Source organism: Pinus tabuliformis, chromosome 5_1, assembly GCF_031772625.1.
Source record: "Pinus tabuliformis cultivar Carrire ecotype Pingquan chromosome 5_1, CPIR1, whole genome shotgun sequence".
NCBI classification, from domain to species: Eukaryota; Viridiplantae; Streptophyta; class Pinopsida; order Pinales; family Pinaceae; genus Pinus; species Pinus tabuliformis.
The window spans coordinates 511,034,599-511,106,687 of record NC_142305.1 but is presented as its reverse complement, the minus strand read 5'-3'; the positions used below and the strand labels follow the sequence as shown (position 1 = coordinate 511,106,687).

The 72,089-nt window shown below is 36.1% G+C and overlaps 1 protein-coding gene across 1 annotated transcript; it reads right to left on the bottom strand.

Annotated features, from left to right (window-relative positions):
- Positions 1-28,464: 28,464 nt before the first annotated feature.
- On the bottom strand, positions 28,465-41,493 carry LOC149165741 (sorting nexin 2A-like). The gene is made up of 5 exons (XM_089429919.1): positions 41,431-41,493; positions 40,784-41,347; positions 40,685-40,745; positions 40,319-40,468; positions 28,465-28,514 (listed from the first exon to the last, which is right to left on the bottom strand). The coding sequence occupies exons 1-5, from the start codon at positions 41,491-41,493 to the stop codon at positions 28,465-28,467; spliced, it is 888 nt and encodes a 295-aa protein (XP_089286045.1).
- Between the last annotated feature and the right edge of the window lie 30,596 nt (positions 41,494-72,089).

The window sequence follows — 72,089 nt, the reverse complement described above, 5'->3', positions numbered from 1 at the left end:
AATAATGTCCTCCAACTTCACTAAGAATAATCCCAAATTTTGTCCACAGAGATGCCATTGAAAATACTTAGGTCAAATACTACTGAGGGCCCAAATAGGTCCTAAAACAGACTTGAAATTAATACAAAAATGCCTCAGATGGGGGGGTCTCAGAAAGGTCGAGAAGGGCCTTAGGAAAAGGCTAGTATGTGCCTTAAATAAGCCAAAAGGAAATGCAAGATAGATACGAATTATCCTCATAAAATAAATCATTTCATAATGACCCAAGATCCTTTCAAATTGATTTAGAAGTGCCCTTTCAAAGTGCTTATGTAGTTAATATCATTTATTGCAATAATTCAAGAATTCTAAAATCTTACTAGCCATCTTGGAGATTCTGGGATAATGGAGAGACCAATAAGAAACAAAAAACTAGGAACTAGCTCTACATCACCTCCCATTGACAACCTGCCTCGCTCAACAACACATATTTTTTTCATCTAGTTGTGTTCCCGAGAGATATCATAGGTATATTCTATATGAAAGTTTGTGAAAAGTGGCCACCAAGTGGCCTTATTTTCCTTTTTGGAGGTGATATGTCATGCTATAAGCACTTTGCTATGTATTTTCCTTTTCCAAACCATGAAATAGAAACGTATGCATTCTTTCTTTGGAAAAATAAAATAAATTAAAATTTACATACCATTCACCCTATCAAATTCTTGTCAATCCAAAAGTTGCAAAAAATCATATACCATTCACCTTAAAATAGCCCTTGGATCATACACACACATTGCAAGGCCCATCAAACACATATATATCAATGTAGGCAAAAATAGGAAACCAAAGTGCCATCACCCAAACAATCTACCAGAAGCACATATCTCAATAAAGTTGCAAACAATTTAAAAATAAACTACCATCACATGTCCAAAAGCCTTTACAGATAGTAATTAATGTTAATCTCTGAAAGCGCTGAAAGGAAATGCCCAAAATATGATTGAGGACTCAATTGACAATAATAACCAAGTGCAATTTCACTGTTGTAGACCCCATGCGTATGGCCAAAACATAAATACTTCCAAAAAGCCTCTGATGGCACATTTGAACTACAGACTCTGATTTATATGTCCAATTTTAAAAATAGGAAAGCCAACTACCACATAAACATTCAAAATAAAATGCACTTCATGTGCTAGACGTTGCTTTGGTGTAAATCTGTTGACTTGAGTGAGCAAAAACCATCTTGACTAAAGCTCGTGCCATCAGATCCTTGATATCCTTTCTAGCAAGTGAACCATTAATCTAAAAATTCAAGGAAAATGTTAACATTAGTGAGAAGAACCACATACTTATCCACAAAACATAATCAATGAAAAAGGAACCACCTCTTCTTGTTTTCCATGATTAAATGGGCCAACTTCACAGGGACCAAATTAATGTTTGAATGAAACACAACTACAAAAGGATGAATGGCTAGTGAAAGAAACTTACACCAAAAAGCAGGTATCAAAAAAAGGTTGAGTTATCCCAAACATTCACCATTTGAACTATTCACTAGACCTAAAACCAAAAGGTACAAAATTAACATCAGATGCATACGAAAAAATCAACAAAAATACAACCATTAATTATTTATAAATGATCCAACATATGGAAATACATAAGGAAAGAGAAAGTAGAAAGTTTTGGAAATCTACCTTGTTCAATTTTTTCACAAAATCTAAAAAAAACTTTGTAATCACATTCTTCTAATTTGTATGTATCATTCCTAGCATTGAATGATAAGTTTGCGATTGCTATAATAGACTCAAGTTGTACAAAAGCATGATCTGTCAAATCATACTTATACATGCATTGCCCCTTTATTCTACTATACCAACATAATTGAAGCTCGACTCCTTCTAATCTATCCAAAAGGTCAATGTCATTATGGTAATCAAACACCCTATTACCATCCTTCTTCCTTATTCTTTGAACCCTTCCAATGTACCATGTTCCACAAGAAACACCTTGTTTTTTACTTCGAGAAACACCTTTTCTTGCAGTACATTCAGTGGGGGGACTTGAGTTGCTTTCAAACAACACCCCACAATCTGATCCAATTCCAAAGCCAATTGAAACACCCTTTTGTGGAGCCTTCCCATCTCGCCTAAAGTAGACCCCATTTCTCACTTTTGTCAACCTATCTTTGGATAATGTCAGATTTCCATTCAAATGAATAACCAAACATGTTTTAAACATATCCTTACCATCAAGATCCACCATTGGCTTTATCGTTTTGCTTCCATTTTCATCAATGGAATCTAAAATTTCATCCAACTCGTGTCTCCACTCACTTTCCATTATTTGCAATTCACTTTCATTGTGTACCAATGATGATGAATATTGGAATATAGAGTTGGAACAACTCGGTGGAGAAGCATCAACTACTTCATCCACAATTTGGAATGTTGGATAATTTTGATCCTCTGTCCATGGTTTAACCCACCAAGAACATTGAGTGTAATTTTCTGGTTGCATTCCAAGAGTTGATAAAATGTATTGTGCATACTTCAATCCAATCTTAAGGGCTTCTACAATTTTAGCGTCTGTGGATATTGAATCATATTGCAACAATATATCAATGTTTTTTATTGTTTCGTGGTGCAATCTATTCCAAATTCTTTCTTGCTTCTTATGATATTTATTAAAACAAAGCCCTTAGGGATTTGTTTTTTCTTCAACAACTATATTAAGGGTTCCAACAACATGAAGCAAGTCATTGAAATCATAGGCCCTCTCCACTCCAACTGTCCCACCAACTTTACTAAAGAAGTTCTCACATACATCTGACCCAATTAAGTGCAAAACACATGGAAAGTTAGAGTAATGATCTCGAAACAATCTCATCAACAAAACTGCAAAATGGCAAGAAATTATCACATCTTGATATGCTTCTCTGCTAATGAAATTTATGTTGACATTAGTATGAGATTGTTTCTGTACCCAACATAACCATAATGTGAAGAAATAATGAACCCGTGAAGCATTTTGCACCCTTTCCCAAACGTTCAAACTATGAGACATAAAGATGTCAATGTAGTCAGCCACAATCATTAGATAAGTCTCTGTAGCTAGTGTCCTCTCTAACTTTCCACTTGGTGTACTTCTCAACTCTTTTAAACAGCTCTGAACATGCCTTGACGCGATGTGTTGTGCGGATCCCCAATTTTTTCGATCCATCCTCTCTATATGTTCACCCTTAAGTTTGTGATCATCCACTTTAAAAGTGTGATAAACCATTTTGACATGACCAAAACTTATGTAATCATTTTCTAAAACCAATTCTCGTCGAACGCTAAACAAAGGATTCACTAGCTTTTTGCTGTTACATTGCAACCATTGTACAACCCAGTTAGCCTCCACCCTTCCCAAGGAATTTGATATCGAATACCTAATGTTGAAGAATAATCCTTCAACATAAGTTGTCTTCTTCTTCTATCCCCATCCGAGGAATGACCAACAATAGGTCCCAAATTATTTCCCACTTGTTTCTTCCACATAGATTCTACCTTTTCCCATTGTTGATAAAAAAAATTTGCATTGAACCTATTGCATGTTGGATGAACAACCACAAGGGTTTGCAATAATAACACGTGCATAATGGCCAATAACATTGCTCTTAAAAGAATCTCTTATAATCTCATAGCCTATAGCTCTGTCACCAACTCTCACCAAGAAATGTGATTGGCATTGATGTTCTTCTTTTGTACCACAAAACCCCACCAGTGTATCACTTTTTTCTACCCACCTAACATATTTTTTCACAACTGTTTCATCTTCAGTGAGAAATACAAGAATTGGGCCATCTATACCATACTTGGATTTATAAGAAGCATAAACTTTTCCAACTGCCTCAAAAATATGCTCGTGATCCACTGGGATATATGCTAATGACTTTCTAACTTTCCTTAAAGTCATAGATATTGAAGGACCATCTAGATTCAAGCTAATAAAGCTATGTAGTCTAGGACCTCCCCATAACTTGATCATCTCATAAAGGGATTTTGTGGATGTATTATACCTTCTCCCTGCTTTTGCATGCATCAAGTTATGAAAAATATCCTTGGAAAATTCCCAAACTATATCTTTACCTTCTAATTTTCCTTGCTTATGTGCGTTACACACATCCTTGGAAAACCTAAAGACATCATTCCTTTCTGTCGATTCAAACAACTTTTCCTTTAGGGATCTCATTCTTATAGAGAGTGTAGCAACCTTTGTCCTCTCCCACCAAAGAGATCACATTGTTGATCTATGGTTATCATTTGTAACCCTTGCAGTAATATTCAATTCATTATGAGTCAAATAGTTGAGTCTTCTACCTTTTCTGGTATCTCATTCACTTCGTTTATTGGTGCACATTGATTCGCGATATAATCTCATCCTGAAGTCATCACATTCTGGAACCAACTTACAAAAGTTGCATGTTAATGAATCAAATGGGAGACCTGTTTCAGAAGCCCTCTGGCAATGAATATGTCGATATGTACCATCAATACGACATTCAATACCCTCATAACATAACATGATCTTGGTATGCTTCTCTATGGCCCATAATTTTCCACCCCTTTAATCATCCATTAGGACCTTTGTTTCCAATCTCTCCTCATTTCTATCAATATAAGGATACCAATACCCCCAACATTGTAGTAACAAGGGAGATAATTGAGCTGTAATAAGATGACAACAAACAAATAAATTTGAAGATAAATAAAATAATATACAAATTCATATTCAAGTTTAGTCTAAGATGTTAATTAACACAGCCGAATTTAGAAGGATCTGCACTTGTAGAACCCCCATGTAATACTGATGGTGATAATGGGACCAAGAACCTAGTCAAACTTTGTTGGGACTTATCATTGGTAGGATTTTTGGGTCTCCCAACCATGCCACTCCTCAGCCCAATCTCCTCATGTGAACCCTCATTTGTAGTAGTAGCAGCGTGCTTCTTTGATTTCATGTGTTCATTTAGAGAACTGAGAATATTACCACTTGTCGGCACTAAAAAAAATCATTTATTGTATCGTGTACATTCCACTCACGTTTTTCATGTCCTTATAGTCTGCAAGTGTTGCTTCCACCACCTTGAAAAAAATAGGCTCTTGTGTCTTGTTGAAATAATCTAGAAGTTTGATTGCTTGATCAATATGAAATTGATCATGAAAAATATCTCCAACCATCACTGTCTGTTGTACTTCGTTACATGAAGGAATTTCACTACCACTTGGCATTGATAGGCATTGTTGATGAGCCCCTATTTTCATATGATGGTTTTTGAAGTTGCGTGTTGTTCGCGCTGCCAAGGATACATCTCCTGTTCCATAATCAGTGCCACAAATTTCACAATGGATCTTTATTTTAGATTCTCCCTTTTCTGAATACACTTTGAGAGTAATTTTCTCATTGACAAACTCTTCCATTAAACTTTTAACATTTTTTTCCCAAGATGCCAATACACTAGGATCAAAAACTATGGCTTGTTCCACTGACAAAGACATTTTCAACTCTTGGTTGTTTATGCATAGGTCCCTCCACATTCACTTCAATGTTTTCAAAGATTGGTATTGTTTCCACTACATTTGAGCACTCTTCTTCCACATCAAATGTGCCTAGTTTCCTCTTGATGCCTACAAGTTTGCACAAACTTTCCATTTTTTCTCTTGCTTTGGATTTAAACCTGTTCCGTCCTGGATAAAATCAAAAGGGTATCCAATGATTTCATCATCCACAATTTCATCACAAATTTCAGCAAATGTACAACCTTCTCGACACTTGACCATGCCAATGATAGAATTCTCTTCACCGATAGCAATTTTATAAAACAACTCCATCTGTTTTTGCACATAAATAAATGAAAAAGTAAGTAAAATTCCACAAGCATATTGGTTATTATAAAACAAAGAGCAAGGAAGCAAGGTATGAAATTTCAATTCAAAGCTCCAAAAAACATGAAGAAATATTACTATTTGGATGAAACACCTTGATTCAAAATGTATTATCGGTGGATTCCTCAAATGGAACTGAAACTAGAAATAAAACATATTACTAAAACAGATTTGAGAGTTGATTTATTGCTGCACCAGAACTCTTTTCAGCCTCTTGGGTGGGTGTTAGAATACATGTTCTCCACCATTTAAAGCATCTAGATTGAGCAAGGCCAATGTGGGTTGTAATTCTTTAACTCTGATAATTTCTTCTTTTGAAGTGCATTATGCAGTTTGGGGCAAAGAGACTTCAAAGGACATGACATTTGAGTTCTATAATATTGAGTACACTCCATGTCAGGATCCAGTGAGATCGCATAAGTTCGATAGAACTAGGTTGATAAACAAGTCACTATATAGAGAAGGAGGAGGCCTTGAAATGCCCAGGTTACTGAGCATTTCATTATAAAAAGCACCATCAGAATTTGATGTAGTTTTGATCGTGTTTTCATAAAAAAGGGTTTTCAATTTTGTTAGGACCGTGGAGAGTGGAGACTATGTGCTTTGGTTTATTTCTATTAGAGACTTTGCCTCCGGTTTATGGTCCCTATACCATTTTACCCTCTAAAAATGATGGTTCATTTTCTAGGAGTCTCGATGAAGGAAGATTCACCCATAATTCTTGTCTACTCTCTCAGCACATCACATAACATAGGGTCCTTGTGGATGTAGATGGAGGTACATAAAAGGTTGCATGAAACCACTAGAGGTAAGGGCTATAATTCGTTTCTTGGCTTCCATTCATTGTACATAACTCAGCTATGCTATAGAGAATTCTGAACTTAAAATGTCACATTGATTGTGTGCCTCACTTTTGCGTAGGCCCAAAGGCACTTGCAACTACGTAAGGAAGCACAAAGACATTACTTGCAGTAAATTCAAGAGAAAGCAAGGGAAACTCTTGCAAGATACAACCTAGGGTTAGTTGGATTGGAAGTTACTTGTTCAAAACTTTCTGAGTTGGTGTCAAAAGTGAAAAGTGAATGTTTTAAGTCTACATTTTCTGATTTGACATTCTCTACTGCCTAAAATATCTTGTCTATTTTGAGAATCTGAAATTTCCCTTCAATAATCCTAGCCTACAAAATGTTCTGGATATAGTTTCCTCACTTCAAATGGCAGAAGCTGCATATAGAGAATTTGAAGGTTGGTGTTAGAAAACAATCACGGTACCCATATGATATAATAGTGCAGTTTTAGCAGGAAGAAATAGAAAAACATATGAGGCTGCAAGAATTGCCAACAGAAGAAAATTTTTCTTCTCCTTTCTTTAGGGCCAAGGACTCTTCAATATTTTTTTGCATGAGAAGGCTACTAGTGACATAGCACAAGCAGAAGAAAATGGAAATCGTTTAATTGGTGAAAAGGGAAGTGTGTGAATGAATGGAGTACTTGTTGTTCGACCCATGGCAACAACATTAGGATTTTCTAGTGTTGTATCTTTGCACAAAAATAACCAGCATTTTCTTCTTTTCACTTTAAGTTTTAGCCCTGATTGAATCCTTTAACAGGATAGGCACCGTTCCATAGATGTACGATGATACAAATAATGCAATTATACAACTATACACTCTGAAAATTCGATCTTCAATTGTTCTTTGTACCACGAAGTTGGGTCAAGACTTCTTTTAACTTTCAAAAGTTCATATAAATTGTAATGCATGCCTAAGTGGATTTGGTTTGCTCCATTTTCCAAAAAACATTCATGTTTTCATGGAAAAATTTATGTATCTACTAACTAATATTGTATTTGTAAAGAATCTCATGTATTTTCATTGAATCTTGTGTTGGTGAAACTCAATATTTAAATTGTCATTAAACAAATATTCTAGTTTAGTATGGGCATACACATCGGTCCCTCTCCCTGTATTTTACCTAAAGAGAAATATGTTGAGGTGACTTAAAGAAAATCATGATTCAATAATGTAAGGCATTGTGCATTTTAACATGGGTGGGTTGTTGACTTGGCATTCGTATTTAATCATAGCTTATACACTAAGTTAGCCTCAACGCTAGATATTGAAAGTGAATTTACTTAAAAATGACTCCCTAAAGACCAACATGAAACCCAGGTTCTCCGGAAACGGAGGGAAAGCTTCCAACAAAAAATATTTGGGGCATCTGGTAGTTACGCTATGCCATGGGAGAATTGATCAATGCACAACCAAGCTCTTGGGTTGAAGTCTAGCCATAAAATTTGTTGTAGATCTCTCACTAGCCATGATGGAAAAGGGTCGAACCACGTGGCACAAGGAAATCCTTAGCAAATACCTTTTTTAGGCTACACAAATTTGGTTTTCGAATGTAAGTAGTTAATTCGAGAGTGAAATATCAAGAAAAGGGATGTCAATTTCTATCAAAGCCACACCCTGTTGCACTACATCTCATCCAACAATCCATTTTGACTTAAAGAATACCCTGAACCATGTAGTCCTCAATAACGGGTGGAATCTCTAAGGACACATAAACTACTATAAACTAGTGTTGATGCTTCTCTGCCGGTCTGTTATCTAGGCACTAATCTATGTTCATGTTTGTGACTAGTCATTATTTTCATATTTTTAAAGTCTCCTTTTTTTAAAGGATTTTGGATGGGGTCCCCAACATTTCCATGACATTTTCTAAAATTTGGGGTTGGGGCAAGTCTCGACACATACCCTGGACATGGTTCCCTGTTCCTGCATCCCCACTGTCCAGAAACTTGGTGGAACATTGTGTGTTGTTAGTGAACAAAATGGTCAAAATTAATCATCCACAAGTCTTAGTGATTTTTAATGAGTATATATAACCCCCTGCACCTATCCACTTTAACAAATGCACCAGCAACAACCACACACAAAAATTATTCTCACAAAATATGTGAAATGAATCTTGTAAACATTGGTTTTAATTTTGAAGTGTACTCAATTTCAATGCTGAAAACCATCTCAATTGTTTCTGGGGTCATGACTCTATGAATATTTTTGCAAAAGACTGCAAACCAAGATTTGCTATTGTTGCCACTCAACTTCAAGTTGGTAATCGTATATCTGTAAAGTTTTGGCAGTTTAAAAATTCTGTCGAAGCATCCTCTAAACTTTAAAGCAATAAAACACAACCAAAGTGAAGGAAAAAAAATGACACTATGTATGCTCTTCTGATTTGCAAGAGCAGTAACAAAGAAAAATGACGAAAACCAAAGAGCAGCCTTTGTACTGGAAACAAAGATAGAGTATTCTAATATCTGATAGCTCGATAAAAAAAGAAGAAAACAACTAGAGCAATAGTATTTCTATGATATAGCTCTACAAAGAATTTTTCACTGTTGCTTGGCCTTTCACGATTGTTGTCCTTGTATAGCTACTCCAGTTATTAGCCATCGTGTTTGCCACAGAACCTTTGTTCTGCATCCTCTGTCGATCTGTTTTGGTAACCTCAAAATGTGGTGAAAGTTTGCAGTATTTGTTTCTTTTGTTAATCAAACTAAGGTCAGAAGGTCAACCTGTCTCGTATTCTTTAATGTCACAACCAAAGAAGTACAAGTTGGCAGGTGATCGACTATGTTCTGTAGATGTAGCTAATATATTTTTACGCCATTGTAGTTTTAATTGCACACTTTGAAATCTCTCCTGAAATCTAACTCAGAGTTAGAGTATCCTTGCCCAAATACATACCCAGAAGTCGGGACCTACAAAATAGATTGTTTTGTGAGTGTATAAATACCTGAACTTGAGACAATGGACCCTCCCATCCTTTGATCAAGTTCGATCCCTTCCAGATCCAGAGCACACCGATAGTCGCAGCTAGGAAAAAGGTCCTCTTTCAATAATAAAGAAACACAATGAAGAGAAGAGGCGCGCTTTCAATAATAAAGAAACACAATGAAGAGCAGAGGCGCGATTTCAATAATAAAGAAACACAATGAAGAGCAGAGGTGTGAAGGCTCTAGTCAGGTAAGGTCCTGCATTGCACGACCTAGTCAAGTCCTGAGAAACTCAATAGCTAAAGGTTGCTAGGGTTCAAACGAGCAGAAACCTGCTAGGGTTCAAACGAGTAGAAACCTACTACAATTCAAACGAGTAGAAGCAGGTGGGTTGCATCTCCAAAATGCAACTCTTTCCCTCCACCCGTGAAGTGTAGCCTGATTTTTTCCCACGTGTAGCCCGATTTTTTTTCCCTTCTCTTGGTGTATTTTTCCCTCTGCTTGGCCAAAAAAATGTATAAACAATACCTTAGGTTATATATCTTGTTGTATAGTATATTAAAACCTTTTAGGCCCTCATTATAACCCAATATATTGTTTTGTGACTTTTCCACTTTTAATTCCCCAATATGAACACACGTGCTATAATATTGGTTTGTCACTGACACCCCTGTGCCTTGACCAAATGATGGACACGTGGGGTTGAGAGGACATTTGGCCATAAACAACTGGTGGCCCTCCTTCTAGCGCCAGAAATGTTGATGGTGTTTGAAGTCCTAACTAGACCTCACACCGTTTAGTGTAAGGATCCCATTCGGTACAATGGCCCGATTGCCATTATCTTAGGGATTTGCCATAGCTCTTGTTGTTCAGCACATGAGAGTGTTATGCTTGTAACTTCAAGAAAGCAAGGTGAGTGTGCTTGGTGAGTGCATAGTGTAACTTTGTGTCTCGGTTCTCTTACTGTCAAAAGGGGGGAGTAAACTGATGAGAGGGAATAGTCCCAACCTAGGAAGAAACACATGTGAACAACAACAAGGTTTTGTCCAGCATGAGACGGAATAGTCCATAGCAGATGCGGCAGTCGTGAAAACCATAGTTCAAGGGAAAACACGTACAGCATCCAGCGGAATAGTCCACACTGGGGCGACGGTTGTTAAAACCAAGAAAACACAAATGTGGTATTTCTAATTTCTAGCGGAGTAGTCCACATAGACGGGACAACAATGATAAATAATACAATACATCTTATGAGTACTAAAATAACCGAAGTAGTTCAACTATCTTAGTACAAGTTAAGCAAACATGCATTAGAAATGTTTAAAGAATAATCTTACAAACGGATACAAAACATGCGTGAAAATGTGATGGCCTATGACAAGATTCTTAATTAAGAAAAAGATACAAGACACATATATACACCATACATCACTAGTCCTAGTAGCGGGACATTGGAGACACTCATCGCTCCTCGAAGAATAGACTACAGACTCTCAAGGCTATGTGGGAGGAGCCACGGTGAAAAGTCACTTGCTCATACAACGAGCGGGTATATATAGCCAAGGGGGTATAACTGACCCTTGTGACTCTTCGACTCCCTTCATGACTGTTTGACTTCCTATGACTTTTCGACTTTACATGACTCTTCGACTTCATATGTGGGCCTCTTGTACTTCCACTTTACATTAAATTGATTACAACAAGTATGGCCCATAGTAGTGATTTGACCAAGACAACTCATGACACAACTCGATATGACACTACTGACATGTATTGGCTCACTGTAGTGTTTTTGTCAAGCTGTTGTGTTGTTGAGTGATGGTATGCACTCGGTGTAATATGTCTTCACCTTCGCATGGAAACATGTGCAGGGTCTTCGATGGTCTTGGTCTTTTCCTGGTGGTGCATGTGAATGTGTCCCTTTCTCTCACTTGCTTGATGTGCTTGATGTGTTCATTCGACGGTGAGCAAGTATTCTAACATGTGCCTCTTTTCCATCCCGTTCGTCGTCGTGCCATGTTTCATCGATGTAACTATTCATGAATCACTCATGACGAGATGACATCAAATCCACAAATATCCTAGTCTAACATGATGCATTATTTTCTTCTTCAGTGCAGGTGACCTGGAGAGGGACAAGGCATTGAAATTGTGCAGAGCACAACTTAGGCCGGGATGCGAGGCTCCAAAGCACTGTCTAGAAAAATTGCGCAGATGTCACTGGGAGGCAGATTTGTGCAATCTAGGATAACAGTGAGAGCTATGAGGAAAAACCCAATTGGGAGGCAGAATGGCGTAGTTTCCGAGAGGAAGGCTAAGCAGGGTGTCGGGGAGCTGTTGGGCCAATCTGTGCAATTTTCAAGGGGAACATTGGGCAGGTCATCTAGCTGGGATCTGTGCAATTTCTTTGGGAAAGATAGTGCGGGCAGCAACAGGCACTGACAGAAAAATCTACGCAGTTTTCCAAAGGAGGACAAGATCCGACTGTAGGAGCTGCTGGTCAAAAATGCACAATCTTGAGAGACAGTCTGGTCCCACAGAGTTCTGCGCAATTTCTAGGCTAATTTCAATGTGGGGGAGAAGGGTTGGTGGCAGCTAGATCTGCACAATTTTTAGAGCGAGATCATAGCAAGTCAGCAGGGAAGCTTGCCTAACAATTCTGTGGAGTTTCTGAGTTGATTTCATAGCAGAGAAGAAGGGCTAGTGAAGGACAACTTTGCACAATTCTTGGGCTGGTTGCAGAGAGGGGGAGAAGGGCTGGTGAAGGATAGCTCTGCATAATTTTGGAGATCAATACATCCCTGGGTTACAACTCAAGTCATTTTTCTGGTTGACCAACGGGAGGATTGATGGGAGATCTTGTGGAAGCGTATACTGGATTGGGTTCTGGGACAACTTCTGTGCAGTTCTCGGAGTCAGTCGACTGGCTCATTTCCAGAATTGTGTAGTGCAGGCTGCCCGAAGGACAAACTCAAGCTCTGTGCAATTTTGGGCAGCAGTGCATGATCACTGAGATCGGGTCCGATTGACGGAGGGTTGTCCAGTTGACAAATTTTCAGGAAAATTCACTAAGTGTGAAAGCAAGTGTACTTTTGCATACATGACAATGTGACCACACACTTAGCACGACTCAATGATAAGACACCTCAAACCAACAAGTCAACATGTGCTCAGTGAGACTGACTCAACGGTTAAGAGCAACAAGTACGACCGTTAAAATATGTCTTCGAACAACCATGACGACACTTGCGTGACAATGTTTACAAATTTGTGTGTGAGTGCGACCGATCTCGATAGAGCGAAAAAAAATCATACACACCAAGACAACCTTCAAACTGCCAGAACAATCTCGCAAGCATGACATAGCGATCAACATGCAAAAATATGACCGGTGATTGATCAAGAAAAAAGGGTGTGAAGACTTAAGAGGATCTCATGGGATGATCCCAAGTGTGTGCAAGCATCAAGGGGAAAAACCAAGAAAGGCTCCGAAATTTGGATGCAGGCCAAAATTTTGGAGGGTGTTGCAGCCGCTACAATGGGGTCTAGGTCTTGGAATTCGTCAATTGAAGTTCTATAAGAAGAGAATAATTCTTGTGGCTTTTCCTTTCAGTTGGAGAGGTTTTGGCTATGTTTGATTATCTATATCTTGTGTCCTTTATCTTATTGTTCTTTATGGTTTGATAGTTGTTTGATGTAGAAAACACCAATAGTAATCAAGTGAAAGAAGAAGTTAATCAAGTTAAGTAAAAATATACCGCAAGCAGTTATCAAAGCAAGAGAAAGTGACCCTAGATTTCTCAACATGGTATCAAATCTAAGGTGAAAAGACAAGAAAATGAAGCTTAAGAACGGACACTCAAGGAATGAAGCACTAGAAGATCATCAAGAGCATCAATCATCAAGAAGGACCACTCATCTCAAAGGCACTACAAGGACAAGGATTACATCATCATCTTTACTAAAGAAGAGATCAAAACCCTTGTTCGTTCAAAGAATGATTCTACACTTGAAGCATTCTTGGGCACCTCACATAATCATCACATCAAAAAGAAGGATACTTCAAAAACCCTACCTCTACTCAAATAAATAAGGACTACAAATTGGAGCATCTTGAATCCTCTACATTAAAGAAAAACAAGGAGAAGGTGTTGTCATCATCATCAAGGAACCAAGGTGATCTTCCTTTCTTTGAAGGATCACTTTTGAAGGAATACATCTTCATCAAAAAAGACATCTTCTATCATCAACATCATCAAGAAAGTCATCAAGCTGAAGACTTCATCATTAAGCAGTATCTTCACTTGACAAGTATCTTTATATCTATATCTAAATCTATAAAAATGACTTCATTTTGTAAGGAAAGCAACAAATTGGTTGGGTCAAAAAACTATCTTGCATGGAAGAAGACGACATATTTAATCCTCATAGAAAATGAAATCATTGATCATGTTAAGGGTTTAATTTTCGAACCTTCAAAGGAAGAAGGAATAACTTCATACTTTATGAGGGTGTCAGAAATATGAGACTGACTGCAAGATTTGGGGGAACTAATGTCTTATAAGGAAATGACCACTATGGTGCTCAATGCACTACAAAAGGAATGGGGAAACTTTGTATCAAGTGTTTATGGAAATAAGGAAGCCACCCCATTCAGTGAACTTTGGTCATTGTGTAAGGTTGAAGAAAATAGGTTGAAGGAAAAAAGTGGCGTGGGATAAAATGAAGAAATTCAAGCATTTGTTTCCATGGCTAAGAGAAAAGGAAAGTTTGTGAAGTTTGGTCCTCAAAAAAAAAAAGAATATGTCAAAAATCCAATGTTATGGTTGTCAATAATATGGGCAATACAAGAGTGATTTTCCAAAATTCAAGAAGGACAACAAAAGGAAAGAAATAAATGAGGCTCATATCACTAAAGAAGTGGAAGAACTTGATGAGAAGAAATCCAAAGGGATAGATCTTCACTATTAGGGTTTCTCCAATACATAGCAAGGAGAAGTTGGAGGTGAAAATACCTCCACCATGGTAGTCAAGATGAGAAGCATTATGACAAGATGCATCTTAGTAGAAGATGGCATCATACTAGAAGCATACCATTGAAACAAGAGCTTAGGATATCATTAGAAAATATTGAAAGAAGAAATGAAGTAGAAGTCTACATGGATGTAGCAGTTATCATATAGAAGGAAGTAGCTCTTGGAAACCTCATTGAAATCATAAGTAGTACTGATTGGGAAGGAGAATTTGTAGGATGAGGATAATCAAGATCCTCCATTGGAATATTCATTAGAAGGTTCACCTCTCTTGGAAGAAGCAAGTGCCTAACCAAGAATTCCACCTTGTATGGGATTCATTGTGTGGAAGAAAGATGTTATGGTAACAAAGGAGTGCAACATGTCAATATGGTTTAAATACTCTCAATAAAGGAAAGGAAGGTGTCGAAGGAAGTCCAGATGACCAAAAGGAGAAAAGACGTATGTACGCATATGTTTAATATATTAAGTCATATCATCATATAGTTTCAGATAGGTTGGGTGAATACTATACCTCATGAGTATAATCAAAGGAAAGGGATCTCTTCCTTTGAAAAGATGCATGAAGGCATGATTCACATATTGAAAATATTAGATCAACATAATATGTCGTCATATGGAATATTAGGTGGTTGAAAAATATGAAGGAACTATGGATGGAAGTTCCTAGGTAGCAATATGTGAAGAAAGAAATAAGAGATCATGAAAGATGCAACTGTGATCACGTAGAAAAGGAAAACAACATTTGATAACTAGAATAATTGACCATGACCTGTCTATGGAAAAGGTATGAAGACTCTGATGAAGTCTAAAAAAGAAGGAGACCATTGCCATTGAATATATTGGAGGTGTTTCAATATGAATGCAGGATGTTGATGTTGCAATAAGAAGATGTCATGATTAAGGGCCATCACAAAAGCTAATTTTGATTTGATGTTCATTTCTTATATCTGGATGGGTTGATAGAAGGTTATAAAAGGCTACCATAAAAGGTTTGTAGATGTCACCTACAACTAGCACTCATGTGGTTGGATGAAAGATCATAAAGGAATCATGACTTGGAAGAGGTAGTTGTATGAAGAAAATCCAGATGTGGATTAGACGATTACTTTCTGATGAAGAAAAGGATGATATGACTGACATAGTTCATGAAGGAAAGTGATGGATGGTCAATTCCCTACAAAGAAGTCTCAAAAGATGAAGTTTCCATAATGTTAAATATGAACTTCATGACATAGAAAGGAGGAGCCCCATTAGCAGTTTATAGTCCCATGATCTCCACCTAGAGAAGAAAGTTGTTGGAAGAAACTCCCTGGTTAAGAGGGAGCTTGGACAAGTCCCTAGATTAGAGGGAGCTTAGGTACATTCCTTTTATAGGAATGAGTACATTCCTTCATAGGAATGGGTATATCCTTCCTAGTTGAAAGGGAGAGATAGACAATCATTCTTGTCTTCACTTTGGAAGAAATAATGGAGGATTGGGTAAGCATTTGGCATCTAATACTATTTTTGGATGTGGTAGGGCATTCAAGATAAGAGTAGTGATGGAGGACTGATATTCTTTGAGGACTAGGAATCAAAGATAAGAATAATCCTGGGAGGACATACCCTCTGAAAACTCGAGTGGGGTGTGTTCCTTGAGAAACAATGATGATGGTTTCTATAAGTCATTGGTTTCACCAGCATTGTGCTCTGATCTTGTGGAGAGATAGAGTTGTTAGTCAAGGCCTTGCTATGCGAGAATGTTGGTTGGTGTGATGCTATACAAATAGGTTACCAATCTAACTCTTCTTATGAGAATTCTTCAGATTGAGAATTTTAAGTACCATGTATGGATTATGAATACCTCCCTAGTTAAGATGGAGTGTTGAAATATGTAATGAGGTCCAGTCTTCATAATCACATATGTAATCATAAATTCATATATTTAATGAAAATAGAAAATTAATTTTATTATTGTTATTCTTGAGGCATGGGTTTCATGCTCAAGGGATATTTATTTTTAGGTCAAGCACCCATTGAGTGCTTCTAGGTTTGTCATAAATTTAATTGAGTCATTTTCATGTATTGAAGACCCATTTGGGCATGTTACATATTGTAAACAAAAATTATTTGAGTCAAAATAGAGTCAAAAGACCCTCTAAGACCTCATCATGGAAAAAATATCAAGTCGGCCTACATGGAGGGACAAGTTAGCCTAAAGATATCAATTCGTACCCCTCAAAAGCCTATATATAAGAAGGAAATCGCCCTCATTTTAACACACACTAAAGCAAGTTCGAGCTAGTCAAGATAGAAGTTGGAAAAGGATGAAGAAGAAGAAGTGAGAAATTTTCAGTCTCTCTCTCTCTCTCTCTAGGATTTATACAGTTACTAGGCAAGATGAAATTTTGAAGCTGCATCAATGTTGTGAAGCTGCAACGAAGTTGTTACACTGCATCAAAGTTGTGACGCTGCATTAAAGCTGCTTCTAGGTCGAAACTATGAAGTTGCAAGGTCGAAGTTGTGAAGATGCTTCTAGGTCAACGTTGAGGGGTTGAAGTTGTGAAGTTTCTTCTAGGTCAAAGTTGTGAAGTTGCAAGGTCGAAGCTGTGAATCTGCATCAACGCCGAAGTTGTGAATCTACTAGGTCGAAGTTGTAGAAATTGTTGTTGGGGGTCGAAGTTGCTGGAAGGTCAAAGTTTGTTGTTGGAAGTTGTGCAAATCAAGAAGGAAGGTTAAATTGATCTTGGATGAGTCCTGGTCAAGGGTCTACATCTTGGAATTCGTCAATTGAAGTTATATAAGAAGAGAAGAATTCTTGTGTCTTTTCCTCTTAATTGGAGAGCTTTTGGCCCTAGTTGATCGCATATATCTTATGTCCTTTGTCTTATTGTTCTTTATGGTTTCGTAGATGTTTGATGAAGAAAAAACTAATAATAATCAAGTGAAAGAAGAATTTATTCAAGCTAAGTAAAAATATACCATAAGCAGTAACTATCAAAGGAAGAGAAATCACCTAATCTAGCTACCCCTAGATTTCTCAATCGGTGAAGTCGAAACTGACTTGGTCTCTGATTCATCTCAAGTTGGCGAACCAACACCGCATATTTCCCATTGGATGGTTGATGGGAGTGATGGTAGATATCAACGAGGTATCAAGCATTGTTGAATTTGAGGTGATCGAGATCATGGATGACACTAATCCCTATCCTGCTATGTTGGGGACTGATTAGGATTTTATAACCAGGTAATTATTAATTTAAAGAAAATATAGATAGTATTTAAGGTAGGGATATCTGAGTGATAACACCATTGGATCAGTGTGAATGGGGTCGATACATTGAGCCTGTAAAAGGTGATCTCAATTGAGAGGAGTTGGACAACATTTATAATGTCACAGCTCGACGGGAAAACTATGTAAATCCCACAGCTGACAGAGTGTTGAGCTAGCGTAGCATTGGATCATGTGCCTTAGATTCAGAAGAAGACTTGGAGAATTGGAAGAATTGGTTGCATGAATTCAATACGCAAAGATGCATGCAATTTACGAGGATGGTGCACTAGATAGGAACTAAGGTGCATAATCCACCTCGCTACGATGGGCTATCTGAAGTAGATATTTTTGTATAGGAATATGAAGATCAACTACCAGAATGTCAAAGGATTCCCTCACTGGAAATTTCATTATGTGCCACCCCAACCAAGTGGTGGGATGCGCATAAGGAAAAAGTCATGGGATGGTAGAAATGTAAGAAACTGATGAAAGCTATATTTAGGACCAGCTTTAAGGTCCCTGGAGATAAATATGCAAGCATGGAGTACCCCATGACACACTTGAAGAAATGCATTGCAACATGGACCAAAGGATGAGTGCCACAACAAGAGTGGGCGCATCAATTCATCCACACCTTGGACATCATTCCAGCTAACTACTATATTGAGTTGGAGGTGCATAGAGGAACACAGGATTGAAACGAGATGGCACAAAATTTTAGGACCACCTTTAGTTTTGAAGCGGAAGATCTAACGCTGGATAAATCTTTGAAGGTGGTGCAAAAAAAGATATTTCCTCCAAAGGAACTGATAATAGACAGAAGCACGCCCCTCTACTCTAGGTATCGACATCTGTAGCGAGTGTACGAGTTTTTTGAATGCTACAATGTAGTGGAGCAAGGAGAGGATGAAGACAATTCTCAAAACATTTGAATTTTAGAAGTAGAGGCAAAATGTGAAGTAGTTCGACCTACATTACAATCTGTAGACTACAAGAAGTCTATCAGAACTCGAAAGGTGAACATTAGGTTAGAGGAAAGTACCAAGATGGCACTATTGGGAACTATTGGGATGATGACACCATTGAGAAGGTTGCAGACACATTGCACGAGTACCAGGACCTGTTCCTTAATACCTTTGAAGAAATGAAGAGATTTGTCAAGGAGCTGGGAGAAATGAGGATTCATTTAAAAAACAATGTGAAGCCTATGAGGCAACAACCTTATCAATTGAATCCCATTTATAAAGAGAAAGTCAAGCGGGAACTGGAAAAGATGTTGCACACTAGAATCATCGGACCAGTGTAAGAATTAGAATGGATCAACCCAATGGTGGTCCAGAATAAGAAGACATGAGAGATCAGGACTTGTGTGGACCTGTGAAATTTGAATGATACTTGAGCGCATGACCCCTTCCCACCCCATTCACAGATGAAATTTTGGAGAATGTGGGCAAACAAGAGGCTTATTCATTTATAGATGGGTTTTTGGGGTACCACCAGGTGAGGATCGCCAAAGAAGATCATTATAAAACCACTTTTACAATAGAATGTGGTTGTTTTCAATATACAAGGATGTCGTTTGGATTGAAGAATGCACTTGTTATTTTTTCAAGGATAATGGTGGCAGTGTTTAAGGAGTTTATTCACAAATTTTTGGAAGTTAATCTGGATGACTGAAATATTTTCAGTCTATTGAAGAAACACATTGAGGTATTTTGTTTAATGTTAGATAGGTGTAGGAAATTTCAAATCTCTTTAAATCTCAATAAGTGCATATTTTGTGCCCCTTTTGGCATTTTTTTGGGGCACATTATTTGCAAATAGGGGTTGTTGGTGGATCCGGCTAAAATTGTTGTCATAGTGGATTTGTTGCCACCTACTTTGGTGCGACAATTAAGATCAACATTGGTGCATATAGGGTACTACATAAATTTCATATAAGGATATGCTAACATCACAACACCCATGGAAAGATTATTGAATAAAATGGTAGAATTCCAGTGAACCGAGGAATGTGAAAAGGCCTTGGACACTTTAAAGGAGAATATGGTGTCTATGCATATTTTAGTCTTTCCAGACTAGAGTAAAGAGTTTAATGTACATGTAGATGTGTCATTTATCCCATTGGGAGCGATCGTGGATCAGCGTGGAGAAGGAGAGATTGATCACCCTATCGCCTTTGCTAGTTAGAAATTGTCAACTGGTGAGAAGAACAACACCATTACTGGAAGAGAAGGGTTGATGATGCTACACACCCCCCAGAATTTCATGCACTATTTATTAGGCAATAAGTTTAAGTTGTATATTGATCATTCTACCTTAAAGTATCTGGTCAACATGCCTATGCTGGGGTGGAGAATCTGTCGATGGATGTTGTACTTTTAGGAATATGATTTTCAAGTGGTGGTCAAGGGCCTGATCACTTGTTGTGTCTGAATTTGGGCGAAGAGGCATATAACTTGGAGGATGACTTGTTGGACTCGTAGTTGTTTACGGTAACTATGGTGGATAACTACTTCACAAAAATTGTGTAGTTTTTTAGCACTAGGATGGCACCAGAAGATTATACATTGACACAAAGAAAATAATTAATGGTGAAAGAAGTAGATTACCAATTGATTTCTGGAGAAGTGTATAAATTAGGGGCCGATGGAATTCTACGGAGGTGCGTGATGGAGCATGGGCGACCAATGTTCCTAGCAGAAGCACCTGCATGAGTCGCAGGAGGGAATTATGCAGAGATACTGACTACACAAAATATTTTGTGTGTAAGGTTGTGGTGGCCTATTGTGCATGTTGATGTTAAGAAGTTTTGCAGGACTTGTGACATATGTCAACGAGTGGGAATATTGTACAAATGATATAAAATGCCTTTAAACCTGCAACTCATGCTCAATCATTTGATAAGTGGAACATCGATTTTATTGGACCAATTGACCCACCTGTAAGGAGGACTGACTTGCGGTACATCATCACCACCATGGATTATTTGACCAAATGGGTTGAGCTTGCGCTGGTAAAGGATTGTTATGTAGTTTGTGTTCGAAAATTTGGTGACCAGGTTCAGATGTCCCAGAATTTTAATGAGTGATCAAGGGACACACTTCTTGAACACGACTATCGTGGCGCTAATGGAGGAGTTTGAGATCTACCATCAGAAGAGTACTCTATACCATCCCCAAGACAATGGCATAGTGGAAGCCTTTAATAAGATTCTGGAAACTGCGATCACCAAGGTATGTAATGTACAGCGCGATGATTGAGACCTGAGGATCCCCACAGTCTTGTGGGCTTATAGAACTATGTGCAAGAAGTTGACTGGACAAACACATTTTTGATTGGTATATGGGATGGAAGTTGTCCTGCCAATGGAATTTTTGGTATCAAGCCTCTGCATTACACTAGCTACACAGATCACAGAGTTTGATGTGGTGGAACGATGACTACAAGACCTTCTGCAACTAGAAGAGGATTGAGCGCTAGCCAATTTTCACCGGGAAGTTCAGAAGGCCTAAGAGAAAACATGGCACATATATAAAATGCTATCAAAGTTTTAAATGTTTATTTCATAATTAAATATTTAACTTGTCAAAGTGCACATGGAGAATACATTGTTTTTGTGATCATAAGCTTGTGATGCAAACTAAGAACCATTATTGTAGGAGCTTATTTAATTACATAAAAACATATGGAGAAGCTTATTGAATTTATACGGATCACGTATTTACATATGACTATTAAGAAACATGTGACTATAACATAAAAGTAGGAATTTGGAAAACCATACCAAAAGAAATCCAAAGCTAAAGACAATCCTAACATCTATCAGGTTGAGTCCGTGTTATTCATATGTGCAAGAAGCTGACCATAAAACCACATTTTTGATTGGTATATGGGATGGAAGTTGTCATGGCAATGGAATTTTTGGTATCAAACCTGCACATTACACTAGCTACACAGGTGACATAGTTTGATGTAGTGGAACGACGACTACAAGACCTGCTGCAACTAGAAGAGGATTGAGCACTAGCCAATTTTCACCAGGAAGTGCAAAAGACCCAAGAGAAAAAATGGCACATATATAAAATGATATCAAAGTTTTAGCTATTTTTTTCATAATTAAATATTTAACTTGTCAAAGTGGACATGGAGAATACATTGTTTTTGTGATCATAAGCTTGCGGTGCAAACTAAGAACCATTATTGTAGGAGATTATTTAATTACATAAAAACATACGAAGAAACTTATTGAATTTATGCGGATCACGTATTTACATATGACTATTAAGAAACATGTGAATGTAACATAAAAGTAGGAATTTGGAAAACCATGCCAGAAGAAATCCAAAGCTAAAGGCAATCCTAACATCTATCAGGTTGAGTCCCTGCTATTCATATCATTTAATGAATGCATGCAGGTTAGCCAAAGTTATAGGGATCAATGTTTCATTGTGTGAAGCTTTTTTGTGTGGAGCTTTCACTGTGTAGAGGAAGCTTCCTTCGCATAGTAAAAGCTTTGCACAATGAAACATTGACTCTGACCAAATCAAAAATCAAATTTATTTATTAATAGATTTTATCAATTTCTAAAAATAGCAAGGACTTATAATACAATATCGCACAATGACATATCTCAATGACAATCATCTTCAATTCACATTTTCTCATTATTTGAGAACGCTCGGTTTCCACAATCATTTCTTCTTTCGCACTCCACATAACTTTAAACAATTAATTAGCGATAAAGGCAAGGACTATGTTGCATTGCAACTATTACCCATGTTTTAGATTAAAATAGAAGTACAAATGTGTTGTTTAATAATAACATTTTAATGGTAGTTTTAAGAGTCGATTGTATGTATTCTTAAAAACATTCAAGAAGTTGTAATACGCCATTGAAGAATTAGTTGTCAACAATAATCGTAGTTATAGTCTAGGGTCATGCATGCATATTAAATTGTATATATAGCCTAGGGGGTGTGTAAGCATATTAAATTGTATCTGCAAACATCAATAATATATTAGACATCTTTGCATATCAATATCAATATCTACGACAATTGTATTTTGTCAATTTTTTTCTTTTTTAAGAATTTGATGTATTTAATAATTAATAAAGCTACTTGACTTATTTACATTTATTATATTGGACATTTAAAGTTATTATTTCTATATTAAACTATATTATATCCATAATCCTTAATCATGGTTGACTATAAAGAACTTCAAAGTAAGTTGGTAGTTAGAATAATTTCCATGCATTGTATGACTAACATGCACTTTATATCCACAGACATGGTTAATGGGATTATGGACCATAGAAATTGAGCATAGTTTATATATAAATAAGGTGGTTTGATAGAGTTGAATTTGTAGAATTTGATACATAAAGATAAGGTGACCCAACAACTAAACCTAGACTAGTTAACACTTAAGTTCTGTTAATTGAAGTTACTCGATATTTACATAAATAATTGTGCAAACCCTTTTGTTTTTACAAGGAGCTGAATTCTTTTAAGGAACAAATTTCCAAGATGCATAATGAAAAGTTAATTGGTTACTGCATAAAATTGCATTTGTAAGAAAAATATTGTTTGATTCTTTATTAAAGAACACCTATATAGTTTAAAAAGTCATTCCAAAGTATATTTTACTTTAAGCAATAACTTAAGATACGTAATATGTAAAATTAATAAGAGAATGTTTGATCCAATTTAAAAATACTATATATTTATTTCAAAATTATATTTATATAAGAAAAAAATTACACTTAGAAATTCCACTCGTGCTAAATTGTTAAAATTATTAAGATAATATTAAAGCATTATTGTATGATGTTAATATCAATAACTAAATATGTGCATCCACAGAAGGGATCATGTGAACAATCCCTGAAATTGCTTAACTAAAGATATTTGTAATACGTACATGTACATTCTGCTAATTATGATTAAGTTAATTTTTTATAATTTAAATTAAATTTATGAAAATTTAGTGTTAATTTATTGTTGTTATTATTTAGCAGTAATTAATTATTTTGATTTTATATTTTTTTATTCATTTTAATATGATTTTTGTTTTGACTCAGTTACTGGAAAATCCACAGTATCAACATTTTTATGTCAACGTTTCAAATCCCAACTGGGATCCATCATCAGGACTTCTAATATGATTTTTGTTATTATTTATATATATATACTAATTTGTTATGAGTATTAAATAAAATATTCAAAAATCATGAAAAATTAGTCACTTACAATTACTTTTTATGGAAATAGTAGAAATAATCGTAAATAAATAATGACTCACTTAACATAATTAAAACCAAAAAAAATTGATATCTAATAAATTTTTTGTATTTTTTTCGATCTTGAACATTTTCCCTAATATCATATTAAGGATAACTTTAATACGTTTCAAATATTTTTATTTCATTTAAGTTTTAATTTAAATAGATTTAGAAAATTAAGAAACTTAAATAACGCCTCACATTTTTATGCTGACCTTACTTTATTTTATTAACTTGACATTATACTGACCTTACTTTATTTTATTAACTTGACATTACTCATAATTGTGGATAAACTTGATTAAAAACATCATAATACTTCACGCAAATTATTTTCAATTTTTTATTACACATGTATACATAGCGGGGTTAATTGTTTTATATTTTTTATATTTAAATAAAATCATTCAATCATATCAGATCACGTTTAAAAAATATTAAAATATATCATAAAATTATATCCGTGACAGTCTGGATTAGTGTATTTTACTAAATGGGGTTTATGAAAAATTAAACTATATCATTAATATAAAAGTTAAAAAATCATTTACGCATTTAAAACTTTTGCTTGATTAAACATTTTAATTATTTTAAAATTACCAATAAATTTATTAAAATTGTACTTCGCTCCGCCCATTGCTGCTGGCCGCCGCCACTGCTATACTCTCTGCTTCATCTCCACCGCAATTAATATTCGCACAGTTCTCTCAACGTGCTACGCCATCTGAAAGAATGTATACAAGTTACAAGATTATCTGCAGCAAATCTGAAGTTGAAGCGTGCAAAGTCATTATTCAATGTTTCACTGGTACCTGGCAGTCTGAATCATCAACAACCATGGTAGACAAAATGTCACAAGAAGTCTTGAAAGATGAAATAGGCAATGTTGTGTAACATTATAATGGTTCCACTCACAAGAGATATATGATTGGTAATCTAACATGTATGATCTTAAAATATTGGTGTGGCACTGAGATTGAAATTGTTGATAAGCATTTGATAATCTTAATGAATATCAAATACAAAAGGTCTCAGTGTGGAGACTTTTATAAGGAATGGTTGCAGAGAATCTATAAAGTCAAAGATAGCAAAAGTTTACTTTGGAAGCAGAGTATACCTTGTTGCACTACCTTTTAAGTTTGTTGAATAACTTAAAATTTAAGAAGTCTTCCTATTGCTTTATGAATCTTATACTTAAGGCGAAATCTATGCAATAATTACTAAGGCATTGGTAGGATTATGCACAATATGAAAGTTAATAAATCTAAGCTTTTTAGGTTACCTAATAGTAGATTAATTTGTCAAAAATATGGTCTTTACTCAAATGATCTAATTGTCAAAAGAAGGAAGGCCAAAATGGTAACTAAAAAGTTGTCTATGGAAAGGAAGAAATTTCACCGAAGTTCCCATAAGAGATACAACATGCTAGCTCCATGAAAATTCAAAAGAATTCCAAAGACTCGTGATGAGTCCAAACAAAACAATGGAAATAAGTCTCAAGAAATAGCACAAAAACTCCAACAAGAAAGGGCCTAAAAAGCCCAGCAAACACAATTTGTTTTGATCCACAAATGCAATAGGTGTCAATGACCTCACCACAACACAAACCAATTCCCACACGCTCCATTTCTAGTCAAAGAAGAAATCCATCTTCCGAAGAATGGGTGTTATGATGATAATATTGAAACCTTTGGTTTTAGTTCAGAATCTTCTTCAGACACAAAACGTGAAGTCTTACTTATTGAATGTGGTTGTGAGGATTTTGAATTTTGTGAATGTAAATATGAAAATGACATAGATTATTTTGGTTCATATGTTGATTCTAATAATGTTGCAGATGAAAAAGAATATGAAAAGCAAGTAGAACTGCCCCAGAAATTAAAAATTCGTATGGTACACACAGGTGATGATGAGAATGCAAAGCTCCTTGCAGCTATCAAAGCTTTTCCCGAAGGAGAAATGAAAGAAAATCTAATGGATACATTTTTGAAAACAATGTTGAAATCTCAACTAGGCACTTCCACTAGTTCTGGTAAGTTTGACATCAAAAAACATTTATTTGTTTATGCTTCTTTTGAAAGGAATACCAAATCTTTCATACGACAAAATAGGGCAGAAAAGCCTAGAATACTCACTCTGAGTGATTTAGGAAATGAAATAAATTTTCTTAAAAGAGAAATTGTTGAGCTAAAAAAGAAGGTAACAGAGATTGAGAAAGGAAAGAAGGTTGTCTAAGTTTTAGTTGTTGATATAACACCTTCCTCGCACATCTACCCAAGTAACCATCCAATCAGGGTAAACATGTGACGAGAAGATACTATGATCCAGGTGGATATTGTTGGCCACCAGTCTATTCCACCTAAACCTCCAATTAGTTACATTTGTTTCCCTATTTATTGTAGCATTTAATATTTTTAGCAATTTTTCGGGTCTCGAACTTTCGGAGCAGTTTTGGCCCCTTAAACGACGTGTTTTTTGAGGTCTGTAATAGTCTTGTAGCCATAGGTATGTGCCGCAAATCCTGTAGTACTCGGAGAGATCTTTCCAACAAGGTATCGTATGCGCCAAACATAGATAATATGACAAAGTTATGACCCTAGGAAGTTGGCTGCCCAACTAACCCTAATGGGGCCCACAAACTCTTGGGGTTCCATCTCGTAAGGTTAAGGTTTTGGTTGTTCAAGGTTTTCCCTTGTTGTTCAATAATAAATAGGCCCTTAAGCCTCATTGTAACATAGTTCAGAGGCCCCCGGATGCGGGTGATCGCTAGCCATGTGACACACAAGGCTCGTCCAAAGGGCATGTGTCCGCCCGGACGAGCCAAGCATGACAGAAGGACACGCATACATTCTACCACCCTTCAGCATTTAAGGAGGGGAATTAAGAAGGTTGACAGAGAAGTCCTGTCGACCATCAAGGCGATTCTTGAGAAGCGCATCATGGCGCTTCATAACAGCCTTCTCCCAGACATTCTTACGCCATTTCTCGCTGCAACTGTTTCGTTCTCGCCGGAGGTGACGGAGGTTCTGAACTTTGATTGTGAATGTGAGTGTGATGCTGCGGAGGAGTGGGGCAATTGGCAAGCTCACAAGCAAGCCAATTGCGCCTCTGAGAATTTGGTAACGCCTCTCTGTATGCGCCTTTCGTTAGCTCCTGCTCTGGCTTCGTTAGAAGGTGAGGGCACTCGGAGCTTCAGCTCGTATCCGCGTCCATTGTTAAGTCCTGTTCTGGCTTCGTTAGAAAGTGTGGAGGCTCAGAGTCTCAGCCCTCAATCAAACATTAAGAAAGAGGGTCAAGGCTCTGCTGCCACTGCTCTCGGCAATTGGGAAACTCAAACCTGGTCTGGCAGCATTTCTAGGCCGACTCCGCTGTTTCACTGTGGAATTAAGCGCTCTGCTCATAAGACCAGCATGCAGCGTACTAGGGGAAGAGGCAGCGGCGGCAGGGGTGGGTATAGTGGCAGAGCCCCCTCGACTTCCTCCTCAATTGAGGAATCCTCTGAATGCAGAAGGCCGAGGGGAAGGCCCCCGGGCAGAGGCAGAATGGGGGAACAGCCTGCGCGCATGGATTGTGGGCACACGGAACACCCAATGGTGCGTTACCGCCTCCCCTGCACCTTAGCTAATTCCACTTTCTTTGTGACTGTCTCTGTTGAGCATTGTAGCAATCCATGGGAAGATGAGGATGACATCCCTCGGGCCAACCCTCCGCGTGTTCCTGGGATTGTTCCCATGGTGGATATGGAATTCCCTGCTGTTGAGATGATGCGGCCCTTACATGACCCGGGAGCGAGCCTGAGAGAGCATGTTGGTGACTCAGGCGCTGGCCCAAGCGACCGTGGAGCGTGCAACCTTGGCAAAGCTATCCTTCAGCCTCCACGCTGCAAGGCAGAAGATGAGCCGCAGACCACTGACAAAGATTGACATGCCCAGCTCGCACTCCAGGTTCTACAGCAAGAATTTTTCTCAGTCAGCTTCCTATGCGGTTATATATGAGTCTGTCACTCTGTCTCTATGTAATGGTGTCGGTTTTATGTTATCTCTGTTCTGTGTCGATGTTCTGCAAGTGTATATGTCCATGTGTCAGCTGCATGAATGTGGCTCTAAGTCTTTATCCATGTGTCCTCTGTCCATGTGTCCTATGCAATTCTGGCAAGAATTCTCAAGTGTCTACTGTCTGTCCACGGACAAATTTTACAGGGCCGCGGCCCCGTTGTAATTTTCACAATGTAACTCTGCTCTTGCTGTAATATAATAGTTTAGTATTACTTAGAAAAAAAAAAACATAGTTCAGAGGCATGTGGTTGCCACATCTCTTCTCAGAGATAAGCTACCATCGTCCAAGCTACTTTTATTTCCATTTTGTTTGTAAGCATATTTCAGTATTTGATATTAATGAAATGAATTGTTATTTCTATTGCATCTCTAGATTTATGGTTATATCTATAATTTGTTGCATTCATGTTTTAGTTCGTATCGGTGGTATTAGAGCAATCTGCTCTTTCTCTGTTTTTATTTGCCTGTCCCCAACAAGGTCGAGATATAAGGAGTCAGGGTTTGAACTGGTCGAACCTTTGCAAGACTAGCCTCGCAAATCCCGACAACCTCCCATTGCGAAAGAGAATAAAGACGAGGGGGCAAAATATCCTTTAAAAATCTTGCTTGAAGAAGCCTCAAGCGACAGAGGAACACAATGACGGACAACTTTACATAGATCCTTCAGCGGCTACCCAAAGGTGACACATCTTCTTCTAGTAGTTACTCTGGAAGAGCCACACCCTTTAAGGTACAAGTAAAATTTTACATCCCCATATTTGAAGGGTAGATAGATGCAGACATAGTAGATAAATAGTTAAATCTCCTAGAAGGGTATTTTTCTGTTCATGATTTTTTCAGCCGGGAAATGATTAATTTTTCACTTCTCAAAGTACAGCCTCACTATTTTCTATCGCACCCACTTGGAATTCATTCTGAGACGCCATCAAGGAGCAATACTACTCTTTCAAGAGCTATGAGGATAAATACATAAAGTGGACCCGTGGTAGGGAAGGGATCAAGACATGTCAGAGTTTAACAATGTTTTTCATACCCTTCGCACAAAGTTGGGTATCAAGGATTCTGAGCGACATTTGGTACTCAAGTACCGTGGTTGCCTACACAGGTACATCCAGGATGAGATGAAGTTCTTGGACATCTCCTCGCTCATCACGGCGTACTGATACGCTATCAATATAGAGCAGAAGTTTAAACAGAAGAAGCGTGACTTTGGATCTATGAATCCCAAGCAAGGGAAAGGTTCCCCCAAATCGCAGAGCAAAGGACAAAGATAAGGCAAGGCGATCTAGGACAACCCATCAAAGCCACAAGCAAAGAACAACACCACGAAGCCAAAGAAGGACACAGGAAAATGGTGTGAGTTCCATAAGAGCTTCATTCACAACACGAGCATCAGGCCAAGAAGTCACTGGTGGCCGAAATTAAGGCTTCTGAATCAGATGCATGTTCTGACTCTGAGTCAAACCCTGACAATGATAATGACAAAGGGAAGTAGATCATTAATGTGGAGCCCAGTGCCACTATGGCCGCCACCAAGATCTAGAAAAATGATCCTGAAGATCTAGAGGAGGGAGAACACCTCTTCCACTCACAGATGTGGGTGAAGGGTTCTCCGCTACAGTTCATTGTAGACAGTGGAAGCCAAAAAAACCTCATTTCAGCAGAGGTTGTGAAGCGGTTGGGCCTATCAACTGCAGAACACCCGTAGTCGTACACCATCGGGTGCCTTCACCAAGGATGAGATCTCTGTGTCAACTAGTAGTGTCGCCCTCCCTATAGCACGAAGCCCTTCACGTATGAGGTACTATGTGATGTTACCTCTCTTGAATTTTGTGATGTATTATTAGGAAAACCATACTTGTGGAAGCGACATGTTGTATATGAGTCTATACCTCGCTCTGTGATTATTACTTTGGATAATAAGTTGTACAGGATACCGGAATTAGCCACGCCTACCACCATCTCTTTGATCACTGCAAAGCAATGCAGTAAGATCGTTTCACAGACCAGGAAATTTGTTTTCCTTATGATTCACCCTTAGGGAAAAAAGAATATTGTGGCCACGACTTCCAAACAGGGCTTCTCTGCACAGCAGTAGCAGATGGACAGGGTCGTGGAGTGCAGGGACATTTTCTCCTCACCTACGCAGGTGTCTCTAAACTATCAGGTCAAGCACTCCATTGATCTGAGCCCAGGCACGTCGCTACCCAATGGACCGATCTATCGATGCTTTGTTTGGAGAATGATGAGATTAAGAGGCATATTTAGGATTTGTTGCAGAAAGGGAACATCAGGCCAAGCTCATCATCCCGTGGGAGTCCGATTGTATTGGTACAAAAGAAGGATGGGATGTGGAGACTCTGTATTGACTGTCAGGCATTGAACAAGATTACTGTACGGAATAGGTACCCAATCCCACGGATTAATGACCTTCTGGACCAGCTCCATGGGGCCAAATATTTCAGCAAGATTGATTTGAAGTCTGGTTATCACTAGGTGCCTTTCGAACCCTCTGATGCGTGGAATACTGTCTTCAAATCCAATGAGGGCATTTTCAAATGGTTGGTCATTCCTTTTGGGTTAATAAATGCACCCACAACCTTCATGAAATTGATGGATGACATCTTGCGACCCTTCACCAATGCATTCATGGTGGTGTATCTAGATGACATCTTGATCTTCAATTAGAGTTTGGAAGAGCACTTCCACCATATTTGACAAGTCCTCCAAACCCTGCGACAACTCAAGTTGTGTGCCAATTTGGAGAAATGCACTTTTGGCATGACCCAGGTTCAATATTTGGGGTACATCATTGATGAGCAAGGTGTGCATGTGGACCCAACCAAGATACAAGTCATTTGGGATTGGCTAGCCCCAACCACTCTAATAGTGCTTCGTAGCTTTTTGGGTCTTGCCAATTTCTACAGTAGGTTCATGTTGGGGTTCTCTCATAACACTTGGCCTTTAAGTCAAGTCACCAAGGGTGGAGCGAAAGAAAAGTTATTTTGGTCTGAAACCCAACAGAAGGTGTTTGTTGAGTTGAAGCATCATCTCTTCTCTGCACCAATGCTCACATTACCATACCTGCAACAACTGTTTGAGATTGGGATAGATGCCTGCGACTATGCTATTGGTGCATTTCTTACTTAACAGGGGCATCCAGTGGCTTACCACAATGAGACTTTCAAACACAGTCCGAAAGTATGCCACCTACGACAATATATTCCATTGTGCAAGCATGTCGTCAATGAAAGCATTACATTCTAGGGAAAGAAACGGTCATCCACACATACTACCGACCCTTGCAATTCATACAGACACAAGGGAAATTGCAGAACAATCGCCATAAAAAATGGTCCACATACCTGTAATAGTTACATTTAAACATTAAGTACAAGAAGGGAAGCACCAATAATCTTGCAGACTACCTCAACCGTCCCCTAGTCATGGCACTAATCATTATGCTCGACTCCTCTGGCCATGAGATGTCGAGGTGGCTGCATCTTTATAAGAGCAATCTAGAATTCTGCAGCACATACCAGACACCCCTGGAAGGTAAGAAAGTTCCAAATTTTCACCTCCAGGATGCATTATTATGCCACCTGAGACACTTCTGTGTCCCTGCAAATGAGTGTGCCAACATGATTTGGGAGGCGCACGACAATCGGGTCGCTAGACATTTTGGAGTAGAGAAAACAGTGGCAATAATGCAGAAGTATTTTTATTGTCCGAACCTTCACGAGGATGTTGGGAAGTACATTAGATCCTGCACTGCTTGCACCATTTCCAAACCAACCATCAAGAAGCAAGGCCTATATTCTCCTTTGTCTACTCCTAGTCGATCTTGGGAATCCATCTCCATGGATTACATGTCGGACCTTCCTTCAACTAAGCACGGAAACGACTGTGTTTTCGTGGTCATCGACAGATTCTCTAAGATGGCCATTATGGCAGTCTGCAAGAAGAGTATCACAATAGGATCCACTACTAAGCTCTTCTTTGGGCGAGTGTGGGTACACTTTGGGACCCCACAGTCCATTGACTTAGATCAGGACAACAGATTCCTAAGTGCATTTTGGTCAAGTCTCTGGCTGATGTCGGATACCAAACTTACTAAGTCCACGACTTTCCACCCCCAAACTGATGGCCAAACAAAGGTCGCCAACAAGATGATCGTACACATTATGTGCATGTACAACTTGAAGCATCCACGCACATGGGATGAAATCCTCCCCTATGTCTAGCACAACTACAACAAAGCTCTCCATAGCTCGACAATTCCACAACCCCTTTTCGGTAGGGATGAGATTTCATCCATTATGTCCCATTGATGTGGTCATACCACTTGCTGTCACTCAGGAAGATTCGGCTCACGTCAAGTCCGAAGCTGACAGGGATAAAAAATTCATTGAGAGAATTCAACACATCTTCCAGTAGGTCCATGATATATTGGACAAATCCAATGCTAAGTACAAGAAACACCATGATCAGCATCGGGTGTCACACAAGTTCCAAGTGGGCAACAAAGTTTGACTACATTTTTAGAAAGAGTGCCTCATTGGACCCCACTACAAGCTTCACCCACTCCGATATGGGTCATACACTATTATCAAGGTTATAGGGGACAATGCCTTCAAGCTCAACATTCCACCTTTTCCTGGCCTGCATCCAGTGTTCAATGTAGACCACCTACAACCATACTTTCCACCATTGCTAGACACTTCCAACATTGCAGAACAACTCACACCAACTGACCTAAACCCAGACTGCATGGAACATGCCACAACTGATAAGATCATGGACACACATGTCAAGAAAACTCGCCAATAGAGGATCCAACTATATCAAGTTGTCAAAGCAGGTCAACTCCTTCACCAGGGCAAGTGGTTCACTAAGGACTAAGTTCAACAGAAATTTCCTCACCTCATGGAGGCTCTGCACACAATGGGGACCATTGCTTCCTAAGGAGGGAGGAATGGTTTAGGTAGATATTGGTGGCCACCTGCCTATTCCACCTATACCTCCAGTTGGTTTCATATGTTTTCTTGTTTATTGCAGCATTTACTATTTTTAGCAATTTTTTGGGTCTCGAACTTTCGAAGTAGTTTTGACCCCCTAAACGACGTTTTTTGGGGTTGCAATAGGCTCGTGACCATAACAAGGGTCTATCACAAATCTTTTAGTACTCAGAAAGATATTTCTAACAATGTATCATATGCCAAACGGAGATAATATGAACAAGTTACGACCCCGGAAAGTTGGTTACCCAACTAACCCCAAAGGGGCCCACAAACTCTTGGTGTTCCATCTCATGAAGTTAGGGTTTTGGTTGTTTAGGGTTTTCCCTTGATATTCAATAATAAAAGGCTCTTGAGCATCATTGTAACACATTTCAGAGGCATGTAGCCACCACATCTCTTCTCAGAGATAAGCTACCATTGCCTGAGCTAATTTTATTTCCATTTTGTTTGTAAGCATATTTCAGTATTTAACAGTAATGAAATGAAGTGTTGTTTCCATTGCATCTCTGGATTTATAGTTATATCTATAATTTGTTGCGTTCATGTTCAAGTTCGAATCATACTATGATATGATTCGACCTCCTAAGTCATGTTAAGGAAGTGGAACTGACAAAAACACACCATACAAACCTTCCACATCAGCAACATGACTCTCAGGAACTATCCCAACCTCTAAGGTAACGAGCCCCTGGGTTCCACTGAGTTTTTAAACCATTACATTCCTGGACGCTCCCTTGATATGGGCATGCATGCATCCAGAGGGATTTGGACGCTCCCACAGCAAGGTATGCCAACATCCAGGTACTTTTCTACTTAGTATTGTGCCAATGTCCCCGAGATTCGAGCCACTTTTTCATGCTTAGAGCCCAAGTCACTACCCAAAATTTAATGATACTTTAAGAACATAAAGATAACAATGGAATTATGATACAAATTAAATTACTTAAACAAGCCCTTGACTAGACCCCTACTAGCCATGACAGTCATTTCGTCAAACATATCACAAATATGTAATCTACAGGTGTAAACAACATATCTAAGCATAGGGGTCTCATACTCATCTGAGAATCGCTAATAATTATTGATGCCTCAACACATTAGCTATAGTTTCATCCATTAGGCAATAGATACATTGGTCATTCATATACAAGTAAAAACATGATGAGACCCATACATAGCCACTATCATAATACATTCATAACCAGCATAATAGCAATAGAAATACCGAGGAAATCACAACCATATCATCCACATATAAACAAATATAATACTCATGAAATAACAAGGAGAAATAACCTCATATTAATGATGCAAAGGCCAACCAGTTGTGGGACTTCCACGAACCACCTGATCGCAGACATGTCTGAGCCAAAACTATCTTTAGCAAGTCACCCCTGTGTCATATTCCAAGCATGAATGTGGGATCTCATAAAATACAACAATCAAAACCATCCAGGGCTTCTAGAGGCTAAACCACCTCAACCCATCAAACAATGATTCCACCTCATGGCCAAACATCACAAAACCATCACCAAATTGGTCTCTACCCAAGCCTTCCAGGGCTCCAGAGCGTTTGTTCCAACCAAGGCTCCAGGACTAGTAACTCAACCCACAACTGTTGTTGGGCTCCAAAGCGTTTTTCAACCAAGGCTCTAGGTCTAGTAACTCAACCCAAGTTGTTACAGGGCTCTAGAGCGTTTGCCCAACCAAGGCTCCAAGACCAGTAACTCAACCCAAGCTATTACAGGGATCTAGAGCGTTTGTCTAATCAAGGCTCCACGAACTAGTAACTAAACCCAAGCTAAAGGAAACATGAGAACCAACCAGAAAATGAAGAAATAAACCCACAACACCATGGCTATCTAGGAAATGGCAAGGCTATGAAAATCCACTGTCAATTTAGGCAATCCTCCATGCTAGTGACATATCATGACCAATAAACCACATGCATATGCCATGCATGCCAAAACTAGTGAGGAAAACATATATGCAACTCAGTACCTGCAAGCAAAACTTGTTGTAGTTGTTGATCCCAATTTCCTCTTGCGCTTTCCTGCTCTTCCTTTTCCTTCTTTCTCCAAATCTCTATGTATTCCACACTCTCCAAGAGTGCTCCAAGAAAACTCTAAGTGTCCAAGAGTATGAGAGAGAGAGCTCCAAAACTGAGCTGACAAAAGTCTATGAACTGATCCTCAGAAGCCTTTTTATTAATGAGGCCTCTATTTTCTTCATTTTCCATTATTTTCCTTCATTTTCCTCCTCAAATGCAACTTGTGACCTTTCACCTCCCTTTTCTCCTAATTTCCATTATTTTCATAAATAAATGTGCTAAAAAATCCATTTTGTATTTCCAAATCCTTTTTCATTTCCTTTGCCAATTTCCTTAGCCATTAATTAACCACAAGTGATCCCCATCACTATGTTTTTTCCCAACATTCAACTTGGAATAATTATCCTATCAACCATGTCTATTATTTTTCCTTTATTACTTTTTTTACATGGAATTTTCACCAAGTCTATTAGAGAACCCTCCCCCTTGGGGGAACACCATATTCGGTGTTCAAAAACACTTACAACCACAATACTATTGTAAGCAAATCATACTGTCCATGGATCTTTATAACTTAGCTCATCGCAATATTTACAATGATCATCCTGTTGAGAAGCAAACCAACATAAAAACATAACAAGTCTAACATCATAATGACATGACACCCATAACTCTTATTAGGAATTTATAACATAGCTCATGGCGATATTTACATCCATATACATATATACATATACCGAACATCACCAAAACATGTACCAAATACATATACCAAAACATCCACTCAACCAACGAATAAGGAATGATACATAGCCCGGATCTGATCCTCTATCTCCCATGTAGCTTCATCGGGTCCAAAGTGCTTCCATTGCACTTTAACCTACTCGATTGCTCAGTTCCATAGCATGAGCATATTTCTCTGTAATATACACTACAGTTTCGGCTAGAATTCTCCTTCTAGCTCCACTTGCAATACAGACCAGTGAATATAATGATCAAATTTTTTAAAATGCTTATTAAGCAATGACACTTGGAAAACATCATGGAATTTCACTGTCGGAGGCAGTTCAAGTTGATATGCTACTAGCCCAATCCTCTCAATACTCCTAAAAGGTCCACAAAACCGGGGTTCCAACTCGACACATGATCTAATCCGCAAGGAGCTCTTCTTCGGTTTTATGTGTAAGTACACTTGTTCCCCAACTTGGAACTCTTTCAACAACATGTTCCGTTCTACATAACTCTTCTGCCTATCCTGTGCTACTTTCAAATCGTCTTCATTACATGCATTTCCCATTCCATGTCTACCAACATGTCCGGTCTAATCAACACCATGTTAACTGGATCACTCTAACTTATGCGAGTATTACAACTCTTCCCATACAATGCCTCAAACAGTTCAATGATTCTTGGTACTCATTTTTGTAAATGAACTCTACCAGTGAAAGGTACTCTTCCCACTTTCATTGTTGATGCATCACATACATCCTCAACATGTCATCCAATATCCTGTTAACCCTCTCAGTTTGTCCATTTGTCTACGAATGATAAGTTGTGCTGAAGGGAAACTTTGTGCCCAAACCTGCAAACAACTCCTTCCAAAATTTGGAAGTGAACTTTGCATCCCTATCTGAAACAATCTTCTTTGGAACTCCATGTAATATGACCACGTCTCTCATGAAGACATGTGCTACATCACTCGATGATAATGTAGACTTGACTGGAATGAAGTGTCCTATCTTTGTCAACCTGTTCACCACTCCCATGATGGAATCATGTTGTCTCATTGTCCTTGAAAAGCCTGTGATAAAGTCCATGGAAGTGAGCTCCCATTTCCACTTTGGAATTGCAATTAGTTGTAGCATTCCACCTGGATGCTTACACTCTTCCTTCACCTGCTGACAATCCAAGCACTTAGCCACAAACTTTGCTATGTCTCTCTTCAAATTTGGCTAATAATATAATTTCTTCATTGTTTTCAGTCTTTTGATAACCTTGGTGACCCGAATATGGTTTCACATGAAGCTCCCTCAATATCACCTTCTTGAGTTCAATGTTATCTAGCACATATATCTTGTCCCTAAATCTAACCAATCCATTTGTCGTAAGACAATAGTCTACATCCTGTGCACCTGAACCTGTACTTGTACCTATACCATTACCTGTACCTATACCTGTACTACTACCTATACTTGTACCTGAACCACTACATGTACCTGCACATGTACCATTACCTATACATGTACCTATACCACTACCTAAACTTTACTGCAACCTGTGCACAATCTCCATATACCTGACATCCTACTGACTTGCCTACAAGATATTATCTTGTAATTTTGTCCCATAGGAGCTCATAGCTGCTATATGATTTACCTGATCTCAAAATCGAACTCACTGATCGTGGCCAACCATTGAGCCTACCTGCCATTCAAATTTGGTTGGTCAAATAGATATCTTAAACCACTATGATCGCTCGTCAATACAAACCTCCTGCCAAGAATATAGTGCCTCCACATCTTCAATGCATGTATGATCGTTGCCAACTCAAGATCATGTGTGAGGTAGTTTTGCTCATGCTCATTTAGTTTCCATGAATCATAGCATACCACCTATCCATCATGCATAAGGACTTTGCCAAGTCCTCTCTTGTAACCATCTCTACATACTACAAATTCTTTGTCCAAATTTGCAATCTTTAAAACCAGTGCATGTGTCAACAACTGCTTGAGTTGCTTAAAACTAGCCACAGACTCCTCTGTCCATTCAAACTTCTTACCTTTCCTCTGCAATGATGTGATAGGATAAGAAATCTGCAAGAAGCTCCTTATGTACCTCCTATAATAACTTGCTAACCCCATGAAATATCTCATCTCATCTACATTTTTGGGAGTTTCCCACTCCATGATAGCTACCTTTTCTGGATCCACTGTTATGCCATCCTTGGAAACAACGTGCCCCAAGTAATGTACCTCAATCTGAAAGAAACTGCACTTGCTGAGCTTAGCATACAACTGATGCTCTCTCAACAATCTCAACACTGTTGCTAAATGATCGACATGCTCTTATTCATTTTTAGAATATACCAATATGTCATTAATGAACACATTCACAAACTTTTCCAAATACAAGCACAACACACTATTCATTAAGCACATAAAAGTAGTTGGATCATTAGTCAAACCGAATGGAACTACAACAAATTCATAATGTCTGTACCAGTCCAGAAATTTAACTTGTAGATGCCTTCTTTTTTAATGTGTACCTAATGATATCTGAATCTCATATCCATATTAGAGAACAATGTTGCTCCCTTCAACTGATCGAACAAGTAATCAATCCTCGGTAACGGATATCTGTTCTTGATAGTCACTTTGTTCAGTTGTCTGTAGTCGATGCATAATGTGAGAGTACCATCCTTCTTTTTCACGAACAGTACTAGTGCACCCCATGGTGGTACACTTGGCCTAATGTATCCCTTATCCAACATTTCCTTCAATTACAACTTCAACTCTACCAACTTAGGTGTACTCATATTGTAAGGTGCCTTTGATGTCAGAGATGCCCTTGACACCAACTCAATAGAAACGTCTACCTTCCTATCAGTTGGAAACTCTGAAATATCCTCAGGAAATACATTCTGAAACTGTCGTAGAACTGGGTACCTCCTCAAAACATATGTATCCTCAACTTCCTTACCTGTCACTAGAGATATGTACTGCAAATAACACACACCCTTTCCTGCCACTACACTTTGCCTGCATAGCTGTCACCATCCTAACTGATGTTTCTTTCTTCTTTCCCTACAAGACTCTTGGTTCCCCATTGTCATCCAACCACTCAATGGATTTTCCATAAAAATCCACCTTGGTTCTATGAAGGTACAACCAATCCATGCCCAACAACATATTGTATGATCCCAACGATAATACATTCAAATGTGTTGCAATAGGCATATCATTCAAATCAAATGTACAAGCTTTTACCCATTGATGGACTCGCTTCTTTGTACCTATAGCCAACTACACTAACCAAGACTCTGCATGCACTTCCTTATTCAAACCACACTTATCCACCAAGTCAGGACTAACGTAGCTATAATTAGATCCAGGTTCAATCAAAATAGAAACAACTTGATTACAAAGCTTACCGTACATCTCAATGATAGATGCCTGATGGTTTGCCTGTCTATTACCTAGCATTGCATAGATCCTAGGAATACTCTGCCCAAAATCTCCCGTTGTTTGTGCCTCCTCATCACTGTAGATATATGGTCTACCACCCTGGTGTTGTGGACAATCTCTCTTGCGATGGTCTCCTCCACAAGTCCAACACCACATGGGATCAATATTCTTCTCCTTAGATCGAAGTCCTTGTCCTTTGTCAGATGCATAGAACCTCCTAGATGGTGCTGCATTCTCTTTATTTCATGTACCCCGAGGTCTTTCTCGCTTCTTGTCCCACTTTCTTTTGTTCCTTGCATTACGTTTCCAATTCGGCTTAGTCTCATATCTGCGCTTCGATTGTTCTTAGCAGTGCTTTAGCTTTTGGATGGCCTCCTCCAATGATCTAGGCTCATCAAACTCAATCCTGTCTTTTAATGCAGTCGGTAATCCACTAATGAATTTATGAATTGTTGGACACCTAATCCTGAATGGGTTAGTGTGGAAGCTGAATAGACTAAGTAGTCCAAGAGACCTTGGGATGTGAAACCCAACGGTCACAACAATGTACTATAAATGTATATCAGTTGTTAATAAAAATTGTATTGCATGATTTATCATTTATATTTATCTCGCTCCCCATGTGTGTTTAACATGGTATCAGAGCAGGGGTATTCCTGCCCTGCATAATTAATGTGAGCCATTTGTTTTATGGCCTCTCTGTGCAGTTTATTTCTGCCATATTCCTTTATACAGACCTGCGCCCTGTATGACATATTCACTTAAACGATTCCTCTGCCTGACACTGCCAGTGCTGTCCAAGCTGTTCTGACATGTCTGTCTGTCATATACGTTTTTGATATTGTCTGCACCTTCTGTCAAGCCTGCGCCCTCTGTTAAGAGACCAGCTGCAAATGCTGTCTCACTGTGTCAGTGTCATAGACGTTTTATACCTGCGCTCTCTGTTTCCTCTGACATTCGCCTAACATTGAAACGCTTGAGCGTGTTTGTTTAACGCTCGCCATATTTTATGTGTTGTAGCATACTCGTGCCTGGAAACTCTTGTTCTGCCCCATAACTCAATGATTCATTCTCGAATTCCTTTCATTTGTAACTCTATGGACTGCCCTCTCCAAATAATTGCTTAGGTAGTTTCACAGCACCATCAAGCATTCGTGAAGCCATGTGTGTTTAACATTCATGAAGCCATGTGTGTTTAACATGTCTGTCGTGCTTGGTAAGGGTAGCTTTCCTTGAGCCTGAAGAAATAATCTCAATTCAAGGCTCTTCCTAATCACTAGATGACCAGCCAATCTGCAAAGATATTTCTCCAGTGCTATTCTTCGCTGCTCAATGAACTCTTGTTTATGCATAACCTGGCTTTCAACTACACTTTTGTCCGGGCGGGGAGGAATAAAGAATCCCCGATAAGATTCTGCAAGCCTATCAACCAAAGTTACCACATCTCGAAATCTTCGCCTCACACTGAACTCTGAACTGCCAAACTCAGGCATGTTTGTATGAGTAACAATAAGATATGTCACATATGAGTTTCTCCCTGGAACAAGAGAGTTTGCAATTTCTTGCTCCTTCTGAGGTTGGACTACTGCAATATTCAAATATTCTGAACTTGATGAGGCTGATCGCGACGAAAATGAGTTCCCCGTCTCCCTTGCCATGCCGTTACCATTTCCAACAATGGATTCTTCCCCAAAGGGAGTAAACACAACATCTGCATATGAAGGAGGCTCCACAAAAGAATCATCTGGGAAGTCATCTTTGAAGCTCTATGGTGTGAATCTTTAAAGGACGACTGCAAGGGGTCTTCTGAAGGAGGCAATGAATGCGTTTCAACATAAGATGACATTACGCTCCTGTAATCGCTATTCGATATATATGTCTGCGGGGGTTGATCTAAGACCAGGCTTTCCATTGCTTCTGTGGAGGTGAAGAGCAATTTTCAAGTACCGTTGATCATAGAACACAGAAATACGAGGCCTTACTGCATGATATCCAAACGCTTTCTCTTTTCCAAAGACCATATGCGACGGCTTCTTTCCAGAAATTCGGTATTATTTCGGACGGATAATCGATTCCCGAGCCAGAGTGATAAAAAAAAAACACTAAAATTGTCCAAATTGGGATGAATTACAGTTATATTTGGCTATTCTGACAAATAAAGTCTTGTTCCGGGGTTAATCTGCAGAAGAATTCGAATTTTGCGCTAGAATCGAACAACGAATGTGGCCACAGCGGAAATTTTGATGTGAAAAACTAAGATTGGACGGTAAACCCCCCCTGGTTCGATCATGCCGCAGAAGAAGCCAGTTTGCTGAGTTTTATAAAAGTGCTCTTCTATTTCTGGCTTATACTACTGTAGAGTCTCTTTCGGAACCGTTCAAGCTGGATTTAGCATTTGACTTGTCTCTTGCTGCATTACTTGGAGATAACATATACAACTTTGGAGAACTGTTGGCACATCGAATTGTGAAGAGTCTTCTGGGTACGAGTGTAGAGTGGCTATATTATATTTTACAAGCTTTTAATGCTGGTGACTTAGCTCGGTATCAAGAACTATGTCATTTTCATAGGGATGCTCTCATCTAGTAGCTTTTTACATTCTTTCTGTTCACTTTGTTCAAGTTTTAATGCAGCTATTTGCATTCTAACATATAGTATTGGTTCCTCAATTCGTGTATCCCTTGTGGCACGAAGCTTCTCGATTACTCCCTCTAAGTAGCTGATAGCAGCTTCCCTTTCTGTGTACTGACGAGAAACAATAACAGCAAAATGTGCAAGCTTAAGCAGATTGATCTTCGTCTCAAAATCTGTTATAAAATTGTGATATAGTTGGATAAGCGCATCACCAGCCTGAAAAACTGCGAGGGCTACGAACTGTTCGAGCTTGAGAAAAGTGGCAAGATCAGAGAATACTAATTCGTACCCCAGTCAAGGCCAGGAAGTAACTCTCCAAGGGCAGTAAAAAATTCAGAAAAACTGATTCGTACCCCAGTCAAGGCATATGAGCATTCAAGTCCTGTCTATGACAGTGTTATAATTGTTGAAGTTTTGTTAGCCATCATTTCTGATTCAAAAGGGAAGGAGTATTTGAAGGATCCAAGCAAGTTTGCAGTTGCTGCTGCCCCAGTTGTGGAAATATATTTAAAACTCATTATAGTTTCTGTTCCTTGATTCATTTGCTGCACATTTACAAAGGATTTTTCTGTGTCTTTGTACTGTGAGTGGGTGTTACTTTTACTCATTGGATCATAGTTGTAATCAGTCTTTTAAAGGGGTGTAATTTTGACAATGAAGAATATGCCTCGAATTACTGAAATATTAGAGTTCTTAAAAACTCTGATATATTCCTCTAATCATGAAACATTCCAAATCAGCAAAGGCTCTCTCTCAGAAATTCAGACATGTCTACAATATGCACAAGAGAAAATTGATTTTTTGCAGCTTGAAACATAGCTACAACAAGAAGAATTAAAACGAAGGAGTCATTCTGAACCTGTTTTTGTCCAGAACAATGAAGCAGACTCCCATAAACAGCAAGTCAATAGTGTTCAAATTCATTCAGATCCAGTACCCAATAAAGCAGCAATTGTACATGCAGATGCAGAAACTCAGTCTGCACTTCCCAAGCCCATCATCAGGCCTTGGGAACGGCTTGTCCACAACAAGCACAGAACCGGTCTTGGATATGACAAGGACTTGTCCTTTCATATTCCAGACTACACCAAGCCCATTCAGTTTCAGAGTGTTGGATTCATTCATGACAGTTCACCTGCTCTTCATGACAGTTCAGCTTCAGCTGTTCCAGACTCTGCCCCTCTTCCACAGCAACAACAACAACCACAGATTTTAAAATTCCAACGCTGTGACCGAGTTGGCCATCTGAAAGATCACTGTTTTGATCTTCATCCATGTGAGCACTGTCATAAAACCAGCCATTCTTCACACAGATGCTTCAGAAAAAAACGTCCTGCAAGAACAAAGATTCATCTTGGATGGATCGCTTCTTGGCAATGGGCATCAACAGCCAAGAAGATATTCCAAACACATGTCAGAACTTGTTCCAGAATATTGAACAGTCTTGCAGTTGCGTTTCCTCCATCATCTCACCTTGTATCTGACAGGGGGGGAAATGATGGTCATCTACAAGCTTCAAAGTCACATCAAGCGAGCCTGAGCCACAACCTGCCACACCAGTTTCAGAGTTGTAGCCAGAGACAAAGATGCCCGTGAACATGCCTTCAGTTGGCAATCTGGGACACTTCCTCTAGCATAAGACTTTAGCTTCTTGCCAGTTTTGGAAGAATTCCAGGAACACAATTGAGAGCACTTCCTCTAGCAGAAGACTTCAGCTTCTTTCCAGTTTTGGAAGAGTTCTGGGAATTGCATTAAGCATTCCAGAGTTGTTGGTCATCCTTAAACCATCATAGGTTGAGACTTCCCTTTTTAGGTTGAAGTTTTACCTTTTATGCGGGGTGAGACCTCCCTTTATTGGTTGAAGGTTTCCCTCTTCAAAACAATAGGAGCACTTCCTCTAGCAGAAGACTTCAGCTTCTTGCCAGTTTTGGAAGAGTTCCGGGAACTGCACTAAGCGTTCCAGTGTTGGTGGTCATCCTTAAACCACTGCCCTTTATACCAACATTTCATAGAGCACATTCAGCCTAGTGTTGCCATGCATTTTTTGCACATTTTGTATTACAGCTCTCTTCTTGGACTCATACATAACCCTTCGGATTAAGGGGGGGAATGTTGGACACCTAATCCTGAATGGGTTAGTGTGGAAGCTGAATAGACTAAGTAGTCCAAGAGACCTTGGGATGTGAAACCCAACGGTCACAACAATGTACTATAAATGTATATCAGTTGTTAATAAAAATTGTATTGCATGATTTATCTTTTATATTTCTCTCGCTCCCCATGTATGTTTAACATGAATATTGGCCTTCTCCTCCTTGGGAAGACACATACCTCAACAACTCCAGAAATCTTTAGCTCATAGAATTATTTTTCCCTGTCACAGATACTTTAAATAGTTCTTCTTGAATAGCCTCTCGAACTCACTCCAAGTCAAGTCCCCCTCATGAATACCTCTAACATTCTTCACATCTTCCCACCAAATATCTTCTTTACCTTTAATACTAGATGTAGCTATTCTGGTTTTCATGTTCTCTGAATAACCATCCAACCTAAAGAACTTCCTCATGCCAAGTAACCGTGCCTTTGCATCCTATGATTTCTGCATCTCTCGATCAAAATTAGGTGGCGTTGCTTTCTTAAACTCATCCTGAAAATATCCCCTATCACTCCTCATGTAAGGATGATAATGATGATGATCATAGTGCCTATCTGAACTAGAACTAGAGTAGTACCTATGTCCATCACCTCTCCTATCCGTAGTATCCACCAACCTGCCATCCCTCACTGTGTCATCTCTAAACGACCTATGACCACCATGAGAACTACTACCATATGCCCCATTAGTTTTGTCCTCCTGTTGATGGCTTATCTGAAGGTGTCCCTGTTGCTGCAATTCTGAAAAACTCTAAAGTATTACTACATTTACCTCTACTTGTTTCTCCTGTGCCTGTATGATTATGTCATTGTTTTCCTTACAACTCCTTATTTATGCCTTTAAGATTCTCAATGTGTCTGTCAAAGTAGAAGAGTGCCCAACACCACGCTTCTTATTTGATCCATAGGGAGAGTCTCGGGAACTGTAGTCTACCATCTTGCTAGTCATCTTTGTTATTCTTCCTGCAAGGTATATCGTGTCAGCTAAACCAAATCACAATAAACCAACGTACCTTAGCATAATTCGAGGAGGATACCTTGTCTGCAAGATCAAAAAATCAGCGTAATACATGTATAACATAGTTAGGATTGCATATAGAAATATAACACATAAGCATATAAGCATGTAACCATCATTCTAGTTAGATTCCAATCATCATTCATGACCATATCACTACACATATCCTGACCTCATGCATGAAAACAACCACCACATCACTTTACACTTGACCACATGTGAATACATACTTGCATAAACAATGCATAATCAACCACACACTCGACAACAACACCATCAACTTCCCATGGCGACCTCACTACAACTACGATCAACCCCATGCAAATACAACAAGCACATGGCATTACAACATAAGAAACACACATGAAACATACATGAATGCATGACCAACACACAACCGATCCAGTCCGAGGGGTGAACCATGCTCTGATACCATTATGTAACACCCTCCTCCCACATCTACCCAACTAATTGGCCAACTGGGGTAAACATGCGATGAGAAGTTACTATGATATGATTGGACCTCCTAAGTCACATTAAGGAAGTGGAACCGACAGAAACACACCATACAGACCTTCCACATTAGCAACAGGATTCTCAGGAACCATCCCAACCTCTCAGATAACCAACCCCTGGGTCCCACTAATTTTTTAAACCATTGTACTCCTGGACGCTCCCTTGATATGGGCATACATGCGTCCAAAGGGATTTAGATGCTCCCACAACATGGTATGCCAACGTCTAAGGAATTTTTTGCCTAGTACTGTGCCAACGTCCCCGGGATTTGAGCCACTTTTTTCAGGTCTAGGGCCCAGGTCACTTCCCATAATTCAATGATACCTTCATAGAAAAAAGATAACAATGGAATGATGATACAAATGCATTTACTTAAACAAGACCTTGACTGGACTCGTACTAGCCATGAGAATAATTTCGTCAAACATATTAGAAATATGTAATCTACAGGTATAAACAACATATCTATGCATAGGGGTCTCATACTCCTCTAAGAATCGCTAAGAAGCATTGATTCCTCAACACATTAGTTGTAATTTCACCCATTAGGCCATAGATACATTGTTCATTCATATACAAGTAAAAACGTGATGAGAGCCATACATAGCCACTGTCATAACACATATTCATAACTAGCATAATAGCAACAAATACCAAGGAAATCACAACTATATCATCCACATATAAAATAGTATAATGCTCATGAAATAACAATGAGAAATAACCTCATATTAATTATGCAAAGGCCAACCAGTTGTGGGACTTCCATGAACCATCCGACCATAGACATGGCCAAGCTAAAACTCTCTTCAGCCAGTCACTCCCGCGTCATATTCCAAGCATGAATGTGGGATCTCATAAAACACAAAAATCAAAACCATCAAGGGATTCCATAGGCCAAACCACCTCAACTCATCAAATAGTGATTCCACCTCACGGTTGGACATCACAAAGCCATCACCAGATTGGTCTCTACCCAAACCTTCCAGGGCTCCTGAGCGTTTGTTCCAAACAAGACTCCAGGACTAGTAACTCAACCCACAGTTGCTACTGGGCTCCAGAGCATTTGTCCAACCAAGGCTACAAGACTAGTAACACAACCGACCAAAGGCTTCAGAGCGTTTCTCCAACCAAGGAACCATTACTAGTAACTCAACCCAAGTTGTTACATGGCTCTAGAGTGTTTGTCCAACCAAGGTTCCAGGAACTATTAACTCAACCCAAGCTAAAGGAAACATGAGAACCAACTAGAAAACAAGGAAATAAACCCACAACACCATGGCTATCCAGGAAATGGTAAGGCTAGGAAAATCCACTATCAATCCAGGAAACCCTCCATGCCAGTGACAGATCATGACCAATAAACCACATGCATATGCCATGCATGCCAGAAATAGTGAGGAAAACATACATGCAACTTATTACCTACAAGAAAAAACGCACTATAGCTACAGATCCCGATGTCTTCTTGCGCTTTCCTTCTCTTCTTTGCCTTCTTGCTCCAAAAATCCAAGTATGCCACACTCTCCAAGAGTGCTCCAAGAAAACATAAGTTTCCAAGAGTATAAGAGATAGAGAAGAGAGAGAGAGAGCTCCAAAATTGAACTGAGAAAAGTTTCTGAACTGATCCTCAGAAGCCTTTTTATTAATGAGTCCTCTATTTTCTTCATTTTCCATTATTTTCCTTCATTTTCCTCCTCACATGCAACCTATGACCTTTCACCTCCCTTTTCTTCTAATTTCCATTATTTTCATAAATAAATGTGCCAAAAATTCCATTTTGCCTTTCCAAAGCCTTTGCCATTTCCTTAGCCATTAATCAACCGCAAGCGATCCCCATCACTAAGTTTTTTGCCCAACATTCAGCTTGGAATAAGTGTCCCATCAACCGTGGTTATAATTTTGCCTTTATTACTTTTATTGCATGGAATTTTCACCAAGGTTGTTACAGTTGAATATTTTGAAACAAAACCTCATTCTTTAGTCATAAATCCAAACGTTGAGATTTATGAAGCTAATGATTTGACTGGATTGAACTCCATGAGAATTCTCGCCATCCATCATTAACAATTCCATGTCATGATAAACTTTGTCATATAAGGACATTATTTTTTACTTAAGACATTGATAGATAGTGGATCTGATATCAATGTTTTAAACAAACAAAAAAATACCTACTGGATATTGGCATAAATCACACTCAAACAAGGAAATTATAGGGATCGAAGACCGTCAGCTAAATCTTCAATATGAAATCCCAAGAGCGACATTATGTTTTAAGGATTACTATATAAATATGAAATTCATAGTCTCCAACATCCCCACTTATTGTATACTAGTGACACGATTTATAACAACAGTAGAGCCTCATGGATCCACAAGGTTAAAGAAAGGAAAAACAGGTTATTTTATAACAATTCCTGCAAAAGAAAACTAGCCCCTCAAAGTCACTCTTCCATTCATCTCTTCCCCAAGGGTATCTACAATGGTCCAGGTTATGGAAGATCACTAAAACGGAAAACAGATTACAAGATGTTAAAAATGAGAGGGCCAATCTAGGGGTTGAAGAAAGACTAGCACAACAAGTTCTCAAAGAACAGAACCAGGCACTTCAACAACAACTTGAGGTAGAAGTATGTACAAAATAACCAAATGATTTCTGGTATCGAAAGAAATACTATGTTGAATTGCCATACAAACCATAATATACTGGAAAGCCCTACAAAAGCCGAGCGATTCCAATGAATGAAGAGTATAGGAAACTTTTCCAGAAATAAATCTATAATTTACTAAAAAAGAAACTCATCCAACAATCTGACAGTCCGTGGAACTGTTATGGCTTCTATGTTAATAAACATTCAGAGAAAATTCAAGGGGTACCCTGCCTAGTCATAACTTATAAACTTCTCAATGCAATTTTAATTGATGATACATATCCAATTCCACATAAGGCATGTTTAATATCCTGAATACCAAGTGTAAGAATTTTTTCTAAATTTGATATGAAATCTGGGTTTTGGCAGGTTCCAATCAAAGAAGAAGATAGGTTTAAAACTGCTTTTAGTTTCCCTACAGGACACTATGAATGGAACGTCATGCCCTTTGGTCTTAAAAATGCTCCCTCCAAATTCCAAAGGATAATGGACCAAGTATTTAAACCTTACTTTGAATGGTTGTTATTTGATATTGATGATGTATTGATTTTCTCAAAAACCATTGAATAACATTTCAAGCATGCCCGGAAAATTTCCAACTAGTTAAAGAGATAGGGTTAGTCCTTCGCAAAAAGAAAATTGAGTTGTTCAAGACTGCCATCAAATTTTTGTGACACACTATATCCAATGGACAGATCACCCTTCAACAACATGTTGTTACATTTTTAGACAAACTCCCAAACAAAATTATAAATAAAACACAATTGCAAAGGTTTCTTGGTTGCCTGAATTATCTCTGTAGGTTTTACAAGAATTGTGCTCAAGACTGCAAGATCATGAATGATAGACTTAAAATGGAACCTCTTCCTTGGAAAGAAGAACATACACAAGAATTGAGACAAATAAAAAAAAGGTCAGACATTTGCCCATTCTTTATGTTGCAGATGAATCTCTACCCAAAATCGTAGAATTTGACGCTAGTAAGTTGGGGTGGGGTGGAGTACTCAAACAGAAGAAAGGTAATAAAGAACAAATTATCCAATTTTCTTCTAGGACATGGTCTGATCCTAAAAATATTTATTCCACCATTGAGAAAGAGGTAAAGGCTACATCGAATGCAATAGACAAATTTGAAATTCATTTGATAAATAAGAGGTTTGTGTTAAGGAAAGATGCTTCTGCTATGATAAATGTCCTTAATAAAGAAATTAAAAAGTCACGAGAAACAAAAAATTCCCTCTGGCAAGCTTTGTTTGTCAATTTTGATTTTGACATTCAACATATAAAGGGCAGTGAAAACTGCATTCCAAATTTTTTGAGTCGAGAGAATTTACAGGAATCGGTTCACTATATGGTAATAGTAATAGAATGGAAGGAAAATAATGAAGTTTGCGGAGAAATACCTGAAACCAAATCATGGGATCAATATTGCAGAGAATGAGAACCCACATGGAAACTTTGTCACACGCAAATCTTGGATTCTAACTTGTAGTCTCATAATGATATCCAACATCTAGTCCTAGAATGGAGACATCGCCCACAACCAGGGAGATGGATACCCCTCATGATACACCAAATTTCATGTCATCTTGCTAATTTAGGATAAGATGCTCTCACCAACCATTTCTCAGATATAACTGAGATTTAGAGACAAGAAAATGTTAGGGAAAATATTTATCATAAATATTTTACTCTAAACATACCAAGGGACCCTGAATGGCCAAGGCATTGGCCCCAAAGAAATCCACAAATTGTCTTCCTCGGAACTTTTTATGATTTTAAAGGTTATACTAAATTATGATGAGATTTCCTCAGTTGTACAATGAACAAAAAGAATATTATTTCATGTTAAAATTTGGAGCCATGTATGCAAATCAAATGGGACACAAACTCGAATGGATAAAACAATGGTGGAGCCATTTCAAAATAAACCAGAGTGCCTTGGATCCTCTCAATCTACAAAGAAACTATTTCAATGAAATATTTCGAGAGTACCATATCCTAGACAGCTATTTTGCATGCCATCACCAATGGCTTGTCAGGATGAAAGCGAGATACCAAAACATCCTTGCTTTGCCCATGATTGTAAGGAGAATTGATCTATATTGGATCATTATATTTTTTTCATCCATCTCGATGCATTTGGAGTGGAAAAAGTGGAGGAATCATCTCACGGGACCATTATTACCGATGGGACCCAGTTTGGAAAAATGAGGTCTGAAACCTTTTGGGAACGTTTTGAGGCATAAGACGACAAATTTTGGGGGTAAAATTTGCCACTTTGGTGCCGCACCATTTCATTCTATTCTACACACATAGATATTTCCAACAATGGAAGAAGTGCATCAATTAGAGTCTGTATGCAAAAGTTATGCCACTCAGAAGTTGACCTTCCTATTCTAACACCTATAGTTTGGGAGGATGTCGCATCAGCCCATATTATTCATGGAAAATGGGCTAGCCACATGATTATGATGTCAAATACTCTAGAAGAGTCTATATTGTAACTCTAGTTAAGAGTTGATGTAGTCAAAATTAACCACTAGTAGGTTATCAGGTTGTTTTATAACAGGGCCACTAGGAGAAAGAGGCATTCCATTCTTTCGAGAGCATTTTTTTCCATAGTTGAGAAAATATAGCCATCAGAGATAGGAGGTAGAGAATACAGAGAAGATTTTTCTATTGTAGTAGCCCATGAGCCACAAACATTACTTCTTTGTATCTGCAACCATATTTCCAAACAGAGAAAGAGAGAGAAGCAACCTCATCTTCTAGCTGGGTTTTCTCCCGAAAGGGTTTCCCATAGAGCATATCTTATGTCTTATGTGTGTGCGTGAGCTTATTTTGTCATTCTCTACTTTTCTGCATAATTTTCATTCACATGCATGCACTAATTATAGTTAAATATACAAATCTAGAATTTTAATAAAACTGTAATAGTGTAAAATTTCAGTATTTTAATATATTATTATCAGATCTGTTGTGATGAACTATCTAGTGGAATATCCACGACAGTTTACGGATCAAGAATATATACTAAAACCTCATAGACTAGACCCCGCTACCTTGGGTTAACAATGTTTGATGATTAATATACCATTTTTCTGTGGGTTTTGGTGATCCAAAATCTCCACCTTGTAAAAATAAAATCTTGTTCTCGTGGGCTTCCCAAAAAGGTATCCACAGTGTTTAGTTAAGTTGTACCCTAAATTTTTTCTCGTGGTCTTTGATATGAAAATCATCCACTTTGTAAGATATTAAGTGCTACAAAATTTTTCTCATGGGCTTTGATATGAAAATAATCCACGGTATATATTGTAGGGAGATAATGACTACATTCCCTTGGGGAAGCCTAGCTTAATTATAAAAGGAAGGAAAGGTAAGGCCTTTCTCATCTTTGGGTCTTAGGAGTTGAAAGTTTGAGAAGCCTGCACATCAGAACGTAAGAGTCTGGGATGAACCTAAAGTGGCCATATTTTCCTAATGTCGAGTCGATCCATATTTTCTTTGTAACAAGTTGATGATATAAATACAAGAGGAGAGTGTTTGCAAAACTTTGTTTTATTTATCAGATCTTCTCATTTTTTTTCTGAATGAATGCTTTCTCTAAAGTTCGTTGGAGGTTCACTTAGGAATCTGGAGTGCCATTAGAGCTCGTAAAGGCAAGGAGCCGTGTGAAGAGTGTTTGGGCATTGATTCTGTTTGAAGGTTTGTGTAAGAGGAACTGTGTTCGTTCTTGTAAGCTTCATTCTCCGATAGAGGAAGTCCCTGCGTCAAAATTGAACCAGGACAACATGGATGATGGAAAAATGTAAAGTCAAGCTATAATTTTTTCAAGAAAATAATGGAAATTTCAATATGATTTTCATAAAATCAAGCATTTTTTTTAAATCCTGGTTATAGATGTCAAGCTTCAGGATTTTGGGTGCCCTTGGGGTTTTTGATGGGTTGAATCCATTTTCATCATAAAAAAACATTCAAACACTTCCATGATTAGATTTCTTGAAAAGGCTAAATCCATTTTCACCATAAAAAACAATCAAAACACTTCTAGGATTAGATTTCTTGAAAAAAAATTGCTAGATTTTATCCAAACAAAATTGTGGCCACAATAGACAACATCATTAATTATTGATTTACTCCATGGTATTTAATATTTGCCTTATTATTTGTGCTATCCAAAAACACTGAATAATGTTATTTGTAGCATCCAAGCCTTAGCTCCCAACTGTATCATGGATTCCATACTTGAAATTCATTAGTTTCATGTTGGTGCGTCCTAGTTTTGGTGAATATAATGTGATGATGACATATTGTTAATTTTTCCTAATTTAAAATTGAATAATAAGAAATAGAAAGAAAACCATTGTTATAATTTATTTTGCTTTAAAATTGGATAGTAAAAAGTAAAATAAAAACAACTAATTTCAAAATACATACATAGAATAAATACACATTTCCATAATTATATTTAAATACACATTTCCATAATTATATTTAAAAACTAGCCATATACGTATACATATACATATATATACAATAACAAACACAAAAAACAAATAACTGTTATCAAATTTTCTTTCACAATTAACTTATCTTTTCATTTTACAACAAATCTATTCATATCTTTTGATCTTCACACCAAATCTATTCTCGTTATTTCTTCTATCCTAATTTGGACAGTGTATTTCCTCCATCACTTTCAGTATAAGTTTTGGGAAAGATATGATGGTGTCTTTTTAGAATGGAATTCTTCTTTTACCATTTTTCTTTTAAGAGGGATAATTAAATAATAAATTCTTGATTTTGATATTGTAGATGTATGTTTTTGTTACAAACATTATGATAAGTTGATATGCGTTTGGATTTCCATTTACTTAGAAGTAATGTTAGTGTTTTATAAGTGCCTTTTTCCAGTTTTTCACTGTAACCAAATTTTCTTAATTGTAAGTTTATGTAGGTGTCCTTATCCACCTAGTGACAATGGTCTTTGACTAATGTTGAGCTTCTTCCCATTATATATATATATATGAGACATTTCATTGTATTGAATATAATAATATACAAATATATTTTTTCTATTTTTGTTTTGTTCTATGGAGTTTAGGCTCATTTATGATGTGGTTGAGACCAAGATTTATACATGGTATTAGAGTGGGCACTTCTTTCCTACTTGATTGTGTGAATCTATCAAGCATATTTCAAGACCCCGTTTCTTAATTACTTTATTTTCTTATTAAAGGTCAAGTTCTTTGATTTTCTTTAGTGATAAACATTTTTTTGATTTGTAAATTTGCATGAGGTCTCTCACCTTCTTATTATAGATCTAGTATAAGCTTGTTGTAGATTCTTGTCATATTTTTTTCTACTTGAGTATATGAGCTCGATATTCCCATTGAATGATTATATTTAACTTCACAAATCTACAAATAACTTAATAGGTTTGTGTACTTGAGGTGACATTTAATATATTGTCTTGATATTTGATACGACTCATGGCTTCTTTTACCCAAACGTACAATCATCTATCCACATGAATGAGTGATTCCAGTCTAGTGATATATGCAAGCTTAGATACACAACTCAACATAAATAATTTGGTATGTTTCTTCAATGTTCAAACCACCCATGAGAATCAACTAGATCTATATCTATAACTAGACAATAGGTTTTCTTATTGGTTTTATTGTGGAATAGGAATATTAGGTGACCTCCTATATTAGATGTACACATACACAATCCTTTTGTTGGATTGTATCTTCATGCCAGTTCCCACCATTTCCCGGCTCAAAAGATGGGTGTTCTCAATACCCTTGCTACTCGGGCCCTAAGGATCTCGGACAAGAATAGCTTTGAGAAAGAAAAATCCCATTTACTTGATGTCTTTGTTGAGAATGGTTATAGTAGATACATGGGTCAGAGGGATTTCCTTAAAGCTTCCAAGAATTCCCGGTCTAAAAGAGAACCGAAAGAGTGAATTCCAGGTGTCCATCTTCTGTATGTTCAGGGGACCACCGATAGAATTGGAAGGATTCTCAGGAAGCATAATATCCCTGTGACCTTTAGGCCCCTGAACACCATTCGTATGTCCCTCAGATCAGTGAAGGATCCGATCGACCCTAAGGATATGAAGGGCGTTTATCTGATCCCTTGTTCCTGTGGGACCCCCTATATTGGGGAGGCTGGTCGCTCCATTAATCAAAGGATTAGCGAGCACGCAACGGATCTTAGGCATAGGAGAGCTAAGTCTTTCGCCTTAGCTGAACATGCTGAGAAAACCAATCATCATGTTTGTATTGAGGAGGCTAGTGTTATTGCTAAGGTCTCGCATTTCCATCATCGAAAATTTAGAGAAGCACTTGAGATTGAAAAGAGACCAAGCAATCTCAATAGAGAGGATGGCTGGAAAGTCAGTAGGTGTTGGGTCCCTGCACTTTCGTCCTAGTCGTTCTTCCGCCTTCCTCGTTAAGTTTTTTCTTTTATCTTTATTTTTAATTATTATTATTATTATTTTTATTTATTTATTTATTATTATATTTCTTTATTTATTTATTATTTTATTTATTTTATTTTTATTATTATTATTATTATTATTATTATTTTTATTTTTATTTTTATTTTTATTTTTATTTTTATTTTTATTTTTTATTTTTATTTATTTTTTTATTTATTTTATTTATTTTTATTTATTTTTTTATTACTATTATTATTATTATTATTATTATTATTATTATTATTATTATTTATTTTATTTTATTTAATTAATTTTCCCTTTTAGTGTGTTTATTTATTAGTTTTATTATTTTTTACCAATTAGCTTTTAACTTTGATAATACTTAGAAATTAGCTCTCATTTCTATTAATTTTTATATATATCTTTTATGACCTTAAGGTCCTTTATATAACTAATCTTCCATTTAAATTCTAATCTAATTATTTTTAACTAATTTTTCTAACTAGCGTAACATCTTTTGATATTCTTTATTTTATTCTGTTATTATAAGGTTCTTTATGCACCTAATTTTCCTTTTAATTATTAATTATTTTTAATAATACTTTTAAATATAATTGCTTTATATATTTTTATTTAGACATTTAAAAAAAAATTCATATATTATAAGGTCATGTATTTATCTAAATTCTAACTAACTCATATTTTTATTAATATTTCTTGAATACCCTCGATAATATTTTATTTATTTTTATAGATACTGGTCCTTAATCTTACTAATTAAACTAATTTAATAATTTTGACCCCGGTCCTATTGTCAAACTAGCCGTTGGTCTAGTTAGCTGTTGGAGGCTCCGCTCAGACTATTTAGCATGCTACGCTGGATCTGTTTCTTCAACTTGTCCTGACGATGAACCACACTAGTTGGTTCGAAACGCGTCGACAAATGGTACTCCATGTGATTTTCGCTGAAAAATCTCTCACAATCTTGATATGGATCACAGAAGCCTGAACTCTTTAATAAAAATGCTTGCTTTGTGGGAAGATGAGAGTCAAACAATAGGGCCTCAAGGGGACCAAGTTTATTACCACTTATGATTGTTGCATAGCTATATAATCCATAACAACCTTCCTACACACCTTGATGGATGTTTCCTTTGTCCATCAAGCATTCAAGCTAATGGAATGTTGAGTTTGGTGACGGGTGAGAATTGCCTTAGATTGAATTGATTGTTTGCTAACTCTAATCATTGGTAAAAAAATACATGTGATCCCTTTGTCTTGGGATTTGCATGAGAATCCTATTTTTTATGTTTTTATGCTTGTGCCTCTATTATTTGCACATATATTATGGATCTTTATAGTTTGTTGCTACATTATTTTGCAATTTTCCTATGAGAGTGGAATTGGTACATGGGTTTTGTATTAATGTCAAAATCAAGGATTTATTCCCTTGGCTTGGCATGTGAAGGAGTTTGTGTTTTTGAAGGTTCATGGCATAGTTTTTTGCTAGTTTGTTTTATTTTGGAGTTCATAGGTAATGTTTTTCCGTAACTCTCCAGTGAAGCCTTCATTGTTTAGTCTTGTTTGAAGTGTTGAGAAAAGGATTCCTCTTTGTTTCCAATGGTTGGTTGCATGTCACATTTGCTTCCTTTTTGAGATTCTTATTTTTTTTTTCTTCATAGGTTGGATAAACTAAGGGAATTGATTCCTCATTTCTACATGGGTACCTAACAAGGTTTTGTTTTTCGAGACCCATTTCAAGGATCATTGGCCATATTGGCCTTTGTTTTTTATACCTTTTCTATGGCACCTTGAGTAGTTGATTTTGGGCTACTCATGTGAATATTCTTAGAATGTCACTAGGCATTTACCTCCATGACTAGTCTTGTTTTGCAAGCCTTGAAGCTAGTTACTTTATAGTGCTTCTTAGATAGATTTTCAACATCATTATCACCTTAAACTAGTGCCTCCATACGTTTTTCATTATTTTGACATCCATTGCCATCATCTACAACCACCTACTTCAACTTTGTGGGGGTGGTGCAATGCTTCTTCCAAAGATTATTTATTCGCCACTATTTTATTTGACATCAACTATTTTTAGGAGTGATATTTATGTTGAGCATTGGTTCCTACTTTCACTTTGTGGTTGCAGTAGCTAAGGATCCATGCACTCCAATGAGATGGATTGTCATCCATAATGACACTCACTTTGTGATGATTTGATCTATTATACATGAGTACCAAATTAGGTTTTTGATATGGGACTCATTACAGAGGATTAGCCTCTTTGCAAGATTTTTCTTAAACATGATCATGCAGCTATCTCCTTTTCCATGAATAATGGTTGTTGATGTGGCTTCCTCTTGAATTATGGTGGCCAATTTCAATAGGTCAACTTTTGGGAGTTATAACTTTTTTTGACTGAGACGATTATTGCATCATTGAAAAGGTATCAACATGTATATTATGGAATCTAAGTCCATAGTAAGGTCAGGACCACAAAACATGTTCATTCAAGGCCTCAAAATGGCTCCTACAATTTTTTACCCAAAATTTTCCAAATTGGTACTACTGGTAAAAATGGTCTTGTGCATTGATTCCTCCAATTATTCCACTTCGAAAGCATCAATATGGGTGGAAAATAAGATAATGATCAAAAATGGATCATTCTTGTACTTCAAGGTGCATTACTTGCCTCCCCCTCAACACCTGCAACCCCTTGAACACGTTTTATTTTTCATAACAAGAAACTAAAGCATTTGCTCGAAGGTCCAAATATTTGTTATTGTGAAGAATTGGTATCATATAGTAGAGTGAGAAAGAAAATTAGAGAATGTTTGAGTTCAATAACAAAAAGCTAAAGCATTTTCTTGAAGGAATGGATTTAATGAGAAGAAGGTGTGAAAAATTTGCGCTAGTTTTGCAGTCCATTTCAAGTTCAATAAGAGAAAAATATAGGAGGTGTGCACGAAAAAGGTAAAACTGGAGAATTAGTAAAATAAAGTTTCAGTGTTCAGTAAAAACCAAGTGAAGTGTTGGCTACCACAATGAAGCCCTAGACCAACACATATTTTAATTATGTGATTAATTCTTGGTTGACCTAGGTTATCAATTCATGAAAATTTATAGGAATTCAAATTTTACAAAATGATTAATACCTTCATCATCATCATCATCAATATATATATATATATATATATATATATATATATATATATAGATAACCAGTGCAAACATTCCAGCAACAACTGCTCTTAGTTCCCTTAAATGTTTCACTAGCTTATGATGATTCTCCTCCTTCATCCATATAGATTCTTGAAGAGAGAAAAAAATGTACTTTGATATAGTGGCCTTCAAATTTTAAAATGTGCTATGCTATATATCTTTATTAGCCTCTTCTTTTGTAATTCATTTAGTGTTTCTCTCCACCTCTCTTCAAATTCTTTAAATGAACCATGAACCTAAGAAATGAACTTGAACCAAAACCTGGGCAATGAACCTAGAATTAGCCAATGAATCAAATAAGATTCTACAATATTTTCACCCGTTCATTGAATTTTTGTTCCCTGTTAATTCTATAAAGTTGAAATCAAAATGTTTGACAATATTGACATTGATTGCATTCTTTGACTTCATAAGAAGCTCATTTAAGTACCTGCACATAAAGGATTTGCGGATTGCTCATGAAACACTCTTTAGCACGAGGCTTTGAAGGAAATAGGCATGACCGTGGTCATTGAAGACAATGAGAATGAAATTGGGAAATTGAAGGCATTAAAGAAAATGGGTGTGAACTTGGGCAGTGATGTACCTAATCAACATGTCAAAACCTAGTAATGTGATCGACAAGCCTTTAATAAGCTAATTAGAAAACTTATTGAAATCAAAATCAAATTGAACACTTAGTGGAGAGCATAAAAATTGAATTGGACATATCACACTTGTTAAAAAGTAAATGAAAAATTGAAACTAAATTAAACACCTAATACTTCTAACTATACACAACATTTCTATTAAAAAAAAGAGAGAGAAGAGAAAAAAAAAAAAAAAAGAAGAAGAGAAGAAAAAAAAAATGAAAATATTATTATTAATAATAAAAACTTTAATCTAAACCCTTATTTCCTTATTTTTTTAAAATAAGAAAGGCATATCAACATAACTTTCTTCATATACTTTTTTTAAGAATTTTATGTATTTAATAGTTAAAAAGGTTACTTAACATATTTATTATTTACCATTATTGTGTTAAATGTTTAGAGTTATTATTTTTATCTTAAACTCCTTTAGATATAGAATCCTTAATCATAAGTGTTTATAAACAATTTCAAAATAGCTAGGTGCTTAAAATAATGCATATGAATTGTATCACTAATGTGCACTTTATATGCATCCACATGGTTAATAGGACTATAGACCATAGTAGCTAAGCATGCTCTATATATATAAACAAGGTGATTGGGTAGAGTTGAATTTGTGGAATTTAATGAATAAAGGTAAGGTAATCTAACAACTTCTCGTAGACTTGTTAACACATAAGTTCCATTAATTAATGTTACTCAATATTTACCTGGATAATTATGCAAACCCGTTTGTTTATGCGAGTAGTGCATTTTTTTAATGGAACAAATTTCCAAGATGCATATTACCGTGAATGACAAGATTAATTGGTTGGTACATCAAATTGCATTTGTAAGAAAATTGTTTGATTCTTTATTAGAGGCCACATATATAGTTTAAAAGGTCGTTGTAAAGTATATTTTATTTTAAGTAATAGTTTAGGAGAGGTAAAATTAATAAGAGAGAGAATGTGCGATTTTATTTGAAAGTACTATATATTTATTTCAAAGCTATATTTATATATGGAAAAAATTACACTTACAAATTTTATTGGTGTTAAATTATTAAAATTTTCAAAATTTAAATTTATTTTATTATATTTATTATTAATTTATATTTCTTAAACATATTATTTAGAATATGGTTTAGTTGTTTTTTATTTGTTAAACTACACTTTTACTTGTGATAAATTGTTAAAATTTTCAAAATTTAAATTGATTTTACTATATTTATTATTAATCTACATTTCTTTAATATACTATCTGAGGCATAGCAAAATTACTTATTACTTGCTAAATCACACCATATTATATGTAATCAAATAAATTAAATACTCGACTATCATATGGATAGCTTAAGTATTATCATTAGTTACACACCATGTTCCCCTAGAAGTGCTAAAGCATGGGAATGAGGTGGTCGTTGGACGATGCGCCTTGGCTCTGGGCCATGGACACCACCAACATGCTCCCCCTTGAACATCAACCATGAACTCCATGTCTCGAATTGCTAAGCTCCCACCTTGCATGGCGTATTGCATTGGATGTAAGCATGTGATGGAGGTCTCTTGAATGAGTGCGGGGGTATCCATAACACATCTCATCGGCAAGCTTGGCAATTTTTGTTTTGGAAACTGCTCCCTAGATGTTTCCCCATGCTACCATGATTTATGGCGACAATTTCTCCATGCTCGATCAATTTTGGGACATCTCCCTTAGGCCTTCCTCTCGCCCTTGCCAACACTGAAATTAGGAGAGGAGCATTTAGTTGTGTTCTTTGGTTTGGCTGACACTTCAGTGACAGGGATCAACTAGTTCCTTGGTTTGTGTTTCTTTTAGCCATTGGTCCTCATGATCATATATCTTGCTTGTATTTTTCTTCCTTCCGTTATGATGACCTGTCAAAGAGATCATTATAAACGATGTGGAGGAGGATGGGGGAATGTTGGCGGTGCCAGGGCACATTACAAAGCAAAGGCATTTGCTCATAGCTATCAAACTCACACGCCCTTGGACATTTAGGCCAAGATTAATGAGATAAAGGAAGAAGTTTGGTAAGAAAGATAGGGCACTCTGGAACTGGAAGCAACAAATAACCTAGCAACCTAGATCTTGGGAAAGGGCAACACTAGGGATGACCAAAATCATCACTTATACATGATTAATTTATATTGGCATATAAAGCTCCTCATGGGGAAGATATTGCTTGATAGGTAGGAGTTCGAGGACAACATTATGCATAAATTAGATGAGTTGAAGGATATTCTTCTTGATGAGGAAGGGAGGTTGCAACATCTTTAATTGGGCTAGCCTCCTGGTGTATTAGTGCAACGCTCTTGCAAGCAGAACAATCATCCTATTGACTTGGACACATCTTTGTCTACTTCATCTTCATGTTTCTATTTGATGGTTCTGTTATAATGCTTGGTATTTTAGTTTTTACAGTCACCATTGTCACTATATTTTTTGTTAGCTCCACTTTGTTATGGGGCTATCATACTATTCTCAGGTCTTAAACTTTTTAATTTTCCCACTTATGGGACAACCTCTACTTGTCTTTGTTCTTGGGTATTTTGGACTGAGATAAATAGTGAATTATTTTGTCACTAGTCTATTTTCCAAAGTGATAGGCCAAAGAGAAACAACTTTTTATGGATTTTGTACTCTCTCTAATTTAGAGATGGAGTCTTGACTTAAAAAAAAAAGAGCTCACCATATTTTTAAATTTTCCCTAATAAAATTAAATTTTCTTTAATAACAATAAAAAAATAATAATATGCATTGATAAACCCATATATAAAATTCAATATTAATATTCAACTTATTAAATTTAGAAAAATAACTTTTAATGACATATTTAAATTTAAAAAATTATCAAAACTCTCTAGTATTTTACTCAAATGTATATAAAATTACAAATTCAAAATCTAATTTTTAACTTAGTTATCCACAACCTTCTTTAATTCTATTTTAAATCTTCTATAACCCAAATAAAAATTTGTAGAAAACTGTTCACAATTGTTTGTGCCTTGAATTTTCTAAATCAAATTATATGAATATATTCATTATAATAAGAACTCATACCAAGATTATTTGATTATTTTTTTAAATGGTTGTGTGAGTAATTTCAAGTAAAAGGATTTCCCTCATTCTTCTCTTAGTAAATTTAGTATTCAATGGGGATGGAATTCTATTCCTAAAATATTTCTATTAAAAGTTAATAAATATTTATTATTAAAAACCAATGAATATTTATTATTACAAATTATTAAGATAATTATATATTATTACGTAAGGTAATTATTAAGGTAATTATTCATTCACATTTATTATTGTTTTTCTATATTAGTACAATCAATGAATATTTATTATTACAAATTATTAAGATAATTATATATTATTACGTAAGGTAATTATTAAGGTAATTATTCATTCACATTTATTATTGTTTTTCTATATTAGTACAATCCTTGAAAAATTAAAATAGCATTTATGATTAATTTAATTATGAAAGGGTATTTTAAGATATACGGCATCACATATTTTTATTATCCATTCATTCACATTTATTATGGCTTAAAAAACTTTTTAAATATTAAATTTTTATTTAAAAACAAATTTTATTATTTTTAAATAATATAATAATTTTAATTTATTTAAATATTTCTTCATTTAACAAGGCCGTATCACTAGTGTTTCTTGTCGCTTAGTTTAATTATTGAACTTTGAAAGGTATGAACCAAGTCCCACATTTGAACAAGGGCTATAGATGTTATAGATGGTATAAATGGTCAATTCACTTTGTAAAATACATCACGACAAGTTGTTGTGACTATCAACCATGTTCAAATGTACACATATGTCATGATAAAATTATGCTCTATGACTCATGACTGGACTCAATGATTGTGCCAGATTTTTCTTCAATGTTATACCATGAGAAAGCTCATCCAAGTTTAAAATAAGAAGGTATAAATTAGCTACGCCAAAATGGGTGCATGGAAGTTGCACTTTATTTGATAAACTTCCTAGAATGATGCTAACAAAATTCAGCGAATTTGTGGAAACTAAGTCCAGTTGTATATTAAGTCGTCTTCATTATGTGATTATATAGCCATTAAAGCAGAATAAGAAATCTTTCACACTACAAACTTGTTTACAAAAGTCACCTTCCCATGTAAGATGACCTTTAATGGCTTCCAATGATTTCCATAACTTTTATTATATGGCTAGTGAATGCAATGAATATACTAATCAGCTAAGATCTCATATGTACAGGCTCTAGAGGAAAATCCAAGTTGACCCCAACACCTATATCGTTGTGCCTTGCATAGAGGATACAACATCTATGTGGAGGCATCATAATGTTGACTGAAACATTTTTTGGGGAAAGCATCTCTAAGGGAAACTCACAAAACACTGCCCCTCATTTTAAGAATGGTACCCATCATAAATATAATCTTCATGGCTTAAAGTAAATACAACAATATACCCATTAAAAGTTCAATCATGTTGTAAGAAATTATCATGAATGAAGAGGATATCATTCGGGGATCTTGGACTGGGCCACACCAATTCTTAAGATGAACTTTTTTTTTTGGTGTCTCTTCTTGATTATCATGAATTTCAATCCTTGGCCACCTTACATAACGAAACCCTTGAAATAGTAGCTTGTTCCTTCCGCTTAGTTAAAAAATAGTGAAAGATTCTTGCACTTGATGTGTGTGTTGTCATAATATTGATTGCACAATTCCTAAAGCTATGCACATTTTTTTCTAGAACAATAAAGAAATAAAACATTTCAACATTTAGTCATAGTGGTTATCTTACAAGATTTGATCAAAGCTAAATTATAAAAACATTTCAACTCGCCATCAACTTAGATTTTTTGTTGAGAATTAATGTTATTCTATGGGAATAATTTTAAAAAATCATGAATAAATTTAGAATAATAAATTAATTCTTGTTTATTATTTTCCAATTGTTTATAACTTCAATGTAATGTTAAAACTTGTATCAATAATTTTATAGATATGTTTTCTTCAAAATTAATATGCAAAGTATTATTATCAAATTTTATTAATTTAATTTAGTTACTTAAAATTATTATTATTATTATTATTATTGAATACAATTGGAGCCTAGGTATACACTGATAAGAGCAATGAAGAAGTTGAATGTAATGACATACATGATTAAGATGAAGAAAAGTACTCTTGTCAATATCAATGACAAGTGGTAGTAGGATTGTGTCATGAATTGTGTTTTTGCATGGTGGGAAAACCTATCATAACTCAGTTGTCAAATCAACAGTTAGGGCAACCAAGGAAAATGTTAACAATGAAAATTTGTCTTAAAGTTTAGAAAGCTTGGTGAATCTTACTAGTCCCCAAATTGCAAATTATAAAATGTTTGTTGATATATTTGTAAAAACATGTAAATTTCTAATAGTTTTATATATAGTCTTTATACAATTTTGGCAATTTTTAAGGTAAAAGAATTTTATACTATAAAATTTGGGCGAATCATCTTTAGAAAAAAATGGAAATTGGCGAATCTTTTTTTGGAAAAACCATGGAAAATTAGCCCACTTGCGAATATTAGCCCCTAAAATTTTCCATGAGGACAACTAGAATGTCATGAATTGTGTTAATATATAAAATCACATAAAAATAATGTTTGAATATAATATGTTTTAAAACCCTAATTATGTAAATGAAAATCACAAACTATAATAATATAAACACTAATATTTTATAATACAAACTGTTGAAAAAAAAAAACGACCGGCTTTGAAAATTTACATATCCACATGAAACATAACATGACTAATTTTGAAAATTTGCATATACACACCTTATATCATATATGCACCTCAATAAAACTGTAATAATTAAATTATGGAGGACTAAGGAAATATTAACCGACCAGCTTTGAAAATTTACATATCCACATGAAACATAACATGACTAATTTTGAAAATTTGCATATACACACCTTATATCATATATGCACCTCAATAAAACTGTAATAATTAAATTATGGAGGACTAAGGAAATATTTCGGAAGGCTAAATTTGGATTTGGATTTGACAACACAATCAATGTCTTGTATGAAAAAAGATTTGGAGTTGGTGTTTCTGCTATGGATTGATCCATATGAACAATTAAATTCCCCATTTATGGTTTTGTTGCTTTAATTTATTAGTAATTGACAAAATGGGGTCCATTTTATGAAATTCTATATCATAAAAATTTTAAATTTTTAAACTCGACCATGAGCACCACAAAAGAACCATACACCTTATAATTTTTGGTATAGAAGAACAAAATAATGAAGACACATTAGAAATAGTTAATGAACAATTAAAAACAAAATCTCAAATTCAAACAACTTATCTCACATAAGCAATAAGGGTAGGAAAGATACTTGAGCATAAACACAGACTAATCCGTGTTAAGGTGTCAAGGTCAGTTGTAATGACCATAAACTAGATATACTCAGGAAATACCCAAGCCTAAAAGGAACAGGGACCTTTATAAATGGAGATCTCATTCCAGAAGAACAAGCTGAGCTTAGGAAGGAAGTCCAAAAGGTCAAGGAGGCAATAAAAGAAGGGAAATGAGCAATCATTAGGAATAAAAACGCTTATCAGAGATAATAGTCCCAAACATAAGTGATAAATAGGGACTTGCATCACTTTGGATCCTCTTTTGGGAATTTCCATGGTTTTCCAGGGTGTAAAGGTCCTATGCCAAGTTGAATCCCGAGTGATATTGATCTTATCCTTTTAGTTGAAACTTGGGAACATGAAGAATCTAGGGTCCCTCACCTTGCCGGATTCACTCTTTAGTCAGCTTGGAATAAGGAATCCCCTCGAAGGGGTTTTGGTGGTATGGTCTGTTATATAAGGAACATTGTTTCCTCTCACATTTGACTTTATAAAATCGGCCCCTTCAATCAGTACATTTGGATTAACATCTACAACTTAAGGAATGAAGGTAATATCCTTTTGCTTGGGGACTTTAATGCTAGAACTGCTACTAATAAACATTTCAACATTTAGTCATAGTGGGTATTTTACAAGATTTGATCAAAGCTAAATTATAAAAGCACTTCAACTTGCCATCAACTTAGATTTTTTTGTTGAGAATTAATGCTATTCTATGGGAATAATTTTTAAAAAAATCATGAATAAATTGAGAATAATAAATTAATTCGTGTTTATTATTTTCCAATTGTTTATAACTTCAATGTAATGTTAAAACTTGTATCATTAATTTTATAGATATGTTTTCTTCAAAATTAATATGCACATTATTATTATCAAATTTTATTAATTTAATTTAGTTACTTAAAAGATATATATATATATATATATATATATATATATATATATATATATATATATATATATATATAGTATTGAATACAATTGGAGCCTAGGTATACATTGATAAGAGCAATGAAGAAGTTGAATGCAATGACATACACAATTAAGATGAAGAAAAGTACTCTTGTCAATATCAATGACAAGTGGTAGTAGGATTGTGTCATGAATTGTGTTTTTACAGGGTGGGAAAACCTATCATAACTCAGTTGTCAAACCAACAGTGAGGACAACCAAGAAAACTTTTAATAATGAAAATTTGCCTTAAAGTTTAGAAAACTTGATGAATCTTACTAGTCCCCAAATTGCAAATTATAACATGTTTGTTGATATATTTGTAAAAACACAGTAAATTTCTAGTAGTTTTATATATAGTCTTTATACAATTTTGGCAATTTTTAAGGTAAAATAATTTTATACTATAAAATTTGGGTGAATGATCTTTAAAAAAAAATGGAAATTGGCAAATCTTTTTTTTGGAAAAACCATGGAAAATTAGCCCACTTGCGAATATTAACCCCTCAAATTTTCCATGAGGACAACTAACGTGTCATGAATTGTGTTAATATATAAAATCAGATAAAAATAATGTTTAAATATAATATATCTTAAAACACTAATTATGTAAATGAAAATCACAAATTATAATCATATAAACACTAATATTTTATAATACAAACTGTTGAAAAAAAAAACTGACCAACTTTGAAAATTTACATATCCACATGAAAAATAACATGACTAATTTTGAAAATTTACATATACACACCTTATATCATATATGCACCTCAATAGAACTGTAATAATTAAATTATGGAGGACTAAGGAAATATTTCGGAAGGCTAAATTTGGATTTGGATTGACAGCGCAATCAATGTCTTGTATGAAAATAAATTTAGAGTTGGTGTTTCTATTCTGGGTTGATCCGTATGAGCAATTAAATTCCCCATTTATGGTTTTGTTGCTTTAATTTATTAGTAATTGAAAAAATGGGGTCCATTTTATGAAATTCTATATCATGAAAATTTTAAATTTTTAAACTCAACCATGAGCACCACAAAAGAACCTTACGCCTTATAATTGTTGGTATAGAAGAACAAAATAATGAAGACACATTAGAAATAGTTAAAGAATAATTAAAAACAAAATATCGAATTCAAACAACTTATCTCACATAAGCAATAAGGGTAGGAAAATATACTTGAGCATAAACACAGACTAATCTGTGTCAAGGTGTCAAGGTTAGTTGTAATGACCATAAATCAGATATACTCACGAAATCCCCAAGCCTAAAAGGAACAAGAATTTTTATAAATGAAGATCTCATTCCAGAAGACCAAGCTGAGCTTAGGAAGGAATTCCAAAAGGTCAAGGAGGCAAGAAAAGAAGGGAACTAAGCAATCATTAGGAATAGAAACACTATTATCATAGATAAGAGTCCCAAACACAAGTGATAAATAGGGACTTGCATCACTCCATATCCTCTTTTGGAATTTCCATGGTTTTCCATGCTGTAAAGTTCCTATGCTAAGTTGGATCTTGAGTAATATTGATCTTATCCTTTTAGTTGAAACTTGGGAACATGAAGAATATAGGGTCCCTCACCTTGTTGGATTCACTCTTTAGTCAGCTTGGAATAAGAAACCCCCCCGAAGGGGTATTGGTGGTATAGCCTGTTATATAAGGAACATTGTTTCCTCTCACATCCGACTTTATAAAATCGCCCCCTTCAATTAGTACATTTGGATTGACATCTACAACTTAAGGAGTTAAGGTAATATCCTTCTGCTTGGGGGCTTTAATGCTAGAACTGCTACTAATAAACATTTCAACATTTAGTTATAGTGGGTATCTTACAAGATTTGATCAAAGCTAAATTATAAAAGCACTTCAACTTGCCATCAACTTATATTCTTTTGTCAAGAATTAATGCTATTCTATGGGAATAATTTTAAAAAATCATAAATAAATTGAGAATAATGAATTAATACTTGTTTATTATTTTCCAATTATTTATAACTTCAATGTAATGTTAAAACTCGTAACATTAATTTTATAGATACGTTTTCTTCAAAATTAATATGCAAATTATTATTAAGTTAATTTAGTTACTTAATATATATATATATATATATATATATATATATATATATATATATATGTACAATTGGAGCCTAGGTATACACTTATAAGAGAAATGAAGAAGTTGAATGCAATGACATACACGATTAAGATGAAGAAAAGTACTCTTGTCAATATTAACGACAAGTGGTAGTAGGATTGTGTCATGAATTGTGTTTTTACAGGGTGGGAAAACCTATCATAACTCTGTTGTCAAACCAACAATGAGGACAAGTTACAACTAGTGTGTCGTGAATTGTGTTAATATATAAAATCACATAAAAATAATTTTTAAATATAATATATTTTAAAACCCTAATTATGTAAATTAAAATCACAAACTATAATAATATAAACACTAATATTTTATAATACAAACTGTATTAAAAAAAAAAACAGACCAACTTTGAAAATTTACATATCCACATGAAAAATAACATGACTAATTTTGAAAATTTGCATATACACACCTTATATCATATATGCACCTCAATAAAACTGTAATAATTAAATTATGGAGGACTGAGGAAATATTTCGGAAGGCTAAATTTGGATTTGGATTGACAACATAATCAATGTCTTATATGAAAAAAGATTTGGAGTTGGTGTTTCTATTCTGGGTTGATCCGTATGAGCAATTAAATTCCCCATTTATGGTTTTGTTGATTTATTTTATTAGTAGTTGAAAAAATGGGGTTCATTTTATGAAATTCTATATCATAAAAACTTTAAATTTTTAAACTCGACCATGAGCACCACAAAAGAACCTTACACCTTATAATTGTTCGTATAGAAGAACAAAATAATGAAGACACATTAGAAATAGTTATAGAACAATTAAAAACAAAATCTCAAGTTCAAACAACTTATCTCACATAAGCAATAAGGGTAGGAAAGATACTTGAGCATAAACATAGACTAATCTATGTCAAGGTGTCAAGGTCAGCTGTAATGACCATAAATTAGATATACTCAGCAAATACCCAAGCCTAAACGAAACAAGAATCTTTATAAATGAAGATCTCATTCTAGAAGACCAAGTTGAGCTTAGGAAGGAAGTCCAAAAGGTCAAGGAGGAATGAAAAGAAGGGAAATGAGCAATCATTAGGAATAGAAACGCTATTATCAGAGATAAGAGTCCCAAACATAAGTGATAAATAGGGACTTGCATCACTCCAGATCCTCTTTTGGAATTTCCATGGTTTTCCATGTTGTAAAGGTCCTATGCTAAGTTGGATCCTGAGTGATATTGATCTTATCCTTTTAGTTGAAACTTGGGAACATGAAGAATCTAGGATCCCTCACCTTGCCAAATTCACTCTTTAGTCGACTTGGAATAAGAAATCCCCCCAGAGGGGTTTTGGTGCTATAGCTTGTTATATAAGGAACATTGTTTCCTCTCACATCCGACATTATAAAATCGCCCCCTTCAATCAGTACATTTGGATTGACATCTACAACTTAAGGAATGAAGGTAATATCCTTTTGCTTGGGGGCTTTAATGCTACAACTTCTACTAATAAACATTTCAACATTTAATCATAGTGGGTATATTATAAGATTTGATCAAAGATATATTATAAAAGCACTTCAACTTGCCATCAACTTAGATTTTTTTGTTGAGAATTAATGCTATTCTATGGGAATAATTTAAAAAAATCATGAATAAATTGAGAATAATAAATTAGTTCTTGTTTATTAGTTTCCAATTGTTTATAACTTCAATGCAATGTTAAAACTTGTATCATTAATTTTATAGATATGTTTTCTTCAAAATTAATACACAAATTATTATTAATTATTATTAATTTAATTTAGTTACTTTATATATATATATATAGAGAGAGAGAGAGAGAGAGAGAGAGAGAGAGATTATTGAATACAATTGGAGCCTAGGTATACACTGATAAGAGAAATGAAGAAGTTGAATGCAATGACATACACGATTAAGATGAAGAAAAGTACTCTTGTCAATATCAATGACAAGTGGTAGTAGGCTTGTGTCATGAATTGTGTTTCTACAGGGTGGGAAAACCTATCATAACTCAGTTGTGAAACCAATAGTGAGGACAACCAAGGAAAATTTTAACAATGAAAATTTGTCTTAAAGTTTAGAGACCTTGGTGAATCTTACTAGTCCCCAAGTTGCAAATTATAAAATGTTTGTTGATATATTTGTAAAAACATGTAAATTTCTAATAGTTTTATATATAGTCTTTATACAATTTTGGCAATTTTTAAGGTAAAAGAATTTTATACTATAAAATTTGGGCGAATCATCTTTAAAAAAAAAAAGGAAATTGGCGAATCTTTTTTTTGGAAAAACCATGGAAAATTAGCCCACTTGTGAATATTAGCCCCTAAAATTTTCCATGAGGACAACTAGTGTGTCATGAATTGTGTTAATATATAAAATCACATAAAAATAATGTTTAAATATAATATATTTTAAAACCCTAATTGTGTAAATGAAAATCACAAACTATAATAATATAAACACTAATATTTTATAATACAAACTGTTGAAAAAAAAAAAACGACCAACTTTGAAAATTAACATATCCACATGAATAATAACATGACTAATTTTGAAAATTTGCATAGACACATCTTATATCATATATGCACCTCAATAAAACTGTAATAATTAAATTATGGAGGACTAAGGAATTATTTCGGAAGGCTAAATTTGGATTTGGATTGACAATGCAATCAATGTCTTCTATGAAAAAAGATTTGGAGTTGGTGTTTTTGTTCTGGGTTGATCCGTATGAGCAATTAAATTCCCCATTTATGGTTTTGTTGCTTTAATTTATTAGTAGTTGAAAAAATGGGGCCCATTTTATGAAATTCTATATCATAAAATTTTTAAATTTTTAAACTCGACCATGAGCACCACAAAAGAACCTTACACCTTATAATTGTTCGTATAGAAGAACAAAATAATGAAGACGCATTAGAAATAGTTATAGAACAATTAAAAACAAAATCTCAAATTCAAACAACTTATATCACATAGGCAATAAGGGTAGGAAAGATACTTGAGCATAAACACAGACTAATCCGTGTCAAGGTGTCAAGGTCAGCTGTAATGACCATAAATTAGATATACTCAAGAAATCTCCAAGCCTAAAAGGAACAAGAATCTTTATAAATGAAAATCTCATTCCAGAATACCAAGCTGAGCTTAGGAAGGAAGTCCAAAAGTTCAAGAAGGCAAGAAAAGAAGGGAAATGAGCAATCACAAGGAATAGAAATGATATTATTAGAGATAAGAGTCTCAAACACAAGTGATAAATAGGGACTTGCATCACTCTAGATCCTCTTTTGGAATTTCCATGGTTTTCCATGGTGTAAAGGTCCTATGCTAAGTTGGATCCTGAGTGATATTGATCTTATCCTTTTAGTTGAAACTTGGGAACATGAAGAATCTAGGGTCCCTCACCTTGTCGGATTCACTCTTTAGTCAGCTTGGAATAAGAAATCACACCGGAGGGGTATTGGTGGTATAGCCTGTTATATAAGGAACATTGTTTCCTCTCACATCCGACTTTATAAAATCACCCCCCTCAATCAGTACATTTGGATTGACATCTACAACTTAAGGAATGAAGGTAATATCCTTTTTCTTGGGGACTTTAATGCTAGAATTGCTACGAATAAACATTTCAACATTTAGCCATAGTGGGTATCTTACAAGATTTGATCAAAGATAAATTATAAAAGCA

Excerpts from the sequence above, each read along its gene's own strand:
- LOC149165741 (XM_089429919.1), bottom strand. The coding sequence starts at position 41,493 with ATGGAAAGCCTGGTCTTAGATCAACCCCCGCAGACATATATATCGAAT. Across the intron at positions 41,348-41,430 it reads CGAATAGCGATTACAGGAGC|AGCTTCAAAGATGACTTCCC; the intron begins GTAATGTCATCT and ends TTCACACCATAG. Across the intron at positions 28,515-40,318 it reads ATATGTCATACAGGGCGCAG|CAAGAGCAGAGTTACATTGT; the intron begins GTCTGTATAAAG and ends ATTATATTACAG.